This window comes from Mauremys reevesii, linkage group 3 (genome assembly GCF_016161935.1).
Source record: "Mauremys reevesii isolate NIE-2019 linkage group 3, ASM1616193v1, whole genome shotgun sequence".
NCBI classification, from domain to species: domain Eukaryota; kingdom Metazoa; phylum Chordata; order Testudines; family Geoemydidae; genus Mauremys; species Mauremys reevesii.
The window spans coordinates 193,615,620-193,684,241 of record NC_052625.1 but is presented as its reverse complement, the minus strand read 5'-3'; the positions used below and the strand labels follow the sequence as shown (position 1 = coordinate 193,684,241).

The following is a 68,622-nucleotide window of genomic DNA, read 5'->3' as shown; positions in this document are numbered from 1 at the left end:
TGTGTGCTGGTAAAGTGCAGTCTGAAGGCCGATGGGGGGTGTGGCTGGCTTGCCTCAGCAATACAGTGTCAAGGGAGCCAAGGCTGGTGGGTTAGGCAGACTCAGTGATACCCCAGTCGCAGGTGGCACCCTGAAGAAGGGCGGGGGGGAACCTGCCACAGACTTCATCTCTGTTTAGCAGTCCTTCTTCCTGGAACAGCATCCCATGGTCAAGGAAGCTGAAGCCCTCCTGGTGACACCATCCTCACAGCCAGGATGCATCTGTCTCTGCCTGGGCCTCTACTCTTGACCAGAAGGATTGAAGAGAACATTACCTGCATCCCCAGCTCCTTCACCCTTACTCCTAGAGCCCTGTAGTCACTTCTGATTTGCTGAGGGTCATACCTCACAGTATCATTAGTGCCCACATGGATGAGTAGCATAGGGTAGTAGTCAGAGGGCCAGATGACCCTTGGCAATCCCTCTGTAATGTCTTGGATATGGGCCCTGGCAGGCAGCATACCTCCTGGGATGCCATGTCAAGTAACAGATGGGTTACCTCCATCCCCCTCAGAAGAGAGTCACCAACCACCACTACCCTACATTGGGAGTGGTGGCTGCAATCCTCCCAGCCTTGGGGGTACTTGTCTTCTCCTCCTCCACCTTTGTGGGTGATTCCTCATCACTTGTCGCCAGGGCAGCATATGTTTTCTATCTCCATGGTGGGTGGGTTGGGAGTAGGGGTGGAACGCTGCCTGCTGCCAGAAGTAATCAGCAGCCAGTGTCCTCCCTGTGACAGAGCCATATCCTCCTCCCCCAGTGGTGTGACAGCAATCCTCTGGAGCTGGATAGCTTCCTCAGCCTTAGATGTCTCCATATGAATACTCAAGGAATTCCTCGTAGGCACAGATGCTCCTCAGCCTAGCCACCTGCTCCTGTAGCTCTCCCACTTGCTTCCTGAGAGATTCCACCAGCAGGCACTTTTCACACTGGATGGTCCCCCCAGCCTGGCTCAAATCCACACCAGGATCTAAGTAGAGGCATCCACGGTTAGAATGTCTATCTGGATACAGGCGCAGGTGGAGGAGACAGACAGGGGCAGCTCCAGGCACCAGCACGCCAAGCGTGTGCCTGGGGCGGCAAGCCGCGGGGGGCACCCTGCTGTGAGGGGGGCAGGCAGGCTGCCTTCAGTGGCTTGCCTGCAGGAGGTCCACCGGTCCTGCAGTTTCGGTGGCAATTTGGCGGCGGGTATGCCGAAGCCGTGGAACCGGAGGACCTCCCGCAGGCATGCCCCAGGGCAGCCTGCCTGCCGTGATTGGGGTGGCAAAATACCTAGAGCCGCCCTTGGAGACAGGAGAAGTGTTGGCACTGGCGATGCCGCCCTTCCTAACCATAGCGATTATATTATGACTCCCTCTCACAAACTCCATCTCAAACTCCCCTGTTTATGGTCCCCATGGTGGCTTAGCCTCTGGCTTTTAAAGCCTTCTCTCCTAGGTCAGCCCTACTCCCTCGTTAATGACACAGGGGGAGGGTGATCACAAGGCTGATTGAGGCTGATCAAAGATGATCATGGATGATCCAAAGAGAACAAAGGCTCAAACTAAGCTTTTGTGCTTAATTAATTTAAGATACAATACGTCAAGTGTGGTTTTAACACAGACTTTTCACATGAGAAGTGATGACAGGAGGCAGCTCTTCAGTTTAGAGCTCACTGCACCAGGTCAAGAACCCACATGCATATCAAGAGGCAAACAGACGTGCCAAGGAACAATGAACCACATCCTAAGGTATTTATGTTGTACCAATATAATAAAAACCAGCAGGATCTTATTATCCTGGAGGCTGGTTGCTAAATCAATTACATTTACTTGCGCCAAATGTTCATTGAAGTGTCTGTATAAGAGCACAGTACAAACTGAAGGACAGATTCTGCCACCCTTAATTACATTGATTTCAGCAGGACAGAGTAAGATACAAGTCAGCATGAGTAGGGGTGTAAGAATCTAGGCCTGAGAAAAGATTTACAGTATTAATAAGTTATAAGGCCAGAAGGGAGCATTGGGTTCATCTAGTCTGCCCTCCTGCATAACGCAGGCCATAGGACTTCCCTGGATTAATTCCTGTTTGAACTAGAGCTTGTCTTTTAGGAAAACATCCCATCTTGATTTATAAATTTCCAGTGATGGAGAATCCACCACAAATCGTTGTTAGTTGTCCCAATGGTTAGTTATCCTTGCTATTGAAAAACTGCCTTATTTCCAGCCATTAGATCTTGTTGTATCTTTATCTGCTAGACAGAGGAGTCCATTATCAAATTTCTGCTCACCATGTAGGTACTTATAAAATGTGATCAAATCATCCCTTAACCTTCTCTTTGATCAGATTAAAAGATTCAGTCTTTCACTCTAAGGCATTCTTTCCAATCCTTTACTTAGTCTTGTGGCTATTCCCTGAACTTGCTCCAATTTATCAACATCCTTCTTGAATGGTGGACACCAGAACTGGACACAGGATTCCATTAACAGTCACACCAGTGTCAAATACAAAGGTAATATAACCTGCCTATTCCTACTCAATATGCCCGTTCATATATCCAAGGATCGCATTAGCCCTTTTGGCCACAGCATCACACTGAGAGCTCATGTTCAACTAAATATCCAGTATGACCCCCAAGTCCTTTTCGGAGTCACTGCTTCCCAGGAATTAGTAATAACAATTGCATTATACGACTACATTATGCTCTGTGGTTGTTTGTTACTGTGTTATGTGCCACTGTCTGGTAATTGGGAATGGTGCTGTACCAAATCTGTAGTGAAAGAGAAATAATACACTGGCATAATAGCATAGTCCAAATTTATTTTGCAAAATTAACATGCAGAGACAAACGTTGCACAATTTCAAGCTAACATTCTTTACTAATGTTTGGTTGGAAAGGGGGATTGTTGTTTTGTCCTAAACTAAACTTGTTTATACATTTTTTCAGTGCAACTCATAAATTATGTACAAAATATTTTGAAGGGGTTGTAAATAGCAAAATGTGTAGTCCACCAGTGTCATTCCTTTAAGTGTGCACCAAACGTTTTAAAATCTTTCTTGTGCCTATTTTAGGTTTGTAGCTCTATTTGTGCTGCTTTATACGCCATATATGAGTAACACAAATACTATAGGCCCCTGTTGTACAAAGCACTTAGGGTATGTCTGCACAGCCCGCGGCAAAGAACCTCCCAGTTTGGGCTGACAGACTTCGGTGTGCCGGGCTCTAAAAATGCCTCCGTAGACAATGCCTTGACGTTGCACTTCGGGCTCTGACGCCCACCCCTCCTTAGGCTTCAGAGCCCGAACTCCGGCCCAACCTGCGACTTCAAATGTTGTCTGTACGGTTATTTCAAGAGCACCAGTGGGAGCTCTGCAAGCAGGGCTGTCCATAGTGGGGTGCGGGACCCGGGACATAAGCACTGAGTTTCTATCTGCCGTGGGATGCTCCCACTGGCTCTTCCCAGGCCCCGCCCCCACTCCACCCCTTCCCCCAGGGCCTCACCCTGTCTCTTCCTACCCCTGCCGTGCCCTGCCTCTTCCCCACCCAGTTCTGCCCCCTCCCCGAAGCGCGCTGCACCCTCCCCCCTCCCTCCCCCTGAGCGCCTACAGATGAAACAGCTGATGGGCAGTAGGTGCTGGGAGGGAAGGGAAGGAACTGATCAGTGGGGCCTGCTGGTGGGCAGGAGATGCTGCGGGGGGAGGTTGGCTGGGGGGGCTCCTCCTCACCACCCACCCACCTGCACGCCCTGCCTTCCACCTCACCTCCCCACCCACCTCCTCACAAAGTGCGGGACCCCCCAAAGCGCAGAGCCCAGGGTGGTCATCCCTATTCACCGTACCCTAGGGATGGTTCTGCCCACAAGCCCAAATCTGTCTACCCGAGCTGGGAGGCTCAATGCTGCGAGCTATGTGGACATACTGAAGTCTTATAGATTTCAACAGAGCTTAAGCACATGCTTGAGTGCTTTGCTAAATAAGGATAATACTTAGCATTTCTAACCTATAGCCTGCAAGGTGCTTCACAATAGTGGGTATCATTATCCCCATTTTACAGAGGAGAAACTGAGTCACAGAAAGATTAACTGACTTGCCCAAAGGCACACAGGAAGTCAGCCACAGAACTGGGAACAGAACCCAGGATTCCAGACTCTTAGTTCCATACATATTCCATGGGACTGTGCCTTCTCGGACTGTGTATGTACAGAATGATATTATCTTTGTAAAGACTTCAGTGCTATAATTATCTTCCCACGACTCTCATGGAAACAAGATATTTATAACTCCATTAAGCCTTTCCTGGTAATTTTATGATCAAAGTGAAGAAATAAATAATGATCTGCCAATCAGTGGCACGTCCAGTGTTGTTCAGCATAGATACACGGTGAATGCTTCTCCTTGGTTGTTTCAATTAAACTCTTGCTGTCTCCTGAATGCCTTTCTTGTGCCTAATTCCCCTTCCACTGCATACCAGTGAAGAGGAAATATTTTTGGCCATGTGATAAGCCACATGTTTAGAATGCACCAAATAATTAGGAAAGATGCTTGCTGCCAAGAGAGCCTAATGTTGTTTATATATATATAAAATGTGATGGTTTAAAACTTTACTCTGCTAAAACAGTGATGGCCCTTAACCTTTGGTAGTTTCATTGGGGCTGCCTATAAACTATGTAACACATTTTTTGGTGATTTTCAAGATGCATCCTCCCAGAGGTGACAGGTGAGGAGGGGGACATGTAGGGTTGCTGCTGGGCTTGTACTGAGCATGCTCAGTAACACTGCTGAAGCCGGCTGCCCCATCTCTTCCCATACCCCACTATCAGCAGGCGCGGATCACCTCTGCACCCACCACTTATAATGTTTGTAACTGAAACAAGCAAGCAGAATTAAGGACTCACCCACCCCCTAATCTGTTATGTAATTTATGGGCAGCTGCACCAAAGATCAACAAAGCTACTTCAGTATTTTACGTAATCCCTTGGATTTCTGTAAAACTGCTATAACAAATATGTTGACTACAGCAAATACCAAGTCTATCTGTATTTAGCTATCTAAGGCAACTGGGCCCTGAACCAAGATACTTAACACATCTGCTTAAAGCAAAATAGGTGCCTAAGCCCATTTCGCTTTGGCTCAGTGCTCAACACCACTGACCTTGGCAATATTTTTTTTTATAGGCAGCCACTGTTAGCTTAACATAGTTCATTTCAAGAACAGGTGTCATCTCTTTTTGTCCCCAAATGCAACCTGTTTTCAGGAGCCACCTGGTAAACCTAATCTTCTGGTTTCTCTGACTATGTGTATATGCCCCACCTAAGGGCAGAAAAGGGATTAAGTAACATCACTGAAGTAAAGACAGAGCCCCATCCCTGCCCACTGGGAATGCATGGCTGGCAAACATGGGTCAGAGGGATCTTTTTCATCACAAGTTAGATTTCTAGAGGAAGTGTCTGTTTTCCAGGATTTTTTTTTATAATTTTTTTTTTTTGGTTCATCAGCAGTGGCTGAGTTTTCAGCTGAAACACTTTTACTTTTTCAACAAAATCCCAAAAGTTCAATGAAAGCAGAACCTTTTTCACATTTTTTTCCCCACAGGAACAAGAATTGTTTTCCAACTAGCTTTAGATTCACGAGCAGGATCTCACTGTACCTGGACTGATTACCTGCTGCTCCCTAGACTGTAAGGGAAAGCAGCTGGGCCTTAAAAGAGGAGAGACAGTTGCAGGTTGTTGGCAGCTGCCTGCAGGGAGTAAGAAGGCTCTTGAGCCAGCAGGGGGAAGGCCTGTAGAGATGGCCAAATTCCCAGCAAAAAGGACTGGGCCAAGCCGCAAGTGGGATGAAGACTTTGTAAGTTTGAATTTTCTTTTGAAAGATTTGGTTCAGGACTTAATAAATTGGACTCCAGCAAGGGGAAAGGTTATGAATATCTGGCTTGCTGACTTTTTAAGGGAGCCTGATTTAAGAGGAAACTAAGGCAGGCCTCAGCAGAACCACACTTGGGCAGAAGGGGGCACTACAGGGCAGGTATGCTCGTTGCCATAAGACACAGTGTAAGGTTGCTAGAGCCTATGAAGCCTGGCTTCCCCACACTGATAATCCTACTTCCTAAAGTTTGAGATTTTTTTTAGGACAATTCCTTTGTGTGTCCCCCAAATCATATTACCTCTAGGGACTCACTTTGCCTTCATCCAAAGTGGATTCGCACACTCCTTAGTTTCAATCCCCTAGTAGTCCGGGGTAGTATCCCTCCATAACACGGCATCTTTAAGAGTCTGGGCTTTCCCCAGTTTCCCAAGGGCCCTGTGCAATGTAGCAGACCTGACAAGTATGGAATAGGCATCTTATATCTCCCTGTTTCCCACAATCCAGGCATACAGTTGGGCAGACCCCATACCTCTTTCCCGTTCTGTCTCTGGGGTGGATGAAGGAAAAGCAAGGCTTCTGGTAAGTTGTGGGGAAATGGGACACACAGGAAGGCTTCGCCCTGAAAAAACAAACCAAAAAAAAAAAAAAAAAAGATACCCCAGCCTCAAACTTTGAGAAACGGGACAATGATTATGGGGAAACCAGGTTTCATAGTACTTAGCAACCTGACAGAGGCCTGCCCCAAAGCACCCCCCTTTCTGGCCAAGTGTGGGTCTGAAGAGGCCTGCCTCAGTTTCCTTACAAAGTCCACACAGCCTAGATATTAAAAACATTCCATCTTCTGGGGTCCAATTTCTTAAGTTTTTCACAAGAAAACACGGACTTACAGCATTCTTTCTTCTGCTTCCCACTCCTAACTCAGGTCCCTTTAGAAGCCTGCTTCTTTCCCCTTTTATAAGCCCAGGTGCTTTCCCTTAAGGCTTATTGAGCAGCAGATAATCAGTCCACATGTATTGCCCCTTGGTTTTCATGAATTCCAAGGCCAGAAGGGACTATTGAGGGACTCCTCTATAACACAGTCCATAGAACATCTCCAAAATAATTCCTAGAGCACAGCTTTAGGAAGAACATCCAATCTTGGTTTAAAAATTGTTAGAGATGAAGAATCCGGCACAACCATTGGTAAAATGGAGCAAATAATTAATCAATCGATTTGCAAACATCTAGAAGATAACAAGGTGATAAGTGACAGTCAACATGGATTTGTCAAGCATAAATCCTGTCAAACCAACCTGATAGCTTTCTGTGACAGGGTAACAAGCCTTAGGGCTAGGAGGGAAGAGGTAGACTTGGTATATCTTGACTTTAGTAAGGCTTTTGATACTGTTTTGCACAATCTTTTCATAAACAAACTAGGGAAATACAGCCTAGATGGAGCTGCTAAAAGGTGGGTGAAAAACTGCTTGGAAAACCATTCCCAACAAGTAATCATCAGTGGTTCAGTGTCATCCTCGAAGGGCATAACGAGTGGGGTCCCGCAGGGATCAGTTCTGAGTCCGGTTCTGTTCAATATCTTCATCAATGATTTAGATAATGGCATAGAGAGTACACTTATAAAGTTTGCGGATGATACCAAGCTGGGAGGGGTTGCAAGTGCTCTGGAGAATAGGATTATAAGTCAAAATGATCTGGACAAACTGGAGAAATGGTCTGAAGTAAATAGGATGAAATTCAATAAGGACAAATGGAAAGTACTCCACTTAGGAAGGAACAATCAGCTGCACACATACAAAATGGGGAATGACTGCCTAGGAAGGAGTACTGTGGAATGGGATCTGGGGATCATAGTGGACCACAAATTAAATATGAGTCAATAGTATAACACTGTTGCAAAAAAAAGCGAACATTATTCTAGGATGAATTAGCAGGAGTGTTGTAAGCAAGCCATGAGAAGTAATTCTTCCACTCTACTCCGTGCTGATTAGGCCTCAACTGGAGTATTGTGTCCAGTTCTGAGTGCCATATTTCAGGAAAGATGTACACAAATTGGAGAAAGTCCACAGAAGAGCAACAAAAACGATTAAAGGTCTAGAAGACATGACCTGTGAGGGAAGATTGAAAAAACTGGGTTTGTTTAGTCTGGAAAAGAGAAGACTGAGAGGGGACATAACAGTTTTCAAGTACATAAAAGGTTGTTACAAGGAGATGGGACAAGAATTGTTTTTCTTAATCTCTGAGGATAGGACAAGAAGCAATGGGCTTAAATTGCAGCAAGGGAAGTTTAGGTTGGACATTAGGACAAACTTCCTGTCAGGGTGGTTAAGCACTAAATTGCCTAGGGAGGTTGTGGAATCTCCATCACTGGAGATTTTTACAAGCAGGTTGGACAAACACCTGTCAGGGATGGTCTAGATAATACTTAGTTCTGCCATGAGTGCAGGGGGCTGGACTGGATGACCTCTCAAGGTCCCTTCCAGTCCTTGATTCTATGGTTAAATTACTCTCATTGTTAAAAATTTATGCTGTAGTTCCAGTCTGAATTTGTCTAGCTTCAACTTCCAGTCATTGGAGGGTGTTATATCTTTCTCTGCTATATTAAAGAGCCCGTTTTTAAATATTTGTTGCCCATGTAGGTGCTTATAGACTGTAATCAAGTCACCCCCTACCCTTCTCTTTCTTAAGCTAAATAGATTGAGCTCCTAAAGTCTCTCATGATAAGGCAGGTTTCCTAATCCTTTAAACATTCTTGTGGCTCTGTGCTGAACCCTCTCCAATTTATCAACATCCTTCTTGAATTGTGGACACCAGGCCTAGACATAGTATTCCAGCAGTGATTGCACGAGTGCCAAATGCAGAGATAAAATCACCTCTCTACTCCTCTGAGAGATCCGTGTTTATGCATCCAAGGATCGAATTAACCCGTTTAGCCACAGCGTCACACTGGGAGTTCACAGTCAGCTGATTATCTACCATGACCACCAAATCTTTTTCAGAATCACTACTTCCCAGGACAGAGTCCCCCATCATGTATGTATGGCCTATGTTCTTTGTTCCTAGATGTATGCATTTACATAAAACAGTATTAAAATGCATATTGTTTGCTTGCACCCAGTTTAGCAGGTGATCCAGATCACTGTGTATCAGTGACCTGTCCTCTTCATTATTTACCACTCCCCCAATTGCTGGGTCATGTGCAGATTTTATCAGTGATGACTTTATGTTTTCTTCCAGGTCATTGATAAAAATGTTAAATAGCATAGGGCAGTGTTTCCCAAATTTGGGACGCTGCTTATGTAGGGAAAGACCCTGGCGGGGCAGGCCGGGCCAGTTTGTTTACTTGCCATGTCCGCAGGTCAGGCCGATCGTGGCTCCCACTGGCCGCGGATCGCTGCTCCAGGCCAATGGGAACTGCTGGAAGCAGCGCGGGACGAGGGACGTACTGGCCGCCACTACCAGCAGCTCCCATTGGCCTGGATCAGCGAACCGCGGCCAGTGGGAGCTGCGATCGGCCTGACCTGTGGACGTGGCAGGTAAACAAACCGGTCCGGCCCGCCAGGGGCTTTCCCTACACAAGTGGCGTCCCAAGTTTGGGAAACATTGGCATAGGGCCAACAACTGATCTCTGCAGGATCCCACTAGAAATACACCTCTCAATTGATGATGATTCCTCACTTACAGTTACATTTTGAGACTTATAAATTAGTCATCTTTTAATCCATTTAATGTGTGCCATATTAATTTTATATCTTTCTAGTTTTTTAATCAAAATGCCCAGTGGTACCAAATCAAATGTCTTACAAAAGTCTAAGTATATTACATCAATACTATTACTGTTATCAATAAAACTTTTAATTTCATTTAAAAAGATATCAAGTTAGTTTGAGAGGATCAATTTTCCGTAAACCCATATTGATTGGCATTAATTATATTACTCTCCTTTAATTCTTTGTTAATTGAGTCCTGTATCAACCACTCCATTATCTTATCCAAGACAGATGTCAGAAAGACAGACATAATTAACAGAGTTGTCCTATTTACCTTTTTTAAAAATACTGACACAACATCAACTTTCTTCCTGTCTTCTAGAACTTGCCCAGTGTTCCAAGACTTCTTGAAAATCAACATTAACAGTCCAGTGAGCTCCTCGGCCAGCTCTTGGATGGAAATTTTCTGCACCTGCTGATTTTAAAGTGTCTAACTTTAGTAGCTTCTGTTTAACATCTTCCTAAGGTACTAGTGGAGTGGAAAGAGTGTTGTCACATGACAAGACTACATCATCTGATTTTTTCCCAAATAAAGAACAAATATTTATGGAACACTTCTGCCTTTGCTTTATTATTGATAATTCTACCATTTCCATCTAATGGACCAATACCATTGTTAGAATTCTTTTTGTTCCTAATAAACTTTAAAAACTCCTTCTTATTGTCCTTAACTCTGTGGGCCATAGATGTCACCTTGTGTGCCTCTGCTTCCCTTATCAATTTGCTACAATTCCTAGCTTCTGATTTATAGTCATTCCTATCAACTTTCCTTTCCTTCCATTTGTTCATTTCCCTTCTAAACCAAGTCATTTTTAAACCAATACAGACTTTTTCCTTGATGGCTTTTTAGTCATCTAGTAAAGTGTGCTTAAACAATTCCCATGTCTCATTCACATATTTCTGATTAAATTAATCCTCTCAACTGATTTTGCTCATAATTGTTTTCAGCATTATGAAGGCACCAAGTGTATTATTGTTCTGGACTTTATTCTGTTTGCACATTATAAATGTGATCAACTCATTAGCTGTCTAAGGCAATTGGCCTTGATTCAAAGTACTTAAGCACATACTTAAAATGAAGTGCATAGTTAAGTCCCAAGCATGACCCAAGAACCCCTTCCTGTCAACTGGCAAAGAGGTTATAGGAATGTGCTAATTATGGTATGTACATTCTGGTTCACCAAAAAATGTCATGTGAGGTCTTTAATGAAATGCAGGGTCAAACTGGTCATTAATAGCAATGTGAAATGTACGTACAGATACTATATAAGGATACAGAGATAGAGATAGAGAGATAGAGAGAGAATATGTTTTAAAGTCTGTATCAAAGCAGAGTTGACAAATAGGTTTTTCTGTCAGACGAGGGATGTTTATTCACCTGTCTCGCTATTGAAATGTAAATTGAGTATTGTCTCATTCACAATGGATCTCCCACCATCCATCTAAGCTGAATGTAGATGAAAGACTAAGAATTTCAGAAAAGAACTAACAGGTAAGAGAAACACTGTAGCGGAAAAGAACTTTTTCTTGAGCTACACTTCAAAGGTTTGCTGGACTATATTTGGAGAACAACGACAACTAGGAAGTAAACAGGAAGTGCATTTACATTCATGAAAATGGGATATGATTTTGTAATCTGTTGTTTCCATTATCCTCTCTCACTATTATTTTAATCTTGCATCTTTGCAACTTATTCTTGTTTTCACTGTAACACAGATAAGTGCTGTGCTATTAGGCAAGGTGCTGATCCTGAGTTAAATCATACAAGCGGTTGTGTACGCTCTGGTATTTCTAAAAAAAGAACAGGAGTACTTGTGGCACCTTAAAGACTAACAAATTTATTTTAGCATGAGCTTTCGTGAGCTACAGCTCACTTCTTCGGATGCATAGAATGGAACACACAGACAGGGGATATTTATACATACAAAGAATATGAAAAGGTGGAAGTATGCATAACAACAGGAAAAGTCTAATCAATTGAGATGAGCTATCATCAGCAGGAGGAAAAAAAACTTTTTGAAGTGATAATTAAGATGGCCCATAGAAGGTGTGAGGAGAACTTAACATAGGGAAATAGATTCAATTAGTGTAATGACCCAACCATTCCCAGTCCCTGTTTAAGCCTGAGTTAATTGTATCTAATTTGCATATTAATTCGAGTTCAGCAGTCTCTCTTTGGAGTCTGTTTTTGAAGTTTTTTTGCTGCAAAATTGCCACCTTCAAGTCTGTCACTGAGTGGTTAGAGAGGTTGAAATGTTCTCCCACTGGTTTTTGAATGTTATGATTCCTGATGTCAGATTTGTGTCCATTTATTCTTTTGCGTAGAGACTGTCCGGTTTGGCCAATGTACATGGCAGAGGGGCATTGCTGGCACATGATGGCATATATCACGTTGGTAGCTGTGCAGGTGTATGAGCCCCTGATGGCGCGTCTGATGTGATTAGGTCCTATGATGGTGTCACTTGAATGGATATGTGGACAGAGCTGGCATCGGGCTTTGTTGCAAGGATAGGTTCCTGGGTTAGTGTTTATGTTGTATGGTGTGCGGTTGCTGGTGAGTATTTGCTTCAGGTTGGGAGGCTGTCTATAAGCAAGGACTGGCCTGTCTCCCAAGATCTGTGAGAGTGAGGGATCATCTTTAAGGATAGGTTGTAGATCTTTGATGATGCGCTGGAGAGGTTTTAGTTGGGGGCTGTAGGTGATGGCTAGTGGCGTTCTGTTATTTTCTTTTTTAGGCCTGTCCTGTAGTAGGTGGCTTCTGGGTACTCTTCTGGCTCTGTGTTCGGCGCTGGACCCTACAGGGGAATGCTCCAAAGGGGCCCTAGGATGGGGATGCACCAATTGTTAGCCTGCAAAGTAAAGGAAGGGCTAGCACAACCCAGAGTAGAGTGCTTGTGTGGCTAACAGGCTGCTGGTGGCAGGGAGCTGTCCCCCAACTTAAGGACAAGCAAGTCTCACTCACACTGGAGGCGAAGGGAAGGGAACAAAGTGACTCACAGTCCTGCATGCTCCAAGCACCATCACACTAGATTACCATTAATTTTTAGTTCTGTGATCAGTTCCTCTTCATCTGTCAAGATGAGGTCCACTATAGAATTCCCCAGTGTTGGCTGTAATGTTTTTTGAGTTAGGAAATGGGCATCTGTACTATTTAGTACATTGAGTATTGTCTCATTCACAATGAGTCTCCCCATACCCATCTAATATCAGAGACAGCAGGGTCCAGTCACCCTGTGACAAATCAGGTTTGGTTTCCTGTGTTTTATTCCTTGCCCTGAAGACAACCTGTACCACTGGTTTCCCACGGTCAGAAAGGGAGGCTACTTACGTCTAAACAAATGAGCAGCAAGCTCCTAGAGTCCTTGCCAAGCCAGACCGATGGCTTTGGTCACTTTGTAAGGAGACAGATCCAGCTTGTGTCATGATAGAAGGGGTCAGAACCTAGAGTTCCTAAGGTGTCTGGAGGGGCTTGGCCCACAGGGTATTACTTAATAGTTCTCTTTTACATACATGCAAAAAATATGACATTCTTACTTATCACTGAATCTCCAAGCACACCAGTCTGATGGTGTTAAACAAAATACAGTCCCACCTTCCGCTGCCCATTACAGGTGCGCAGCTCCATTAGTCACAGTAGCAGAGTAGAATTTGGCTCAGTGTGCATTCTGGCTACCTGAACACCCCACACAATATTTACCGCTACAGCAATAAACCAAGAGCCAGACTCAAAGCCCACTGAAATCAAGAAGAGTCTTTTAAAGGCCCCATACAGGCCTTGTATCCTCAGTAAGGGCCTGATTCCAAGGGATGATGAGCACTTGCAACTTCCGTTGAAGTCATGGGAAGTTGTAGGTGCCCAACACCTTCTAAGACCAGGACCTAGCAAATGACTTTCATATTAAAAAAAGAAACAATGAGCACAAGTGCATAGATGCAACTAGTGTCCCAGCTCTCTCTACTGGTGTGGGCACTGGACATGACTGACAGACAATCACAAACAAATTGATTTGTAGCAAAAGTCTTTTTTTTCTCATGCTCTTATATACAATTATGGCAAGCAAAGCAGCAATAATTAATTGGGTAAATACATACACACACACACAGCAGCTATAACTTCATTGAATTTTCATCAATTACCTTCCTTTCTATTTTATTATCTGTTTACTACACTGGCAGATTGAGAGATGCAGCCCAGCCAGCATCTCACTACACACACACCACAGCACAATTAGCTAAACATTAAACATTTCAGCTTCTCACATACCCATCTGCCAAGTTCCCACACTCTACATTCCTTCTCAAGTGCCACATGGCTGGTACAGGCAATAAAGTAAATAAAGTGCTACCGCTTTGGTGCCTGTGCCATTGAGAAAAACAGCCACAGAAAATATTAGGCAAAAGGGAGGCCAAAAATCAACAGGCAGAGGACATTTACTGTTAGAATGACTAAAAGGGAAAGAGTTAAAAACCATTTATATTGCTTGTTACGTGCAAACAGTGTGTTTCGTGTTGTACCGAACACAGATATGGTCTCTGCCCAGAGGGCCTCACAATCTAACCTTATGCCCCACTGCAGACAGTTGGACTCCACATAAATGTAGGAATGTGCCCATACAGTTCCCTCAGCAACTACAGGGCCTAAATTATACAACCAAGACAGATTAAATTAGCACAATGTGCCTGACAAGATCCCACTAATGTGATACAGTTATTGCACACTGCTTTATACATCAGACTATTTAGCAATTCTCAGGTTAGTTACAATACTGATAGTACAATTAAGGCTCAGCTAGTACTTTGCTACTTAACCCCTATTTGCAATCACTCAAACCTTCGAGAACAAATAGAAACTCTCATAGGACAAAACCTCTCATATCTGATCTTAGCGCAGAGGTTGTTTTTAGAGGGTTTGAAGAAAAGCATTTGTAGATCTCAGAGGCCTAGACATCAAGTGAAGTTTAAAAAATAAACAATCCGGGCGTGTGTTATGCAGGTTTGAAGTTGAAACCCGAAGGTATCCCAGCTCTCGAGGCAGATCGGAACTCATGTGCATATATTTTCAAATGTTCATATGTTACCTGTCAGCTCTGTGTTCTTGGGGAACCAGAGCACAGTATCCAGCCTGTCTGACTCACAAAAGATCCCCCTCCCCAGCCTCTGCTTGAACCAAAACCGATCAGCAGAAAGACTTACAAAAAGCAATGAAAAGGCAGTGGGAGACACATCTAAACCCCTCCAGACAAAGGTGATAGGATTAAGCCAACTCCCCTAACCTCATTTGCATTGAAGATGGGACAGGGAGGCTTCTCATTAGCATACAGAATGGAGAACAGAGATTCCAAGGCAAGAACCGCACTGAACTCTGGGACCAGAAAAGCAGGGATGCACTGCATCATGGGGGATCTCTGCTCCAGATGTTAATGAACCTAGGCCTGCACACACCTAGCTCAGTAGTTATCAGACCAATTCTAGTAATAAATCCTTGATTGGTATCCAAAATACTGAAGCTGCCTAATTACCTTGTGAGCTCCCTCGAAGGAACACCACCCATAGCCAGGAATGACCAGTTCCTATTGTCTATCCTGAACAAAACAACTTTCGTATACTCCCTTGAGTCATCAGTTTACCCATAAACAAATTTAGTGTTCTCCCTTGAACCACTGTTATTTCCCTACAAAAACCCCTACCCATGCTCAAGTAAGTGTTCTGATGCCTGGATCCAAAATCTGCATCAATTCCATTGGGACCTCATCTTCTCCTGACTGATCGTGCTGAGGGCTCTGCCTGTCTCCAGCACCCTGGACCCTCAGCTACCACCACCACCTGGGAACCCCGACCGGTTCAAGCTTCCCGGAGTGGTGAGAACCCAAATCTCTCTCTCTTGTATTTTTTTCTACTCTAGGTATCGCTTTCTAACCCTGACTTGTGGGATCGGGTATTGTTTTCTAAACCTGACTTTTGTAATCAGATTTAAGCTAGATTTAATACTGTAACTGTTTTGGTTGTTTGGCTCCCCTTGTATGGTTATTACCTGGCAATACATAACTTTTATGGTTAAATTGGTTGCTTCCCTTCCTCCCTCTCTCTCTGTTTTGTGTTTTTGGCTTCCCCATTTGCTCTGCAGCAACACTCCTCTTACCTAAGCTGAAGATCCCTGTAGCGCCCAAAAATCCCGTGGGGTTTTCTCATCAAGTGGGTTACTACTAGAACAATTGTAATGTCAAACTGGGGATAGGGACATGCTGAACCTGTGGCATAGGAGGGTGGCAGTTTGAAAGTGCTGCTTGATCCAGTCTTCTGGGTCCAGGGGCATATAAAGGGTCAGCTTGGGAGTGCTGATTGACCTGGTCCACTCAGATGCACTCTGTTAATCTGTGTGTGCGTGTTCATCTGATTCTGGGGCTGGAGGAACCCAGCCCTGGGGAACCTAGGTCCTGCAGGATAGCTCCAGTGGGAGGGAACTTGCAGAAGGGAGAAGTAGAGCTCCATATGAGAACATACGTGACACAAGCAGTACATTGATAGAATTACAGAAACCCCCTCCACCCCTGCAGACAAGTAACCCTAATAAATGAGCATACCCCAAAGTAACAGGCAAATCTGGTAACACATAACTCTGCTGCTGCAAAAAATATGTTCATAGCACATAGTGTCATTACTGCTCATTCGGGATTACTGGTGTATCAAGTGTGATGTTGCCCTTTTGGGGGGGGAAACCATGAGAGTGTTTATTTTAAAGCAACGGGAAAGACATTTTCCATGCTCACGATTGCAAAATACCAGAACAGATTTTGCTCAAACTTTCAAAAATTAAAAATATATAAAGAGACATACTTTTAGGCAGTGACCACACATGAAAATATCAGCTCTAAAAGTTTCAGACCCACTTAAGCAACTAAAAACAGGAGGTGAGAGAGTGGAAACTGTCTTGCAGATGTAACTATAATGAACACAACTAGAGACCACTATAATATACCACTACCAAAATCACTAGCCAACCATGTGGCTAGCTTGCAACACCGTCAGATCCATAAACCAAGCGAGATAAGATCTGGTCATCAATTTAGTGCATCATGCTACAGCTGTTATATATTTTTTTCCTATGGAACTTTATTCTGTAGTTCTTAGTGTTTTAAAATGTCCTTTTGGGGGGCAAATATTTGTAAAAGTGATCAGTAGTCTTTACTTAAAACTTAAGATATACAAACAAGGCTATTATCTGACAGCAGTTAAAATTTTGTATATTCCAAAAGACATTTTTAATTTGTTGAACTGCTTCCTCAAACAGTGCTTTATTCCAGATTTTCTTTTTAGGGTTAGATATTTTTAGATTTGTGCAACAGCCAAAAAAGGTTGGCATCTCACATGCTGTAAATCATTAAAAGAAAGCAAAAAAGTCTTCTAGACCTTAGACAAAGTTTTCTTGCAAAGTATAAAATGGAAAACAAACATCATGGCAAGGCTTTCATTGGACTATAAGGTAGGGGGCAATTCTGAATCCCTGGAGCAACCAAAGGTCAAGAAAAGTCAGTAGAAGTTTTGGCTGCACCAAGGGTGCAGATCACTTTCACTTTTCATATATTTCATTTACAATCATTTAGCCTTCGTTTAGACACAGGTCAGCTCCTCCTCTGGGGTAAATCAGGAACGTTCCAGCAAAGACAGAGGAGTTATGCTGATTTACACCAGCTGAGGATTTGATCCAGAGGGCCCAATTCACTATTGTCCTGCACTTTGTGTATTCATTTACACCAGTGCAAAGTATTACTGTTCTGACCTGCTAACGCTTACCAGCCACTTTGCACTGGTCTAAGTGAACATGCAGCACAAGTGTGAATTGGGCCAACAGGACCTGATTTTCAAAGAGCTCCCAGCACAGCCTCCCACTTGGTGCCCCAAAGTAATAGTGAGCATAATGAATCTGGCCCCTAAACGCCTGACTTGTGGGTGCAGCCAGCAAGTTAGATAGCTACACACTGCCAATCATTGCACCCACAAATTGCAGATGCATAAAGGAAGGCTGGGTTTTAAATACCGTGTCCTAGACACACAGGCCCAGGTGCTTAGATACCACAGTGTTGGGCATGATATAAAAACTACTCAGAGTACATACAGCATTTGAAACTATTTAAACAACTGCTTATGGCACTGACTACATTTGGGCACACAGGACATGCCAAAGTGAAACAGAGCAACGGTCCCTCACAGACAGCGGCTGGCAAAGGAACCAGAATTAGTCAAGTCAGCTTTCATTGCCGGAGTTTATACTGAACCCGGCATGCTCCCACGGGCTGCTGTGTCCCCACTAAATGGAGAAGGCTCTGCAAAAAGATAGAAAAGCAGTAGAAAGACATGGTAAATATGCACCTGGGTTGGTTTGGTGAACACAGCCCTGGTCTCAGTTTGCTTTGACATTAATGTTATAAGCATCGTTTCTTAGAGATTTGCTTTGCCTTGTTACAGACTTGAGAACCAATATTAAGGCCAATTCTTACTCCCACTGAAGCCGATCGGAGTTGTCGTTGTCTTCAGCGGGCCCAGATTTTGGCTCCCATGTTTCATTTTAAGTCAGAATTGGCTCTAATACAGTATGAAGCATGAACTCTGGGGGACTCAATTTGCTTTCAGTGGCATGATGGCCTGTGGTGGCCAACAGACGGTGCAATTCTCTCCCGTGGGAGTACAGACACTGGTGCTGTTCCAGTCATGAAGCGGGAGCTGCTGGCTGAGATACTGTGGCCAGGCCCCTTCCCCTGGCAGCCCTACCCATTTTGAGGGCTGTGCTGACCACAACCCGCATCCTGGGTGGACTTTCCACCACTGCGGAGCAACAGCCAGGTTCTTCCACCAGAACCAAGGAGTGCCGGTCCTCTGATATGCCAGCCTAACGGGCAACTCCTATCAATCCTGGGTCATTGAAAGCTTCCACCTCTTCTCCTGGTGTTAGATACCTCACTTACGGCGGCTTAGATATAAAGGCAAGTGGCACATTTGGGTCGTAGCAGGCGTATGTGTTTGTTATGCAGAGCACCATGGTTTGCGAAGGGGAATGCTAGCCAACAAGCCAGGTGGGAGGAATGCAGACACGGACAAGGAACAGCTGCAGCCAGTGCCGCTCTTAGCCAGTCACTCACTAGCAAGGGATATTTCAGGCTCAATAATTAGTGGTTCTGCTGTGCCACTGGATGCCCCGGGGGGGTGGGGTGGGGGGCTGAGCACAGGGATGCACAGGCTGCTCCCAACATGCAGCATCCTGCGCCCTGTTTGAGAGTGCAGAGACACAGGGCCCCTGTGGAGAGGGAGTAGCCTCTGGGGGAACCAGGACTCTGTACATTGAGCTTCTTGCCCATTCTGCGGGGGAGAGCAATCCCTTCACCTCCTGATGGAATGAGAAAGAATGTGAATTCTTTGGTACTGATATATCGACTTACATCTGGTCCTTATCCCTCTGCCACGTGAGTGCAAAGGCAATGGAAAAACAGACCCTTGGAGTTTCCAGTCCCTTACCTAGAAATCACCTTTGAGCACGTAACGTAGCAAGGGTCCAGCCCATCTGGCATGGATAAGATTATGTATGAAGCGACAGTCAGAAGACATTTCTATATCCTCTACCTTGTGCTAAGTACCAGGACATAGGCGAACAGCACAAAGTCATTAAATAAGACGCTATGATGAGGTTTAGCCATCTATCTAGGGGCCAAAATGTGCTCCTCTCAGCTGCACTGCTGTAAATCCAGAGTAGCTCCATTGGCTTCAATGGCGTTACTCTGGATTTACACAGCTAGAAGTGAGGGAAGAATTTGCCCCTTACATATTTTACAAACAACGTTACAGTTGAGAGGAAAGAAATAGGGTTTAGAGATTTGGATTAAACATACAAGTATTTACCTCCTTTGGTACTGGGTCCAAAAGAATAAATTCGTATTTGTAAAGGAACAAAATGACAAGCATGTGAACCTCCATTATAGCAAGCCACCTAAAAAAGGCAAAGGAGAAAACAGTCGTTTATCTGGCATGACCACCCCATATTAGCAGAAAAAACACACAATCCCTTTTGTACACTTTAGAGTCCATCACCTGTCTCTGCATACAAGCAGCAAAGAGTCCCGTGGCACCTTATAGACTAACAGACGTATTGGAGCATGAGCTTTCGTGGGTGAATACCCGCTTTGTCGGATTCATGTGCATACAAGTTTACCTCCAACAGAAAAAGATGCTGATGATCTTTTAGCAGGTAAAGGGTATGACTGTTGTAGCTTCCCCTTCCTATCTGTGAAACGCTAAAACTACTGCACTGTGGTCCTCAACTCCTCTGCTACGAGAGTTTGTTTTAAAAATAGGGTCTGTATGCTCATTTGTAGGGCCCTACCAAATTCACAGTCCATTTTGGTCAATTTCACAGTCATAGGGTTTTTTAAATGAGTCCATTTCATGTTTTCAGATGTTTACATCTGAAATTTCACAGTGATGTAACCGTGGGGGTCCTGATCCAAAAGGGGATCATGGAGTGGAGGGAGTGTTGCAAAGCTGTTGTGGGGGGGTCATAGGATTGCCACCTTCACAGATACAGAGGCAGCAGTGGTAGTGACCCAAGCAGTGGAAGACACAATGAAGATAACTGGATACAGACGCTGTGGCATGTACATGATCCTGGAGGGGGTACCTGATAAAAAAGTTTCATCTGCATGAAGTGCCGCCTGATAGAGCTGATGGAAGAAAAGATCCGAGGATTGGAGATGCAGGTGGAAACTCTAGTTGAGTTTAGAAGGGAGTTTGAGCAGATGATGGAGCAAAGACATGAGGAGTCTGAAGGGAAAAGCTCAGACTTGCAGATGGAAGCAGGCCCAAAGAACTCTGAGGAGAGACTGCTGGGTGAGGAAAGTGGACAGTGGAAGCATGTGACTAAGAGAACCAGGCAGAGGAAAAGACGGGCCAGTGAAGGAGAAATAGAGCTCAGGAACAGGTTTGCAGAGTTGGAAAATGAAGAAGGGGCACAGCAGGTGGTCGCTGAAGGTGAGAGGGAAAGGAAGAAGAGAAGAGCAGCTAGTCCTATAAGAAGAGGCGAAGAGTCAATGGAGATATCAACACCAAACATGAACCCCAGGAGGATACGGGATGGGTTGTGGAGGATTGCAAGGGTGAATAGGAATCAAGAGGACTTGCAGCCAGAAGGAACAGAGGACAGACCAGAGAATCGCACTGTCACCAGGAAAAAGCAGGTCTACATGATTGGGGACTCCTTACTGAGAAGAACAGACAGGCCTGTAACCAGAGCTGATCCGGAGAACAGAAGGGTGTGCTGTCTGCCAGGTGCTAAGATACGGGATGTGGACCTGAGGCTGAAGAGGAGTCTAACAGGAGCGGGAAAGAATCCACTGATTGTCCTTCATGTGGGAACGAATGATATGGCTAGATTCTCACTGGAATGTATCAAGGGAGACTATGCCAGGCTGGGGAAGACACTTAAGGAAATCAAGGCTCAGATGATCTTCAGTGGGATTCTGCCTGTTCCTAGAGAAGGACAACAAAGGTATGACAAGATTATGATGATCAACAGATGGCTCAGGCAGTGGTGCTATAAGAAGGGCTTTGGGATGTATGGCCACTGGGAGGCATTCATGGACAGAGAACTGTTCTCTCGGGATGGACTTCACCTGAATAGGGAGGGAAATAGACTTCTAGGATGGAGGCTGGCACAACTGATTAACAGAGTTTTAAACTAGGAATTGGGGGGAGATGGTTGGGAGATGTCCAGGTAATCTCCACGCCGGATTTTAACATTGAGAGGGAAGAAAACAAAGTAAGAAAGGATACAGTCATGGGTAGGAGAATGGACATATGCAGGAAGGGTAGTGTAGATACCAATCTAATAGGTGATACTGGTGGTAGAATGTCTGGGCCTAATCGGGTAAAGAATGTGAGTGAAGCCACACAGCAAGAATTAAGATGTTTGTACATTAATGCGAGGAGCTTAGGTAACAAAATGGAGGAACTAGAGTTACTGGTGCAGGAAGTTAAACTGGATATTATAGGAATAACAGAAACAGGGTGGAATAATAGTCATGACTGGAGTACAGGTATTGAAGGGTATGTTCTGTTTGGGAAAGACAGAAATAAAGGCAAAGGTGGTGGAGTAGCATTGTATGTCAATGATGAGGTTAACTGTAAAGAAATAAGAAGGGATGGAATGGATAAGACAGAGTCTGTCTGGGCAAAAATCACATTGGAGAAGAAAGCTACTAGAGCCTCCCCTGAGATAGTGCTTAAGGTGTGCTACAGACCACCGGGATCTGATTTGGATATGGATAGAGAGCTTTTTAATGTTTTTAATGAAGTAAATACTAATAGGAATTGTGTGATCATGGGAGACTTTAACTTCCCAGATATAGACTGGAGGACAGGTGCTAGTAATAATAATAGGGCTCAGATTTTCCTAGATGCGATAGCTGATGGATTCCTTCACCAAGTAGTTGCTGAACCAACAAGAGGGGATGCCATTTTAGATTTGGTTTTGGTGAGTAGTGAGGACCTCATAGAAGAAATGGTTGTAGGGGACAACCTTGGTTCGAGCAATCATGAGCTAATTCAGTTTAAACTAAATGGAAGGATAAACAAAAACAGATTTGTGACTAGGGTTTTTTATTTCAAAAGGGCTAACTTTAAACAATTAAGGAAATTAGTTAGGGAAGTGGATTGGACTGAAGAACTTGTGGATCTAAAGGTGGAGGAGGCCTGGAATTACTTCAAGTCAAAGTTGCCGAAACTATCAGAAGCCTGCATCCCAAGAAAGAGGAAAAAATTCATAAGCAGGAGTTGTAGACCAAGCTGGATGAGCAAGCATCTCAGAGAGGTGATTAAGAAAAAGCAGAAAGCCTACAAGGAGTGGAAGATGGGAGGGATTAGCAAGGAAAGCTACCTTATTGAGGTCAGAACATGTAGGGATGAAGTGAGAAAGGCCAAAAGCAGAGTTGTAGAGTTGGACCTTGCAAAGGGAATTAAAACCAATAGTAAAAGGTTCTATAGCCATATAAATAAGAAGAAAACAAAGAAAGAAGGAGTGGGCCCGCTAAACACTGAGGATGGAGTAAAGGTTAAGGATAATCTAGGCATGGCCCAATATCTAAACAAATACTTTGCCTCAGTCTTTAATGAGGAGCTTACAGATAATGGTAGGATGACAAATGGGAGTGAGGATATGGAGGTAGATATTACTACATCCGAGGTAGAAGCCAAACTTGAACGGCTTAATGGGACTAAATCGGAGGGCCCAGATAATCTTCAAAGAATATTAAAGGAACTGGCACATGAAATTGCAAGCCCAATAGCAAGAATTTTTAATGAATCAGTAAACTTAGGGGTTGTACCGTATGACTGGAGAATTGCTAACATAGTTCCTATCTTTAAGAAAGGGGAAAAAAGTGATCCAGGCAACTACAGGCCTGTTAGTTTGACATCTGTAGTATGCAAGGTCTTGGAAAAAATTTTGAAGGCGAAAGTAGTTAAGGACATCGAGGTCAATGGTAACTGGGACAAATTACAACATGGTTTTACAAAAGGTAGATCGTGCCAAACCAACCTGATCTCCTTCTTTGAGAAGGTAACAGATTTTTTAGACAAAGGAAACGCAGTGGATCGAATTTACCTCCATTTCAGTAAGGCATCTGATATGGTTCCACATGGGGAATTATCAGGGGTGGCTCTAGGTATTTTGCCGCCCCAAGCACGGCAGGCAGGCTGCCTTCGGCAGTTTGCCTGCGGGAGGTCCCCGGTCCCGCGGATTTGGCGGCATGCCTCTGCGGGACCAGCAGACCCTCTGCAAGCATGCCGCCGAAGGCAACCTACCTGCAGCCCACGCGGCGACCGGAAGAGCGCCCCCCATGGCTTGCCACCCCAGGCACGAGCTTGGCATGCTGGTGCCTGGAGCCGCCCCTGGGAATTATTAGCTAAATGGGAAAAGATGGGGATCAATATGAAAACTGAAAGGTGGATAAGGAACTGGTTAAGAGGGAGACTACAATGAGTCATACTGAAAGGTGAACTATCAGGCTGGAGGGAGGTTACTAGTGGAGTTCCTCAGGGATCGGGTTTGGGACTAATCTTATTTAATCTTTTTATTACTGACCTTGGCACAAAAAGTGGGAATGTGCTAATAAAGTTTGCGGATGACACAAAGCTGGGAGTTATTGCCAATACAGAGAAGGACCGGGATATCATACAGAAAGATCTGGATGACCTTGTAAACTGGAGTAATAGTAATAGGATGAAATTGAATAGTGCAAGGTCATGCATTTAGGGATTAATAACAAAAATTATTGTTATAAGCTGGGGATGCATCAGTTGGAAGTACCAGAGGAGGAGAAGGACCTCGGAGTATTGGTTGATCACGGGATGACTATGAGCTGCCACTGTGATATGGCCGTGAAAAAAGCTAATGCGGTCTTGGGATGTATCAAGCGAGGTATTTCCAGTAGAGATAAGGTGTTAGAACCATTATACAAGGCACTGGTGAGACCTCATCTGGAATATTGTGTGCAGTTCTGGTCTCCCATGTTGACGAAGGATGAATTCAAACTGGAACAGGTACAGAGAAGGGCTACTAGGATGATCCGAGGAATGGAAATCCTGTCATATGAAAGGAGACTCAAAGAGCTTGGCTTGTTTAGCCTAACCAAAAGAAGGCTGAGGGGAGAGATGATTGCTCTCTACAAATATATCAGAAGAATAAATACCAGGGAGGGAGAGGACTTATTTAAGTTCAGTACCAATGTGGACACAAGAACAAATGGATATAAACTGGCCATCAGGAAGTTTAGACTTGAAATTAGACGAAGGTTTCTAACCATCAGAGGAGTGAAGTTCTGGAACTGCCTTCCAAGTGGAGCAGACATATCTGGCTTCAAGACTAAGCTTGATAAGTTTATGGAGGGGATGGTATAATGGGATATCCTAATTTTGGCAATTAATTGGTCTTTGATTATTAGCGATAAATATGCCCTATGGCTTGGGATGGGATGTTAGATGGGGTGGGATCTGAGTTACTACAGAGAATTCTTTCCTGGGTGTCTGGCTGGTGAGTCTTGCCCACATGCTCAGGGTTTAGCTGATTGCCATATTTGGGGTCAGGAAGGAATTTTCCTCCAGGGCAGATTGGCAGAGGCCCTGGAGGTTTTTCGCCTTCCTCTGCAGCATGGGGCAAGGGGCACTTGCTGGAGGATTCTCTGCACCTTGAAGTCTTTAAACCATGATCTGAGGACTTCAATGGCTCAGACACAGGTTTGATACAGGAGTGGGTGGGTGAGGTTCTGTGGCCTGCATTGTGCAGGAGGTCAGACTAGATGATCATAATGCTCCCTTCTGACCTTAAAGTCTATGATTCTATGATCTCCCCCCGTGCAGGGGAAGAGGAAGTCCCGTCCCTCCCCAGCCTGGCTGGGACTAGCAGCTGGAGCTCAGTGCAGTAGGAGCGCCCACCCTGCCCCTGCCCTTCTCTCTCCCTCTCCCCTCCAATAGCTAGATTTCCTGGGGGAGGTCTGATTTCACAGTCCGTGACACTTTTTTCATGGCTGTGAATTTGTTAGGGCCCTACTCATTTGGCAGCATATGCCTTTATTCTCCTCTCACATTGGTGTGGGCCAGGAGGAACCACACTGTAGCGAGAGGTGAATGACCTAGAAAAATACTACTTGGGTACTGTGACACAGAAGGTTGCACAGTACAGCTGGGAGCCTGACAACAGAGTAACCACGAGAACACAGCTGATTAGTTAGCATGTCAGTATCGAAACCTGGTGAGAGGTATGAACAGTTAGATCCGTTCCCATGTGCCCTAACAATCGCTGAGCTCTCCATTAGTCAGTCTGGAGAGGACTTCAGACAGCCTCAGTCTTGGCTGTTGTGTTTTCCTCTCCATGGAGCTGTACAAGAATTTTCTCTACCCACTCAGGCCCAGTTCACATTTGAGCCAAGTCAATGGGACAATTCACGTTAGGCACATTTGTAAGACCTTGCTGAATCAGGGTCTCATGTAATAATACTTTGCTCTTATAGCACGCTTATCAGTAGATCTCAAAGCATTTTACAGAGGAGATCAGTATCATTATCCCCATTTTACAGATGGGGAAACTGAGGCACAGAGCAGTGAAGTGACTTGCCTAACATCACCTAGCAGGCCAGTGTCAGAGACAGGAATAGTATCCAAATCCCCTGAGTCCCAGTTCAGTGCCTTCTCCAGTAGGCCACACTGCTGTGAAGAGACACCAAAGTAGTTCTGTAACTGCGTGGGCCGGATCCTGCAAAGTGTTGAGCACCCCCTCAGCTCCCACTGACTTCTTCCAGGTTGTACTCAGCACCTCACAGGATCGGGCCCCAGAGCGATTTTCCTCTGAGAATTCTGCACAGAGTTCACTCCTTCCTGTTTTTACATAGTGACAATATGTGCTTAGTAAAGACTATCAGATGTTCTATGTTTCTTGTGTTACCCTGGATTTAAAGGCTGCGTGTACCTCAGAATGTGATTGAGCCAATTGCAACTATATTATGTGCATTCAGCCACAATGAACTAATAAGCTAGAACACCGCCTAGGTAAGGGTTAATTTGAATAAAGCAGGGCTTCTGAAGGCAAGGTCAAAACAAGCTGCAAGCTTGCAGACTCTGCTAATCAGAATGGGAGGAGCGGAGAGAAAGAATCAACGATTTGAGATTGAAAGGGAATAAGTGGACAAGAACCTTGGAGTGTGGGTGCCTTTGACATAGAAGCTTATTATATCTAAGACTGTAAGGAATGTTTGTTGATAAGTAGTTTATTGATATTAGGAGAAGTGATGACTTAGTTGGGGTCACTATGAGCTGTGTGTTTTGTAAACTTTAGTCATAAAAAGGACTAGATAATAGAGAGTGTATTTTGGAGCAGTCCTCTGAAGCCATCCTGAGTGACATTCTTCCCGACACCTTACTCCCCAGCGAGGAAACGATTGGCCATCGCGGAACTGCTGTAATTACTCAATACTGTCCCATATTTTAGGTAAATATTTGGGATGTTCTAAACCTATTGCTTGTGGCTGTGTGTGCTTAAATATAATAAATTGTAGTTTTAGATAAGAGCATGCTTACTTGTGTTAATCTTTCATCAGCCAGAGCACTGTGTTCCCATTGATTTATTCCTGGCACCGCCTGGAGTGAAACAGTTAAGTTACCAGTGCTGTGGGTTCTGAAAACCCTGGGTAACACTTAGGCTAATATTAACTATTTGTAACCTGGTAGTGCCTCAGGGCCCCAGTCATGGGCCAGGACCCCATTGCGCTAGGTGCTGTACAAGCCCAGAACAAAACAGTGGTCCCTCCCCCAAAGAGCTTGCAATTTAAGTAGAAGACAAGACACAACAGAAAGACATGGGGAGTACAAAGAAACAAAGAGAAATGCTGACCAGTACTGGTAGGCAGCTGGTGTGCTGAGACACACTGACTCAGTTGTTGTCATTTTTTAATAGACATCACAGCAAAGGAGTTAGGAGAACAATGAGGTGGCTGTGTGGGTGTTTATGAAGAGCTCCTCTCACATGTGAGCAGCCTGGGAGAAAGCACAATGGTGCTCGTTTGACAGTTTAACAAGTGGGCTATTTTCATTTATGTTGATACTGGAATTTCATTTGAGGTTGGACTTCTATAATGTGGGAAGACAGAAAAACTATAAACACATCATTAAACTATAAAATGCCAGTGTCAAATTAAATGAAGATTCGCTTTAGCTTGAGTTATTTTCCTGCCTCTGCCACCTACTGACTGTGACATGGGACAGCTTTTCAGGACCCTTTTGCTCATCTGCAAAATGGGGATAATGTTACACACCTTGGAATGTGCTTTCAGATAAGTGGATAAAAATGATATGTAAATATTACCTGTTATTTCACAGCAAGCACAGCCATTATTACATATTGAGCAAATGCACCCTGCATTCACACCCTACACACTATTGTAGTAATCTTTGTAAAAAATATGCCTTGAAAACTAATAATTCACTGGTCAATAATATCATGGTGAAATGTATGTACAGTAGAACCTCAGAGTTACAAATACCAGAGTTAAAAACTGACCAGTCAACCACACACCTCATTTGGAACCGGAAGAATGCAATCAAGCAGCAGCAGAGACCCTCCCCCCCAAAAAAGCAAATATAGTACAGTACTAAATGTAAATTACCAAAAAAAAAAAAAGGAAATCAGCATTTTTCTTCTGCATAGTAAAGTTTCAAAGCTATATTAAGTCAATGTTCAGTTGTAAACTTTTGAAAGAATCATTTAATGTTTTGTTCAGAGTTATGAACAACAATTAATCACCATCCTCTTTATAACAACCTTTTACCTATTTGAAGATCATCATCATCAAATGGTGGGCACGTGGCTCACTGGGACGGGAGGGTTGTCCCATGAATGGGGGGCGGGGGACAGCGTGGAACCAAGAAGTGGGCATGAAGGTGTATGAAGGCTTGCTGAAGGAGTGAAAGGGGATGTGATGGAGATGACATCTGCCATGGAACAAGGCATAGTTTTACAGGGCCTTGAAGGCAAGTACAAGAAATTTAAACTTAGAGGAGCCAGTCACTAGATTCAATGCGGGTTGTGATATGATTGGACTGATGGGCAAGGAACCTAGTTGATCATGAGGAATGAGAGAAGAGGTTTAGACTGGAGAAACATTCCTTAGATCAATGACAGAATGTATGACCACCACAATCCCACGCACATAGACTAACATGCCCTGTAATTGAAATAACCTTCCATTGATGAAAAGATGCTGGGAGAGCAGCAGAACCGGGCTGACTTCTGTCTCCCAAGATGCAGAGCCCCAAAAACGTTGGTCTCAGACTCTGCTTTTATCTCACAGCTAACTCTACCTTTCCTATGTGTGCAACTACTTATCACCAACTCTGGCAAGGCCCAAAGAGTACTGAACTACTGATCACTGACCAATGTCAATATATCTGGAGACAAAGTAAGAAGACCCCCACAGCGAGGAAGCTGTTCTCTGCAGGGTTTAGGAATAAATAAACCCCAGCTGTTTCACTGACCTTCCTGGACACTGATGCTTCCCTCCTCCAAATGCCACGAAGCCGTCCAAGAAAGCATTCTTCTCTAAATTTGCCTCTTTCCAACGATCCTGTGGGAAGAAAACATTTTTTCCCAAATCAGCCTTGTATAAATAAGCTTAACATTATTTTTCCAGGCTAAAAATGACCTGGGACAGCTAATCCTGGCATATAAAGCTCCCTTCAACCTGTTAAGATTACTTGGCCACTGTGTTGCTAGCATATGGATTTGTAAACAAGGTAATTTAGTCAAGCCCATTTCAAGACAGGAATTTAGGCCCAGATTTCCAAAGATATTTAGGCCCCTAAAGGAGCAGGTAGGTGCCTAGTAGGATTTAGGCACCTAACTGCCTTTAAAAAAGTCTGGCCCTTACCCCACAGAAGCAAGCTGATTCAGAGTCTGTCCTTAGTTTTCCCTGAATTGCAAGGTCCTACCAGGCAATGCAAATTGAATTATTCATAGCATCTTTCAGACAAGCTGTGTCCCAAGAAGTTTTGCAGAGAAAAATAACACACTTACTGACCAACACACTTAACAGAGTCCAGCTGAGAGGAGGGCAAGGATAATGAGCCCAAATAAAAGTAGTGTTTGAGTGAGTGAGCATTAGGTGCTCACTAGGTAAATCAAGGTACTGACTGACAGAGACAGAAGTTGGAAAAAAAACCCCAAACAGCCATATAGCTTAGCATTCAAGGGTGGGGGTGTTCTTAAGGTGAAACTTGGTAGCATCAAGACATCCTAACAAGTGACGAGATGTCTCTGAAGTAACAGACCCAGGCAATCCAATGTGGAAGCTTCTCTGGTGAAGACAGCTAGGTTCCATATGTATGAACAACAAACTGTTGTTTTTCTGGAGTAGGTGGAGAGGCTTAACACAATAGTTGAGGTCACCAGGCGAAATAAATAAAGCTAAACTGGATAGCACTCCCACAGACACTGAGGTCTGAGACCACAGATAGGATGATTATGGAACTATAGGGTAAAAATCTATAGATCCACTCAATCTAGTCAGCCTCAACAAGAAGTCTGTATTTGTTAAGGGCAAAATAGCCTGAGGTGGACCATACCTCCAGATGTAATCGCTGTAAGGGAGACACTGACATAGACCGTCCTGGCTGGTGACTATACATCGAAGAACTTGGCCTAAGATATCTGTAATGTAGGTGAGGGGAACAGGGTGCAAGGCGTCCTCCAGGAATGCTAATACAAGCGTTATGATAATAACAGTGAGGGCTGCTGAGAAGAAAGCTGGAAAGTTCCCACTAATATTCCATGTGAGAAGTTACGCCAGTGAAAGCAGACGCAATGGAATCAAGAACAGCGCCTGGCAGAGAAATGAAGGCTGGTGATCTTCCTGGGGATCCTTCTAGTGACCAACACAGGAGAAGAGAGGAGGCCAGTAGTCGCAACCAAGTGATGTGTGAAGACTTTTGGATTCAAGGCACACACGAATGCCTTCTGTGATGATAGGAAAGTGCTTGGATTTGATAGTTTCCATGTAATCAGAGAGGGTAATGGTTCAAACCTGACTCATGGTTTAAGAGGGCCTTCATGTAGAAAAGGTTTGCTAGAGGGAAAGCTTGTGGTTAAGTAGATCTTTCACATGTCTTCAAAAAGAGGTGAAATTGTTCTGCCACAGAAGATGCCTCTTCTAAGAGTCATAGACCAGAGCTCTCTGTAAGTTCAAAAGCTTGTCTCTCTCACCAACAGAAGTTGGTCCAATGAAAGATACTACCTCACCCACCTTGTCTCTCTCATATTGGTGATGGGCAGTGGTCACAGCACACCAGCAGCCGAATTGATGCAAGTACTTTGTAGGTATCATGGCAAAGGAGAGTTTTGAGGAGGGACTTGAAGCCAATGCAGATGGGTAAAATACATAGAGATAAGATATAAAACAGACGTCAAGTGGAGGAATGCACTGAGCCTGGTCTGAAGCCCAGTGAAGCCAATGGGAGTTTTTTAATTGACTGACTTCAATGGGCTTTGGATCAAGTCCTATATGTATTTGCAATTTACCAGCAAGATACAATTTGCTACTTCAGAGTGGCAGTGATTACACAAAAATTCCAGCAGGTCCCTCTTCTTTGTGCATGCTTTCTTCCCCTATAAATACTAGGGCATTAACCCTTATAGGGGGTATCCTAGGGGGAGGATAAATATCATGCTGAAAGCAACCTTAAAGGAAGATGTACGCAATATGTTTTGGATCTAATTACATGCAAAAAGGAGAACAGAGAGCAAAATAAATACATCAAAAGAGGCAACTTACAGGTCTGAATGTTTCAGGGTCCGGAAAGTATTTTGGATTCCTGTGCACCCAATATGGAGACAACATCAGCATGTCACCTGCAGGGATGGTGAAAGTCTAAAAGCAAGAGAAAAAATTCTGAAGCAAAGAATTAGAAAATTTCAAGTTCTGTCTTCTCCCAAAACATACTATTATGAATGCTGCTGGTTCACCAAGAACAGAATGAAAGACCTTGCTAGAGAGGAAGTGCAGCTGGTAAAGCACTCTTGTGTGTATTAAGGGTGTGGTGCAAGGGAAAAATGGGTTTGCACCTTTTTTTTGTTGTTGCTGCTTCTTTATTAAATATAAGAAAGGCCTGAAGTGGTTTTTTAACGTTAGATGTAACAGGAATGTTAAATATGGTCTTTCCTGGCTCTTGCTGAAGGACTGTATTCAGAAGTGGATTGTAAACTCTAGGTAATCCTCTCATTAAGAGCTTGATCCAAAACCTAGTGAAATCCATAGAAACACTCCTGTTGAAGTCAAATGACCTTTGGATTATGTCCTAAATGAGTGGTAATGCCAGTTCTTTAACCAAGATAGCTTTTCTCCCAAATGTTTATTTAGGAGATTCCTCACTCCTTCTCTCACAATGCACTGAGAAAGAAGAGCTAGAGGAAGTAAAGCATAGTTCAGTCCTCCAACAGCTGATGGGACTTTGACCATCTGTTTGCTGGACCCTGCCCTGTTGGTGCCTGTCCTGTATAGCATCAGTGCAGCATTCCCCAGCTCCTTCAATCAGAAAGTGAAGATGGGGGTGGGGAGCAAAATCATTCTTAAACAGCTGATTTAAATAAAGTTTGGGGTTCCATGTGCCTAATTTATTATGTCCAGATACATTTGGGATGGTGACTTCTAGAAGGATTACAATGAACTATGACAGCCACGTAAAAACAAACCTCACCTGAATTTTTATTGGATTCACCACTTTCTTAGTGATTGCACCTGGAGACCTTAGCCGTATGGCTTCCAAAGTGCACCATTTAATTAAGAGAAGCTTCTTAAGGTCGTCTTCAGATATTTCAATATTCTCTTTACCTGTTGCATTATAAGAAAAAATATTGTATGGATAAGACAGTAAGAAGTACAAGATTTCACATGCGTTATGAGATTTCATCATGCACTGAAACATTTTGCTTGAGGACTTCTGGTAGAGTGCCTCTAGAATCTCCAGTGTTGTCTAGAATGCATTCCTCAAACAGTTTAACGTGATTTTATATTCTGGTTGGCTAAGGCACTTTGATATTGATATTTAGCATGTAAGGGTTTTAAATATATCTGGTCAATAAGTTTCAAACTTGTAATAGCTCAACAAAAACTTGATAAAATGTTGATGAAAAATGGTAATTTTTGAAGTGTATGTAAAATTTTGACCAGTTCTAGTTTTAAACCATGTTAAATGATGTGTGTAGACGGATACTGGGACCTAGTGGATAAAGCACTGAACTGGGCCTCAGGAGACCTTGGTTCTATTCCTGGCTCGGCAATTGGCCCGCTGGGTGACATTCGGCAAGTCACTTCACCACTCTGTGCCTCAGTTTCCCTACCTGCAAAATAGGGAGAATGACACTGACCTCCTTTGTAAAGCGCTTTGAGATCTGCTGATAAAAAGTGTTATAGAAGATATTATTGCTGTGCGGAATCTCACTGAACCTATTTTTAAAACCCATCTAAATTCACAGAACCTTTAATTTGTTACATTTCTTACTGCCTAACCACATGACCCTGTTATCGGTGTGTTTCTGCTCCCCTACTCATTTATTGTATCTGAGTTATGACCCTGACTTGCTGTGTCACACTGAATTTAGATGGCACGTTCTTTGGGGCAGCAGCTTTGACTTGTTCTGTGAGGCATCCAAGCACAATTTTGGGCACTAAAAATACTAATTAAGCACTTCAGTCCCCACCCTGTTCTTTATTTGATTTCCTTAGGTTTGTTGTATGTTCATAAAGTCCATTGTAAGACAGTAGGTACTTGAGTAAGTTTATAGATCTTACTTTTACCCACTATGTTAGGCTCACTGACTCTCAGGACAGTTTTAAAAATGTTTTATTACTTGAGTGGCGCAGATTTGTACATTTCCCTGTGTTCCATTGTGAAGTTAGAAGTTAGTCATGTTTGATTTCCCCCAGGAGGAAGTGGGAAGGCAGCTGGCTCAGGACTTTTCCTCGGACAGCTTGAGGACCCTGAGTCGGAGAGCCCTATGCAGGAAGGGAAGTCACTCCTTACAGAGACTGTGCCTTTACCCCATCTGAAGGCATGGTGAAATAGAAAGTAGCTGTGCCATTGTACTTCTTGATGTGCTGTAAGCAGTTTACAAGGTGCCTATTGAAGGCAATGAAGCACTCTGCAGGAATGACAACACGAGATGATAAAACATCTAAATAAGAAAGGCAGCCAGATCAAATGCACAGCAAGGCAACATCACAGAAATGCTCTGTGGCCCAATGGCACACAATAACCTTCAGGAAAACCAGCCATACACAAAGGTTCCCATTGGGCGCACACACAAAATGGGTAGAGAGATTTGGCAAATGCTAAATAAGTCAAACATGATAGGGGGCATAAATGGTTCACGGTAAACAGACCAAAACAAGCTTCAAACATTATTTCCAGAACTAACTCCACTGAAATCAATGGAGTATAACAGTTTGAAACAGCTCTGAAGTCAGAATCAAGCCTTGTTCCTTTGACAAGAAAACCCTTAGAAGATTAGACCCAAATGCTAGGCCTGAGCCTGAAGAACCAAATCCTTAGATCCTTGCTGAGTTCTTACTTCATTTTTATTTATTTCTTGCATCCAGGGGCGGCTCTAGCAATTTCGCCGCCCCAAGCAGGGCGGCACGCCACGGGGGGCACTCTGCCGGTCGCCGGTCCCGCGGCTCCGGTGGACCTCCTGCAGACGTGCCTGCGGAGGGTCCGCTGGTCCCGCGGCTCCGGTGGAGCATCCACAGGCATGCCTGCGGGAGGTCCACCCAAGCCGCGGGACCAGTGGACCCTCCGCAGGCACGCCTGCGGGAGGTCCACCAGAGCCGCCTGCCCCCTCCTGGCGACCGGCGGAGCGCCCCCCGCGGCATGCCGCTCCAAGCACGCGCTTGGCGTGCTGGGGCCTGGAGCTGGCCCTGCTTGCATCAACAGGTAGTTTTGCTTGAGGAAGAAATGAGCAAATCCTGAGTAAAGATCTCAGGGTTTGGCCCTATCAGGGCTGCCCAGGGGGAGGGTGGGGGTGCGGAGGGGGGAAAGGAAGTGGGGCAATTTGCCCCAGGCCCCGGGCCCTAAAGGGCACCCCACGAGAATATAGTATTCTATAGTATTGCAACTTTTTTTTTATTGAAGGGGCCCCCGAAATTGCTTTGCCCCAGGCCCCCTGAATCCTCTGGGCAGCCCTGGGCCCTATATTAGTTATTACTTGTATTGCAGTTATGCCTAGCAACCCCAGTCATGGAGCCGGACCCCAGGGCTTGGCACTGCACAAATTCAGAACAAATTTTTATTTTTTAAATGTATGTTCTAGAATACGACAGTCACTTATTTCTGGTTTATTACCTGCTTTGCCAAAAACAGAACCGACGTCCTCCATGATGTTCTTGTAAACAGAAGGGTGGGATAGTATAAATGCCAGGGTCCAAAATGCCACCTAGAGAAAGAGACTGAAGTTACTCGGAAATATAGAGCTGCTTTAAAACTTGTAATACTCATAAGAACAGGCTAGAGACCTGTCGGGGTGATCTAGGTATACTTAGGGGGATGGGACTCAACCTCTCGAGGTCTTGCAGCATGGAGGTGAATACCCACTTCTCGGATGCAAGCAAATTTTCAGGGCAGGTGTATATATATAAAAAAGAAGCAAGCTATAGAAGACGAGGTTAGAGATCAATCAGGAGGAGGGGGGGCCCTGTCAGGCAGCTGAGGTGGAAAACAAGGAGAGAAACTGACTCTGTCTGCTGCAAGCCATTCACAGTCTCTTTTTTTTAGTTAACTGATGACTGTATTAATTAGATGAACAGATGAACTGGAGCAGTCTCTCTTTCTGGTGGTCCTAATTTTTTTTTTGCTGTAGGATGGCCACCTTAAAATCTGCTATTGTGTGGCCAGGGAGGTTGAAGTGTTCACCAGCCCCACATCTGTGATTCTAAGTCACAAAGCTCAAGTCCAGATCCAAACCACCCTAAGTTTTATGGGGTATTTGGAGTGGGCCCCTCCCTCATGGAAAGCAGATGAGGATGACGCCGTAAAACAATGTGCGACTTCTGTTGATTCATGATGGACATGAGGAGTATGCGAAGGAGTTTCAAAAACTGCTAAGTGGTCTGAGAGATTATCCCAGGGCCTTTGGCAATGAGCCTGAGTCTCATCCCACTTACACCTTCGTCAGTCAGAAGTGGCTATTGAAGTCAGTGGGGAGCCAGTGCAAGAGAGAGTCAGGTGATTAGCGAGAATATAATGCTGAAATGCATTTGCAAACCAAGTATCGGAGGGGTAGCCGTGTTAGTCTGGTTCTGTAGAAGCAGCAAAGAATCCTGTGGCACCTTATAGATTAACAGACGTTAGTCTATAAGGATGCCTCCACATCCGAAGAAGTGGGTATTCACCCACAAAAGCTCATGCTGCAAAACGTCTGTTAGTCTATAAGGTGCCACAGGATTCTTTGCTGCTTTTGCAAACCAATGAGTTGCAATTCAAGTTTTAAATGCAGGGAAGGGCAAAACTGTTGGGCACGCAAAACACAGGAGCTCCTGTCTCATATTAAAAAGCTTTGCCTTGTACAAAATGAATGTTTGCGCACAATTACCTAATTCCTTTTGTGGGTGTGTGATGACCTGGGGTCACTGCGGTGTACCCCCTTTCAGTTAGGAGTGGCACTACACTTCCCTTCACCCAGCTTATAAACAAGTGCATACAAATATTTTTTATCAAAGAACACACCCTTTTCAAGGGTCGCATTTATTATTAACAAGAGCCATCAGCCTAAGTAGGAGCTCAGTCAGGCTATGACTGCACAACCACTTATGTCAATCAGGGGTGTGACTAAGCCACCCCTCTGAGCGACGTAAGTTACTCTGACCTAAGCACTGGTGTGGACAGCACTATGTTGGCAGGAGAGCTTCTCCCACGGACATAGCTACTGCCGCTCTTTCAGGATGGATTCATTAAGCCAACGGGTGAGCTCTTTCCCAACAGCTTAGAGCAGCTACACTAGGGAGCTTACAGAGGTGCAGCTGCATCGGTGTAGCTGCTCCACTGTAAGCCCTCTAGTGTAGCCATAGGCACAAATACACCTGGGGACATTCATCATCTCAGGCTTAGTCCAACTAGTGATCTCGGTTTCCTTCCTTCATGAGATTCTTCTTTCCTGCATCTATAACCCGCCTGTTTGTGGAACCCTTCCCAGTTCCTTCTCCAGGGCCAAGTCTACACTACAAAATTAAGTCGACCTAAGTTATATCAACGTACAGCCACCGCAGTAATTAAAGCCCTTTTGCATGTCCCACACTATGCTATTTCATTCGGCGGCGTGCGTCCTCACCATGAGCGCTTGCACCGGTTTAACTGTCAGTGTGGGGAATTGTGGGCTGGCTTCTGAAAGGCAGTAACAGTCGATGTAAACAACGCAGTGTCTACGCTGACACTGCATTGACCTAACTATATTGACTTGTGCACTACGCCTCTCAGGGAGGTGGAGGTATTAAAGTCGGTATAGTGGACGAGTAACATCGGTGGATGCTGCATTGTAGTGTAGATCCTTACAGAGTTAGGTCAACATATGATGCCTTATATCAATCTAACTGTAGAGTAGACTAGGCCTAGATTATGCCTTTTCAGTCTTTCCCTAAGCTCTCCTCCTTAGAGTGTGGCTGCATTAATTTAGCCTCTCACTCTGTCCCCTTAAACAGCTTTCTTCTCTGGAGTTGGGTCCTGTTAATTCAATTGTCTTGTACACAGCTCTCCTCCCTGTAGCTGAGTTGTGGGCTAGTCTGTAGTAAGGCCTTTGCCAGCTGCTCCCTCTGCTGCCCCCTTCTCCTTAATTAGCCTTCAGGGTACTCAGCAGGCCAGCATTTCTCTGCTGATATCCCCGGCGTTTGCCCTGGAGGGAACAGGCAGTATATATGCTAGTCCCTCTCTTCCAGCTCATTCCCCCTCGAGAGGAATCTTGGCTCACCCTCTCTGCAAAACTCCTGGCCCAGGATCCTTAAAGGTACAGTGATGGAATTTCCTCCCAAGCACCAATCCTTCCTGGAAGCTGTTGTATTAATTTAGATGGAATATATTGGCCAAAGGTATAAACATAACCCAGTCACTGTACAACATTAAACAGTGCTAAATAAAGTCCAGGATTTGGTATATAGAGACCTCAGACCTCAGGGAAGAGGCGGGGCAGGGGTGGGGCCTCATGGAAGGGGTGGTATGCGGGTGGGGGTGGGCTGAAGGCCGCAGGGGGGAGGTATCAGTAATGAGGCTCTTGGGCCAATGTACTCGGGCCCTCATGTGGCCCTCGTGGTCATTTGAGTTTGAGACCCCTGGTATAGCTGATGGTCCTTAAATGGGCCATCAAGCAGGTGTTGGGCAGGATTTCTTTGAGGACGAATATTGAAAAAAAAAATCAGATATGGAGTGATCTGGTCCAATCAAAGAGAATGAAAGTGTTCCCACAGCCATCATACTTACAGGCATAGCATTCGCTTGGGAGGCCCAGAGCAATAAGAGAGCGTAATTGGGAGCTAAATGTTTTCCATATAAGTTATCCAGGAGATGCTGCAGCAGTGTCTGTTATAAGTAAAAGCATAAATATACACACACATATTTGTGTCTTAGGGTTTGGTTTTCTAAAAATTGGGTACATCCTTCTACTAGTTTATCAATTAAAAATAAAGCTAGTTAATCTTCAATGCCAAATTAGATAGACAAGAGCTTTCCAAAGAAGTGAAATTCACTCCAGTGCAGCCGGCCAACATGAGGTCTCTGCACCACTCAAGGGTCTCGTGAGGACTCTACGTGACTTATGTGGTGTAGAGGCCTTGTGCTGGTATGTGTATGGGGTGAATTTCATGCTGAGACAATGTAGATATCCACAAGTCTTCTGCCTGGCTCAGAGGCCAAGATCCTACACAGCAGATGGTGGACATGCAAGGGAGTCAAGCTTAAATTCACAATTCTTGGTCTGATATATTATGAGACATGAAAGCTAGCAACCACTGGTATATGTCAATAATAACCTGGGATGCCCAGATGTCCACTGGCACATGAGTATTTGTTACTGTTAATAGAGATCCACATCTTAAAATTATTACTGTTTTCTCAAAAACAAAAAGGCCAATTACCACGCAGGTTCCATCATCTCAAGTACTCTGGCCCAGCCAGCCCTTGTATGTAACAATATTCATTGACCAGAATTTTCACCATTACCTAAGCAGAATAAGTAGAGGAACAAACCCTCTATTGTAGCTGTAACTGAGTGTACCTCGCCTCAGATCTATTTAGTCACCAGCACCTTCTTCTATCTAGTAACCTAAATACCTGTTTGAGGATCTACCCACTCTACACCAGCACTTACAAAATACCTTGTAAAAGATTTTACATGGTTCACAAACCAGAGCCCCCTTCTCTTGACTCCTCCAGCTGAAAGTGGGGAGGTAAATTTGATGGCCAAACTCCGCTCAGAACTCTCAAGAGCAGCATGTGACACCTAAGGACTTGTCTAAACAGCAATTTAGTGTGCAGGAAGCGGGGATGTGACTCTACAGAGCTGCATTTGCCATGTCCTAACTGACTGTGTGGACCCTGCTACTTCGCACTGAAAGTTCCATAGCGTGTTTTGATCGACTGCAAGTGCCCTACAAAACTTTTAGTGTGCAGTAGCGGGGTCCACATGGCCAGTTTGTGCACAGCAGGCTGGCGTGGTGGGTATTTACAACATGTTAAATCGCCATATAGACAAGTCAAGAGTCTAGTAAAATAAACTAAGCTGATCGGTGAGGTTAAAAATGATGGGCCTGAACCTGCTGCCTTTGAAGTCACTATCACGTTCCTAAAGTGTATCTATGCGAGATGGGCTTGCTAGGCCTAATGGTCTCTTCCTGCTCTGAAACGCCATATGTCCTTTATCCCTGCATACAAAATATAACTGCAGCAATGCTGATCCGGCACTTTATTTAAAATCCTCTGACAGATTTACCTTGGAATCGCTGTCTGACGGGTTGGCTCTCTCAGCGTCTGATACCACTTTTTCAAACACTTTTAGAAGCCATTTTTTGGATTTAGACCAGTTTCTGTGAAGAAAAAACAATAAAATAGGAATGATTTGAAATGCATTTGGGAAAACAATTCAGGCAGCACAGCGCAACATCACCTTCACGGAGGAGGACTCCTCACTTTCTCTCCAAGCCTTCTCAGAGCACCTCGGTACTATTCCATTGATGGAGAGATGTACCAAGCTGATTTTCAATACTGTTGAGTCAAGTAGAGTCAACACCTGCAGCGGATGCTCAGCAACTCTGAAACCCATAATAGCTAAACACATGGTCTGATGGCCAGAACAGGGACCTGACACTCAGCATTCCTGGATTTTCCTGCCAGCTCTACTACCAGTTTCCTGTGTGACATTGGACAGGTTACTTCAGCCAAATTTTTCCAAAAGTGACCATTAACTTTGGGTGCCTCAGTTTTTGGGTGTCCAATCTGAGAAAACAAGGTCTGATTTTTGGAGCTGCTGAGCACTCACAGCTCCCATCTGAAGGCAATGAGGTCTGTGGGTGCTTAAAAATAAGGCCCAAGATGTCTCAGGTTGGGCACTGAATACTGAAGTGCTGGCCCAAGAGAATAAAATGACAGGATGGGACGTCTTTTACAAAACTAGCACATAGGGCCTGATTCTCTTCATGCAGCGGTGTAATTCCATTGACTTCAGTGGAGTTATCCCTGTTTTACACCAGTATACATTAGAGGAGAATCAGGAGTCTAATTTTTAAATGGACAAAATTTAAAGCCCAACTAACACTGCATTTGACTGAAATGAAGTCAAAGGCAGAACGTTGTTTTCCAGGGAAATGCTGCTAGGTTACCAGGATAAGACACTTCTAATAGGTTTCAAGACTTGCCCCATTCCCCTACCCTCTCCGTTACCTCATAAAATACTCAGGCATCTGGGACCCATATTCAAAACCCTCGTCATACTTCTGAAAATGCTCTTCAAACTCCTTGATGTCACTCTTGTTTGTTGGACAGACGCCTTTTCCAAATAAGATATTTACGGTTGCTGTATACATGACAGATCTGTAACAACAGCAGTAACAACAGACAGCTTGTCAGGCATGTTTGATTACCAACAGAAAAGTAACTCTTTGGGCCTAACTGTGGAACCTTAACTCATGCTGGGATGAAATTCTCCCCTGTGTAGAGGGGCCAGCAGGACTTAAGCCCTCAACACAGAGTTTAAGTGGGACCTATGTGATCGATAACCCTTGCACTAGCCCTCAGCTTGTGGTCAGATTTTACCAGTTAGTGAGCACTTACTCTCCCGAGTAGCCGCAGGATGGCCCTGTGCATTGGAGTACCCTGTCCCCATCCCCATTATCCATCAGTCTGATTCCAAATGAGCTTCCTTGCTAGGACTTCCCCAGTCAGTGGCTGCATCAGAACCCCTTCTCCTGGGTGATACCCACAGCAGGGGCTTAGAAATGTAACTCCATGCCTGGCTGCATTACATTCCCATCCTGAGTCCTGCTGGACTAGGGGATGCTTTTCCCCCCTCTCCGCCTCCCTCCCAGCCTGCTCATGTCTGCTCCTTCCCCCCGCACACCTCCCCAGCGGATTTCACTGGGGGTCATTAGACCTATGAATTCCTAACACATCTTCCCCTGAGCTCCAGCTACTGTTTAATGACGATTAGAGACAGGGGTGGTTTCATTTTGTTTGCCTCTCTAAATAGCATAAGCAACATTTCTCCTGCTGTCTCTCTAGCGCCATCTGCTGGCTGAATGCATTTCAGCTCCAGGTCAGCAATATAAAGATTTTTCAACCAGTGTGTATTTCAGTTCTTTCAGCCCCCATTTTAGGTAATAGGTAGTAATTGGAGATATACCAATCTCCTAGAATTGGAAGGGACCTTGAAAGGTCATCGATTCCAGCCCCCTGCCTTCACTAGCAGGACCAATTCTTGCCCCAGATCCCTAAGTGGCCTCCTCAAGGATTGAGCTCATAAACCTGGATTTAGTAGGCCAATGCTCAAACCACTGAGCTATCCAACCAGACACAAGGTGTATAATAAAGACGTGCAGCACAAGATTTATTATATTCCCCTTATGTAGTTCTACAGTTGATTATCTTAGTTATGACCTAATTGGTTTGTTAAGTTTTAGGATATGTCTGCACTGCACACCACTGGCAGGGGTGGCTAGAATATGTGCAGTTATGAGCCTCAGTGAAAAACAGGCCATTTCCACACTGCAGTGAGTAAGCTAAACACGTCACTGAGAGGCTCTGGCAGAGGGGAGGCAGGGGGGAAATGCCTTTCCCCACTGCCTTCTTTCTGCCAGAGTCTTTCCCTGAAACAGAGAAAGGCCCGGCAGCTACCCGTGGTGGGGAAAAAGAGGCAAAGGTGGGGAGATGCCAGAGCTTTTCCCCACTGCCAGAGCCTTTCCCAGCTGCCTCCCCCATGCCAGAGCCTTTCCCTGGTGCTGGGGAAAGGCTCCAGCAGTGGGACAGTACACAGCTAAAAATAGGGTACATATCCACAGGGCTCAAGCATGTCCAAGCAGTGCTTCGCCATCCACACTGCTATTTATCCCCAGGCTGGGGTGGGGGGAAGGGCAGCTGTACTCTACACGCCTCTTGAAGTTTTGTGCAGAGCAGACGTATCTTGTGGCAAATGGCATTGGATCTACAACATCTGAATGCTTCACTTTACGAATATGGATCAGCTTCATTTCCACATAATCACAGGCCTGCCAAAGTGTATATGAGCCGCACAACTGGGGGAAAAGCACTGCGTTATCAACAGGTGAGAAGTGTACAGCTGCGGCTCTGCCCAGGCAAATATGGAATAAACTTCCCCAAGAACTGAGATCCATCATAAACCTCATCACTTTCCACTCCGAGTGCAAGGTGTAGTTCTTGACCTTGCCTTCTCTAATATAGCAACAGGCATATTTATATGGAAAACAAACAAACCAACCCACTCCCTACCAAAAAGACACTCCACTGCACACGCTTCTCCCTTGGGGAGAGGATGAGAGAACACACACACCTGACAGATGTTAGTCACGTTGCTTAATGCAACTATAAGAAGGTGCTTAGATACTGTGGTCATGAGTGTGGTATGAAAATCTGTGCAGAATATTAGACTATCAGCCAGGTACTTCTTGCGCACCTGGCATGAAATCTTGGCTCCACTAAAATCAATGGCAGAACTCTCATTGACTTCACTGGGGACAGGATTTTTATCACTCCGGATTTTTATGGGAATTGTTTAGTTCTGCCAAGGGGTGCATGAGCCAGTGCTTGCCAATGTAACTTGAGAAGCTTCCTAGACGTGTGAAGCCTTGACTAGAGGTCTCCTTGGCAAATACCTTGGTAAGTAGAGGAGGCTGTGCTTACCTTTTTTCAAAACTTTTAACAGATTTTTCTCCATGGCAGCCAGTCCCAGCCCCCACCCTCTCCAGACCCAATCACTTTATGAGCTGCACTAGCCAGCTCTAAGCCACTAGCACAGCAAGACAATGAACGGCTTGCTCTGCATTCCTGGAGGAGTTTCTTCTGGGATCCCACAGCCCAATCTCCACCTGCAGACTTAATAATACTGTCACTGCTGCAGCTACTATTTATTTAGCAAAGAACATGGACATCTGTTCAGTAGAGCACGATTATAAAAGTCACATACCTTATTAGATCACTGAGATTCTCAGTTCCTGCTGTGCCCAAGCAGTCCATGTGCTCATGTAATTCTTGACACAGAGTCCCAGCAAAAAGGTACAGGCTAGAGGTACCCATTTTTCCTTTCATCATGCTATAGAGTCTGCTATGGTTCCGATAAAAGATTTCTGCAGGAACTGAAGCTTTAAATACAAAAAAGGGAGGAGGTGTAAAGGTTTTGGAAACTAGCCAAGGTAAATTTTAAATGTCAAAAGTGTCTGTTTTGTATATTACTTGTGATACTGGTTTCAGTTTACTGCAATCTTATTCTCTACGGGTGAAATTCATACCCATGAAGATTTTATTCCCACAGCCTGCATTTCTGACCGTGTAAAGGGATCAGCAATGGTTAACACCCAAACCCCACTAAGTTTTACTTCTCTTGCTCAGTAGGGAACTTCCTCCTTCTGCCTTATAAAGCTTCAGTCTTGTAAATAAACATGCCAGACACTTCCCCTGATTTACGTGCCAGGCAGTTCCAAAGCACATTCTGGAACTTCATGTCGAGAGCATCCAGAATCGCTGCTCCATTACCTGCACTGAGCTCCTGCTAGGCTTGGGGGATGGGGCTGTAAGGGGAGAGTTCAAGGAGTTACTGTTAATCTATAAAGCTGTAAGTGGTTTGGGATCTAAGTGTTTGTTGCTCAACTGTTCCCTGCACTTTCTCCTCCGCAGCAGGTGCCGCTGTGCACTCTGGGAAACCATTCCCCTCGGTCTCAGCCCTGGGGGACAGCAGTGCATGGAGGGGAAGCCTGGTGGAGGTACGGGGGTGACACCACCATCACCAGGGCCCAGCTGAGGACATTACCACCACCAGGCCTGTAGGCGTGAGCTCTAGCCAGCAGCCTCGCTAAGGTGAGAGTAGCGGCTGAGTGTGGAGAACAGACTCCTGATTGGGTGTGGAGTGAGAGGTGTCACTTCTTCAGTTTGATAATCTGGTCACTTTATTCAAGCCTTGTATTAAATAGCAAGTGTCATCACAGCAGGTCCCAGGACCCTATGTGGAGCACCATTTCTCTGGGGGGTTTTAAGCAATGTACGGCTTTTAAATATTTGTAATAGTAAATGGGTCTGATTCCATTCTCCCCCAGTTTTCACTCCTCTCCCCTGTGTGGTGTTTGTGAGGGAAGAGGCCGGGCCAGTATATGGGAATTCATTTCATGGTGTCTAACAGTGCTGCCAACTCTCACAATATCTTGATGCCCCAGGTGTTGGAGTCAAATGACTGTATAAGAATTTCAGCTTTCATTTGAGAACAAAGGATGTTTCTGGCCCTCCTGGCTGTGAATAAAAAGTTTGAAAATGTGACCTGAGTGGCCCAAAAGGCAGCAAAAAAACCCCAACCCTGAAATGTATTATTTGGAAAATAATCTCATGATTTTGAAGGGCCTGACTCATGATTTTGAAAGCTTGAGATTGGCAATACTGGGAAAGGTGATTAAATACCGGTGCAGGGGAAATTCTTGGGAGGACTGTCACTGTTGTCCATTGGCACATGGTTGTTTTATGACTAGCAAAGTCAGATTGCACCATATGTATTTGGAGGTGGAAAATGAAGCCTGCAGTGGACAGCTGCTGGCTGCACCATCCAAGACCATTTTTCGGGGGATCAGAACTACCCTATTTTGGTTCTCATCACTGCAAACATGCAAAACATCTAATCTTCTATCAACTCATTTCTCTCCCAGCAATGAGAGAACTTACTCCCGTAGTCCACTTGCCATTGCTTAAAGGATGTGTGAATGGGATTCAAGTTTGGCATAACACACCAGCGAAGTGTGTCCTGCATTCTCCTCTACTGTCTGTCCTGCTAGAGGAGAACAGCTTACTATTGCTACCAGCTAACAGTTTCTCCTTTTGTTCAAGTGGTAGAAGTCTGTCCTATGGCTCTGAAGCTCTTACATGCGCCTACCACAAAGAGGCCCTGATACCTGGTTGGGGCTGTTAAGTTTTACTGCAATACAAACAACAATACAGGTTATTGGTTCAAAAATCTACTGATGACATGTTCCAGGGTCCTTATACATGTTCAGGGCCTTGGACAACAAATAGTTACATCTGTGTGTGACAGTTTGGGGAATATGTTGGTGTCAGTTTATAAATTTCATTGAGTTTTGTGAGGATCATTTATGATTGTAACCTGCATTGTGGATTAGAATCTCCATTTTCTATATGGCCCATTTTGGTGTCTGGCGCTGAGCTCCATTTTGAACTGGCGTATGTGTAGCTTGCTCCAGATGTATAACAAAGCCAGAGAGGACGGGATTGGGTCGTGACAGGACTGGGAGTGACATTTCTCAACCTGGGGAGAGCTAACACAAGAAGTGTCATCCAGCCAGCTCCAAAGGGATAGGAGCTTGCTAGTGACTCTTATCTACTGCTGCTGGGGGGCTCAGGAAGACTGGGGCACAGGTTCCAGGGTCTAGGTGGCTGGAGTGCAGGGTCCCACTGCCATGAGGGATGTCAGACATGGGGTCTGCACCTCAAGAGTGTCCCAGAACTGGGAACAGTGATCTGTCACTACCCAGATCCAGGGAGTCTAGTGGCTCATGCAGTTTGGACCCCCTCACGATAGACTGGTGTCTATCCAGAGAGCAGGACTGGCCCAGGCAATGACATTGCATATTGCATTTGCCCCTTAACTTTGTGCTTTGACTGTGGATTAAGATATGCATTTAAGACCTGATCCAAAGACCCACGGGCTATGGATCACGTCTTTAACCTTGATGGGTGGCTAGATTAGCTTTCCTTTGAAAGGGAGATATACCTTACTTGTGCGCTGGACCGTTTGCTGCACCGCCTGCTCAAAATCTGTGTCCTTAGATGTAAAAAATGCTTCAATCCCTTCTTCCTCAGTCACAAAGGTGAATCGGTTTCCCAGAGCAAACACTGTGAATATTGGCCCATACTGCAAAAACAATGAGTTAAAAAATTAATGACTTTTGCAAAGACATTTTATGGGAGACCACGGCTCTGATCCTGCAACAGGAATTGCACCAGTACAATAAAAATGTTGAGAGGGTAAGAGAGAAAGAAAATAAAATCAAAGCAGGAATAGAGGGGTGCAGCTTCACTATCTAAAATCCTTGTTCAAGAGCATACAGACGTAAATAAATTAGACTTGAATTCACAGATTTTAAGGTGAGAAGGGACCTTTGTGATCATCTCCTCTGACCGGCTGCATGGCACAAGCCACAGAATTTCACACAGTGATTCCTGCACAGAGCACAATTATGGTTCAGCTATCACATAACTTCTAGAAAGACATCCAGTCTTGATTTAAAGACTCCAAATGACAGAAAAACGACTGCATCCCTTGGTAATCTGATCCAACAGTTATTACCCTCACTGTTAGAGAGTTGCATCTTATTTCCAGTTTGAATTTTTATAACAAACTTCCAGACATTGGATCTTGTTATGCATTTGTGCTAGATTAGAGAGCCTCCTAATATCAAATATGTTTTTCTTGTGTAAGTGTTTAAAGACTACATCTCATCAAAGACAAGGTTAAGTCAAATAGACTGAGGTCCTTAAGCCTTTCATTGTAAGATGTGTTTTCCATCCCACAAATCATTGCCGTAGCTTTTCTCTGAACTTAGCTTCTCTAATATCCCATATCTATTCAATTCAATTCTTTCCCAAAACATCCAGCAATGAGAGAACTCACTACACTCACAATCCAAACTCTCCCAACTGTTTGGAAGCTAAAGCATTACTTTTCACCAGTTTTTTGACTTTGAACTTCATTTGGGCTGTAATTATTGTGTGGTCTGTTTGGCAGAGCTGTCTTTGGGAGCCTAAGTTTATGTTAGGGAGATAGGTAAAATATTTTCAAGTAGACTTATAACCAACACACTGAATTCTAGAGAGAAAGGATTGTCCCATGGTTAGGGCCCTAGTCTAGTACTTGGGAGGACTGAGTTCAATTCCTCATTGTATCGCAGATGTCCTGCGTAACCCTCGTTAAAAACACAGTCTCTGTGCCTCAGTTCCCCATCTGTAAAATGGGAATAATAGTTCTCCTCTGCTTGGATGTTGTGAGGATAAACACATTAAAGCAGGGGTTCTCAAACTGGGGGTTGGGACCCCTCAGGGGGTCATGAGGTTATTACATTGGGGGGGGTCGCAAGCTGTCAGCCTCCACGCCAAACCCTGCTTTGCCTCCAGCATTTATAATGGTGTTAAATATATTTAAAAGTGTTTTTAATTTATAAGGGGGTTGCACTCAGAGGCTTGCTATGTGAAAAGGGTCACCAGTACAAAAGTTTGAGAATCACTGCATTAAAGGATGTGTGGTGCCCAGATTACTTTGGTAATGGGGACTATAGAAGCACATAAAATAGATTTCACAAGAGAGCAGTAGCAACATGAATTCAGTGCTTGTGAGATACCAGACAGAGATTAAAGAAGTCCTCACTATCCATTGGAGTTGGTCATAACATTGTTTTGACAAAGAGTGGGTGGAAAGTGTAGGGAAGAGACCTCAATATTGATGCAAAAATGATTAGTAAAATTATTATAACTTATTTGTATAATGTTAAGTCATTACAAACATGTCTGCACATTTACTGAGTCTTAGGAGATACAAATAATTACTTTCATACATATGGTGCTTGGAGAAAAGTACCTTACCTGCATATATTTTTATTTAATTATATGAAACATCCAAGCTAAGGAAATTCCTAGGAATTTTGTTGTCTGTCAATATGACAAACTCTACAAGAGTCAAGGAAGATAACACTATCTTTATACAAACCCTAAATTGCAGCGTTTATCGTTCCTATTTTACTTTAAGGCTGTATTATTTGCTTTGATGCTCTGTTTTACAATATTATAGCCAATGTTTACTGCAATTTGTGTTTTGTATAAAATATTTAATTGCAAATTGTGAACGCTGTAAGAAGCGCTGGGTCAAAAGACTAACCAACCAACCAGAGCATCTTATCACAGAACAGGATTGCGAAGAGGTCCACTCATGGCAAGTGCACTTCCTTGGGGGTGGGGCTGCGAATTAGGTTTTTGTCCCACCTGGCACCCCTTTGTGTCAGTTGCTCATGCTATAGCCCCTCTCCCCCCCCCGCCAGTGACTCGAGATTCACTCTCTTTGTGACTCGGCCCTCTGGCCAGGTGACTATATAAGTGCCCTCTTCCAGAGTAACAAAGTCCCATTGGACAAGCTGTCCACATACCACTTCCAGCACTCTTCTGTTCCATCTCCAGGTCTTGTGCCACTTTGGCACACTCACTGGACCCACTCTCTACTCTGGGTTCCAGCCCAGGGACTCTAGGGCTAGCAACCTAGGTCTGCTCAGTCCCAGACCCCGTTGCTGTTTCCCTGAGCTCCTTCCTATCTCACTTCTCTGTCGCCTTTCCTATCTCTGGTTTCACCATTGGAGCATCCTCCATTCCCATGTGGCTACTTCACCCCTCTTGTTGAATTCCCTAGTCAAGGGCAGGACCCAGGGATTACCTTCCCCTTGGATTTCCTCCCTGGCCAGTCCCCTTTCCCTGTAGGGAGTGACTTCAGACCCCTTCGCTGAAGCCCATTCCTTTGTTGTTGTCTTTGTTTCTTTTTTGGCACAGAAGCCTCATCATACAAGGCAATAACCGACACTTTCTTCATTCATGTTTAGCCTTTTCTGTTTATGTCCTTTCACTCAGTCCAGTATCCTTCAGGAAATGCACCAAGGCTTTTTTGCATTATTCCAGCCTCACTAGTCCCGTTAGGGAGCAGTCTTTGATTCCAAGCCAAGTCAGTTTTTCATAAAGAAACTTTCTTTCCAAGGAATATTGCCCACAATGCCATAGAACATGACCAACGGGTTCTTTGGTTTTGCACACATTACACGCCCCATCTTTATGTCTTTTAAATAAGTTGAACTTATCATTTAAGACACAATGACCTACTAACACTCTAAAAACGACGACTTCACTTTCTCTATCATGACTGTGGAGTATAGTATTATCTGACTTTTGAGCATACATCATAAATCCTTAGTCCTTAAGTTTCCTTAGTCCATAGTTCTTGCCATTCCTTTGCAAGCTCCTTCGTGATCATGCTTTTAAATTCTTATCTGCTTAAGGAAATCTTAATATCCACCTCCTTGTTTTTTAGAGTTTGCTTTGATGCTTCGTGAGCCGTTTCATTTCCAGATATTCTGAAATGCACCGCAATCCATGCTATTTTTACACAGATACCTACGTGCATTATTTCCATGGTTAGAAACATTATTTCACTTACTATGTCATTTCTGCTTCCCGAAGCCCCTGTTCTGATTGTCAAAATGCCTAATGAGGAATCAGATAAAATTACCAAGGTTAGTGCCAACAATATCCTCATTACTTAAGCTGTCAGAACAGTCGCATAATTCAACAGCCTTTTAGATTTCTGGATTCCAAGACTAGGTACACAAAAGCCTGTTCCCACTCAACCCATGCTATTACCTTTTGATCCTTCCATAAAGACTTGGCAAAGCTGTTGATATATTCAGAAATGTCATTGGTCAGAATACGTGGTATTTGGCTTCCTCAGTTTCTTCCGGGCCAATGGGAGTTGCTGGAAGTGGCGTGGGCTGAGGGACTTACTGGCCGCCGCTTCCAGCAACTCCCATTGGCCTGGAGCAGCGATCCGCGGCCAGTGGGAGCCGCGATCGGCCGGACCAGCGGACAGGGCAGGTAAACACACCGGCCCAGCCCGCCAGGGGCTTTCCCTACAGAAGCGGCGACCTCTGTTTGAGAAATGCTGCGGGAGTATATCATATCCCCATAGACTGAAAACAAATTTACTTGTTAGCCATGGTTCTTGCACATATATTATATCATGCTTTTTTCCCCATTTCAAAGATAGCTTTCTTAAATTCCTGTCCATGCATTATTAAACTATTTGCACCTCAGCTAAGGATTGTTAAGACCATGTTATTTAAGTTGTATTATTGCCTTCATTTAATATCACATGAATACGGTCTATTGAGAGGTTGTCTATCTTCAGATATTTTTCTGCTGCTTTTGCTATGGTTTTAATCTTTTCAGTCCCCCCCCCCACCTCGATCTGCAAGGTGCAGTTAAATACTTCTGTAATGAATGCTATAAACATCTCTATCCCTATAAGCAATGCATGCTCTCCCATTCCACTCATGTTCTGCGGCCTCTGTACATCTTTTCTCTTACTTGAGTATTTTTCTTTTTCTATTCGCTGCAGTGGGTACATTTTGCTTCATTTAGGTTCTGTTCCCTCTCTCATAGGAGTGATTTCCTTCACATTTACTGCACCTCGTTGTTCCCTTACAAATCGCTGCCACACATCCAAACCTTGGACAATTATAGCACATCATGGGATAGGAGGACAGGGAGACACTTATGATTTAATCCAACAAGACTGATGCCCAATTTGGATCCTATTCAGAAGTGTCTCACCTATAAGTGTTATACATCAAGCCACAGAAGGCCAGTTTTCTCCCTCTCTTGTACTAAAGTAGCCATTTTAAAAACAATACTTTATCTTCACCTATACTCTTTTCGATATCATCCTCAGACAATTCTAGCAGCACTTCATACATAACCCCTGATGCTTCTGTCATGAATTTAGGCAGTTGACAAATAACTTTCAGTTTCCTTAAGGTTACTGTTTAAAGTTTTCCATCTTGCTCCATATGTCTACACTCTAATCAATAGCTCTCCAGCCCGCATGCTTTTAGCTCTTTGTAGGCAGGGGCGGCTCTAGGAATTCAGACGCCCCAAGCAGGGCGGCACACCGCGGGGTGCGCTCTGGTGGTCGCCAGTCCCGTGGCTCCGGGGGACCTCCTGCAGACGTGCCTGCGGACGGTCCGCTGGTCCCGCGGCTCTGGTGGACCTCCCACAGCCATGACTGCGGAAGGTCCGCCGGAGCCACCTGCCGCCCTGCCGGCAAAATGCCGCCCCAAGCATGCGCTTGGCGCGCTGGGGTCTAGAGCCGGCCCTGTTTGTAGGTCACCAGCATTTGCTTTATCCTTGCCGCCATTTTCAGAGTGTCAGTGTCTCCTCTGTTCACATCTCCTGACACTCATTCAGGTCTGCGGACAGCAGTTCTGGGCCACAGCAGCGGTGACAGCCGGGGGCCCGCAGACCCTTCTAAATCGCCAGGCCCCTGGGCAATTGCCTTCTCTTTCTCTCCCGCCCCCTGCCCCCAATCAGGAGGCCTACACTCATTTGACAATTATGCAATGTTGACTTTTATCCTGTTTTTGTTTTTCATTTCTATGGATTCCTTCATCTTCAGATCCTGATATATCTAGTCTTTTTTCTTGTTCCTGGTCTGAAACCATTCCTCATCCCCTGCTGCTTCTCCTTTATTGTCTAAGGCAACTCCCACCCTCCACGCCTGCCGTCGGTTTCAATGTTCAGCCAGCAGGGTTTCATCTGCCATTAGGCCCTATCCCTGGTTCCCCTCTAGGTTCAGCATCTAAGGTTAATTGGCCCCTCCTGGCCCACAATAACTCATTCAAGATTTGCGTGGGATGGGCACTCCCTCACAAGGAGACATCTCCTACCTAAAACATCAGTTGGCAAAGAGATGGGTTTACCTCAAATAACAGACCTTGCACAAAAGTTAGGTCCAGACTTTAAGAGGATGCTAAGAGCAAAAAGGAGTCATACATAAGGTTGTGTTAACAGAACCATAAAATAGGCAGTAAAGTAGATTCTTTTGTAATCACTGTAAAATCTTCCTCCTGGAAACCTTAAGAAAAACATTTATTGTTGAGAAATAGATTATAGAAAACCTTTATTTCTTAAATGTGGAGATGGAATGCCCCTGTGAAATGCTTACTAAATGCAAATCTTCTAATATAATTTCCTAATATAATTGCTACCACTGTAAATGGTAAAATGCTTGACGGACCATCATGGAATCTAATGTCCTTGATAAATTAATTACTAATGCAAGAGGCCATTTAAATTGAGTGTACTTATATTATTGTGGAATTAATTATTTAGCTATTTAGCAAACTTACGCAGCTACTCACCCAACTCAGGAAGACAAGAATAATCTCAACAAAAATTGTTATGAAGAATCAAACAATTATTTAATAACAATTTTAAGCAAAAAACTCTTCAAAAATTAGTGTCTTCTAAAAGGATTGCTTTGAGAATTAAAGCATTTATGTAAAGAGCAGGGGTGTTTGGACTTTTTGAAAACAGAATTTCATTTCCTGTTTAATAAAACTGCAAAAAAAATCTCAGAAAATAGACTAAATAAAAAGAATTTAAAAACTTTAAAAGTTTTCTGATACTTTCCTGCCACAGAAGAACAAAAACATTTAGAAGTGTGCTGCACATTCATTAATCAGATGCAATTTCAGGAGCTGAAGATACACCTCTACCTCGACATAACACTGTCCTTGGGAGCCAAAAAATCTTACCGCGTTATAACGCGGTTTCACCTATATCAAACTTGCTTGATCCACTGGAGTGCGCAGCCCTGCCCCCCCGGAGCACTGCTTTACCGTGTTATATCCAAATTCGTGTTATATCGGGTCACATTATATCGAGAGGTGTACCACCAAAAAACCATGGAGTCAAGGAAAGGATGACAGCAGCCAAATTTGAATCTAAATAAGTCGGAAAGAGGTGTTTTCTTATAATTTCATGAAAATAGGAAGGAGAAGAGTATAAAATTCTGAAGTGAGCACTGTTCACTCACTCTCTGCTACTATGCTGAAGCATTCCTCAACTCATCCTGTCCCTCCACCAGCAAGAGGCCACAAACAACTAAGAAAAAGCAGAAAACTATACACACAGTATATAGCAAAGAAAGGCTACCTTCCAACCCAAAGACAATCATCACAGATGAGGTGGAAGCAGCCAAAAACACTGCCAAGGGATTAGATTACAAAACTTTTGTCATGATTTTATTTGGCTATTGAAATGATATTGTAATCTAAAATATAGACAGCTTCTCCTGTTAATCACCAGATGGTTAGACCATGTATTCCTGGAGAGGAGACAGAGGCTAAACACTTGTAAACAGAGAAATAGTGGGTTTAATTGGATTTAAGAGATTTGCTAAATGGCCTGTTTTAAGAGAACTCCTTAAATGGCTTCTTCAAAGCAACTGATTTAAACAACTTTGATCAGAGTTAGTTAAGGGTGCTTACTCTGCCTTTTTATAAACTAGTTTAGGTTCTCTTTGATCATAGGCTCCGACTCCATGGGTGCTCCGGGCTGAAGCACCCATGGGGAAAAATTGGTGGGTGCTCTGCACCCACCAGCAGCCAAGCTCCCCTCCCCTCCCCGCCTCCCGCCCTACCTCACCTCCACCTCCTCCCCTGAGCGCACCGCATCCCTGCTTCTCCGCCTGTGACGTTATTGATATAAATTGGGACCATATAGAACATGGGTTGCAACCAAGGTCCTGTAGTGGCACCAAATCCTAAGTAAAGGGGGTCATATAAGGTGTCTAAGACCAGGTTCCGGGTTGCTGGTTATAATTATGCTGTCAGTATGTCTGTATCATTTTTAGTTGAAGTTATGAATGTTGGCTCTATGCTGTCAGTATTTCAAGTTTGTGCTGTGCTTCTGGGGGAAGCCTCCCAGACAAGCTGGTGTTAGCTCTGCCTAGCCTGTTTGATGGCCCATTAAGGACCATTAAGGACACAATGGACCCATGGAGAGAAGGCAGACACGCCTTGTGACTCAGCAAAGTATGCAGGGACTGGCTCATGTGACTCAAGGCTCCATTTTGCTGTAAAATTCCACAGTGAAGACAAAGGGATTCTTACACCTGGAAAAGTCTATATAAGCCTGATGCTTCGTCTCCATCTTGTCTTCAATCCTGCTTCTGACCTCTGGAGGAACTTTGCTACAAACTGAAGCTCTACACTAGGGACTGAGGACCCATCCCAGCGGGGGATGCATTCCAGAGACTTAATCTGAACCTGCAGTTTACTCCAGCGCTGCTGCAAGCCTGAACTAAGAACTTTGCCATTACTGTATGTAATTGATTCCATTTAACCAATTCTACCTCTCTTCTCTACCTTTTTCCCTTTGTAAATAAACCTTTAGATTCTAAAGGATTGGCAACAGCGTGATTTGTGGGTAAGATCTGATGTGTATATTGACCTGGGTCTGGGGCTTGGTCCTTTGGGATTGAGAGAACCTTTTTCTTTTATTGGGCTGTTGGTTTTCATAACCATTTATCCCCAGGACGAGTGCACTGGTGGTGATACTGGGAGACTGGAGTGTCTAAGGAAATTGCTTGTGTGACTTGTGGTAAGCCAGTGGGGTGAGACCAAAGTCCTTTTTGTCTGGCTGGTTTGGTTTGCCTTAGAGGTGGAAAAACCCCAGCCTAGGGCTGTAACTGCCCTGTTTGAGCAATTGGTCCTGATTTGGCACTCTCAGTTGGGTCCCGCCAGAATCGCTCCGTCACACCGCCTACCTCCCAGTGCTTGCTGCTGCAAAACAGCTGTTTCGTGGCATAACAAGCTCCGGGAGGGAGGGGGGAGGAGTGTCAATGTGGCATGCTCAGGGGAGGAGGCAGGGAAGAGGTGGGGCCGGGATTTGGGGAAGGGGTTGGAATCGGGGCAGGGCAGGGTGGAGTCAGGCCAAGCTGGGTGCAGAGGGGTGGTCAAGGAGCCAGCAGAAGTCGGTGCCTATGTCTCTGACAACCTGACAGGATCCATCTGCCTTAAAATTTTGTCCATCCATAAACAGCTTGTAGTTTCCTATGAGATACTAAGACTGGACTCACAATAAGACGACCTGGGCCTCAATTTACCAAGAGCAAAATGCCCCACCAGAGGTGGGCTCACCCTCAAAAGTGTCATCTCTGTTACAAACTCTCCTCAGAGGCATAAAGAAGAGATTGCAATGGAAGTAGCCAGTTTATCATTTGTGTTTTGTTTAATGTTTTCTTTTCCTTTCTCTAATAATAAAATAATCACAGTTATGAATGATGGCTATTTTGCTTGGTTTTTATTGTCCCCTAAAGTATGTAAAAGAACCCCTGTAACTAAGAGTGGAGTCACATCCCTGAATCGTCAGTGAGAGAGAGAGAGAATTAGTAAGACTGGCCAACCATTTCTTGTTTCTCTAGACTAAATATTTTTGGTAATTTGGGGGATAAAATTACTTGGTGCCCACCAAAATTAAAAATTATCACTTGTCTCCCACAAAAGGGAGAAAGAGCAAAAGTTACTCCCCATTTTCTGACCAGCTCTAAAATCTACAAGAAATTAGCGGCAGGACAAGCTACCTCCAGGCCACCCTGTGGATGAGAAGATAGTTAAGTCTTCAAGCTTCGTCAGCCCTTTTTTCTTTCGTGAGACTTCAGCTAAAGCTGATGTCTACCTGTCCACAAAAACCTGGATGGGGCCACCAACTCACTTCAGATAAGCAACCAAACAGCCATCTACTGGCAGGGACGGATTTCCACCTTACGCGCCCCTAGGCACAGCATCTTCAGTCCCCCCCTTGCCTGTCCAGGTGGCCATGCCTGGAGCCCCCACGTTCCCATGTGGCCCTGTGACCCCAGCAGCCCTGTGTGGCCCACTTTGCCTCCAAGAAGGCTGCTGTGACTTTTCACTTGAGGAAAAAATCCACCCACCACCTGCCTGCTAGCTGTTCGCCGCCACCCACCAGACCAGTCAGCCTCAGCCAGCTCAGGCTGTTCTGGTGCCACAGTAGGCAAAAGGCAGAACTGCAGCACATTTTCTGCAGAAAAAAAATATTCTGCCTCCCTCGGACAAGGATTCTGTGCATGCTGCAAACGTCACCTAAGGGGAGTGGGCACAACGTGAGACAAGCGGCGTGTGGGGCATCTTGGCCGGGGGCAGAGCAGATCAGGGCTGCCTCCCTCAGGGTGAACTTTGGGGCCGGAGGAGTGTAGCAGAAAAAAATCATGACATTATATTGATGAAAACATTTTTGCACCGATTCTTTCTCTCCTGCGGTGTCCAGTGGTCTCCCTTTTCCTGCAGCTGCTGCCTGAAACAAGAGCCTGTTTCAAGCAATGACAGTAGCAGCAGCAAAAGGGGGGAACCCACTGGGTGCTGCAGGAGAGTCCTAACATTGAAATGGGAGCTTGACCTCTTCTGGTGATGAACCAGTGCTCCCCAAACCCCATTGAAATCACCGCAACACACTCCTGACTCAGATGTTGTAAATCATCACTATGCATGTGCCATGGGGGCGGTGAAGGAGCATGCGCCATGGCTGCTATAGATTTTCTTTGTTCACATCATACTCGTGAGTGACACACAACAAATATATAAAAATATGTGGGTTTGCTACTTTGGTGTGGCAGTGTCCCAACCCCCTCTCTGCGAGAGCTGCCACTGGTTTTTTTTCAGTAAACCATATGCTTTCCGTCTGAATGTCTTTTATTTTAATGTAAGGAAAACAACAAACCAAGAAGGAACAAAAATAAAGTCTCTGTGAGTCTGGGTTGTGGCTGGCAATTGAACTGAGGGACCTGCATAGCTAAAACTTGGACCTACTACAGTTTGAGCAAAAAAACCATGCCTTGTAGGTTGGGCCAATAACAGACTCACATCCTCTATTGATTGGGTGAAGGATGGAGCATGTACTTCACACTGAACAGTAAGTTACAAGAGCACAGTGTGTGTGTCTCCTTTATAACCTGGTTCAGAAACTCTGAGTTCAAAATGGTTCCTGTCACTGGACACAAGCAAAATTATCAGAAAGCAAAGGCAAGACTGTGTTGTTCTTGGCAATGTGTTCCTTGTTGTTTTTCGCGTGTGCTGTGGCGGTGTCCCCGCTTTCTCTGTAACCCTTCCAGGCGTGCAAGGGCGGCGCGCTGTGGGCCGCCGCGGGGCGCTGGCGCCTACGGCCGCGCTGCCTTCCCGCCCTCAGTTCCTTCTCCTTCCTTCGGCCGCTCCGACAGTGGGGGGGAAGGCGGGTCTGGAAAACACATTGACGACGTCTCAGAAACACAGGTGGTTACATCGGTTCTCTCATTTTTCTTCTTCTTGTCAAGTTGCTCAATGCAGAGTGATTAGATTCCAAGCCTTGAGGGGTGGGTAAGGAGTGTGGCGTGGGTGGGAGAGTGGAGTGAGCCGGGCTGCACTGCCGTAGTGAGAGACTGGAGTGCCACTGTAGGGAGTGGGTGGGTGTGAACGACAGGTGTGGACCATCTGCAGACATGCGCTCTGGTGAGGTGGTGGGGGAAGGCATGGGACAGTGCGGCAGTCGGCATGCTGTGGCTGTGAGTCGGCATGTCCACGTGGTGAGCTCGTAGAGAGCATGAAATGCATGAGTTGATGCGTCACCCACGCCAGCTGGTATGCGGTAGTAGAGACGCCGCCGCGCGTCATGCGATCGAAGAGCTGGGTGAACGCCGCGGAAACCTTGTCCGTCGATGTAAACGGTCGATGTACACGGCAGCGCCACGGCGGCCGAGGGTGTGGAGGGGAAGATGGGGGGGCTCGGGAAGAAGACCGGAAAAGAACGAGAGACCAGAGGTGGAAAGGAGGGACCACCCTTGGTAGGAAGGCCGGTGAGGGCGAGCTTGCACTATATCCGGGAAGGAAGGGCGGGGGGGCGTCGCCGCCGGCTCTCCCTCTCCGGCCTCGATGTATGGGCACCAGGGCGGCAGGAAGGAGGCGAGAGAGAGAAGAGATAGAGTAGGAATAGGCGAGGGCACGAGGGAGATGAGCCTGGCCAGAGAACACGAGTTTCAAGTCCCAGTCGGGGCAGGCGGGCACTGGGGGGGTGGAAGGTCGAGCCCTTCAGGCAGGGAGGAGAGCGGAGGGGAAAGATGGTGGACCTTCAGGAGACGGGGAGAAAGGGAAGAAAGGAGTGACCCGCGGAGCGAGACCGACGGACAGGAGGACCGCCAGACCTAGGACCCAAGGGTACCATAGGTAGTCTAGGTCTGGTCAGGTAGGGTACCACGTTGAGCACTGGCTAGGCGAACCACTTCCACCAGGCCATGTCATTTTCCATGGTGGTGAGACGTTGGGTTTTTTGAAGCTTTCTGCTTCAAGCAGGACTTGCTGCACGTCGCAGTAACAGTCTCTCTGCGGTCAACCACGCCACGCAGGAGGGAGAGATGGAGGGACTGGAGGGTCGGATGGGATGGTGGAGTGAAATCGGGGGCATGATGAGGGTCATGGGCCACAATGGATGGGGATGGGGCGAGAGCAGCTCGAGCGGCAGGTGGGTGCTGCATGCTCGCTGGGCGGCTGGAGCCGGCTCGTATGGATGGCTCGAGGCTCCCTCCGCAGCACTCGAGCCTCTGTAGGGGAGAAGGAAGGGAGGAGGAGAGGAGGAGGGAGTGCTGAAGGCAGAGCCGGCGAGAGACAGAGAGCGCCCCCCGGAAACGAACGAAACTGACACACTTCCTGTTCGCCTGAGGGAGGCGAAGGCGACACCCCCACCCCCACCCCCTGTGGAAGACGTGTGTGTGGAGGGGGGGGGGGGGGACCACTCGAGAGAGAGAAATGACCTGCGGCCATGGTGTTCTGCCTGCCCGCACGCAAAGAAAAGACGCTTCCAGGTGAAATGGAGTGGTCACGAGAAGTCCCACAGAGGATCGCGCCTTGCAGAGGGGGACAAGCCGGCTCACCCTGCTTGTTTCACGAGAACATTGCTGGAATGCATTGGAGCAATCACTCGAAGAAGAAATAAGAGTTACATCTGTACATACACCACGATCTCTTGGCAGCATGTCCAGTTTTAAAGTTGCAGGATTATTGTATAAAAGGGTTTGGCAGATGTACAGTGTGTAACTAGATTTTACAGAATTTTCCATTTCAGGATACCTCACTGATTAGGGTGGAGGAAAGATCATTTTTATGATTAAAATGATGGTGTTGACCTTGATACTTGAATTAGTTGGACTATATAGTTAGTGTGCTGCCAAACAAACTTTGTTTCATCAAATACTATACTGGTGCTCTTACCCTTTACCCCTATGCTGCTTATCTAATCTAAGGGTGGCATCCTGGTCCCACTGAGGTCAATAGTAAAACTCCTGCCTCTGGGTCTCCCAGCCTGGATTTTCGCATTTGTGTCTGCATTTTTGGGTCTTGATCCATCCATTAGCGTCAATGGGAAAGACTCCTGTTGACTTCCCTGGCCATTGACTTCCATGGGCTTTGGATCAGGCCCTTAGATTGTAAATCATTAAAGAGAGGGGCAGTGTTTAATCTGCATGCCTTTTATGGCATCCAGAGCATGTTGCTGACACTTGTTATAATAATCCGTGACCTGCCAAGATTGCAATTTTATGTATTACAATTGTGACATGCGCTGGGCATTAGCAGGAATAGTTACATTGGATCACCCGCCTTCCTGACCATAATACTTCTGCTCTAGACCTTTTGGTGAATGTGAACCATAGGGGGAGGGAGGCTGAGGTAGCCTCTCGTTCTTTTAAAATTTCAGAAAAGGTATAAAGGTCAATGGTAAAACTCCCATTGACTTCAATGAAGCCAGGTGTTCACCCAGAATCCCTCTGCGATAGGGTTATGGGGCCCTAGTGGAGAAAGGGTTAACTTTGGCTCCGTTGCCCTTCCTCGGACACAGATTTCCATGAGTAAGGTTGTAAGAGAATGACCAGTGAATAAGCAACCACCACATACAAGCTTTGATTCGCTCTCCCATTTCCCATAGCTATGTCCTTTACCAATGAGATCCATAGCCACCAGACGTTGCCAGGGACAATCCTAAACAAACTGGAGCTCTGGTGGTACCTGGGTCTGAGCTGCCAGAAGAAGGCTTGTGTTATGCAAGGATGTTTGGCTGACTCAGCGGGGTAACGAACAGACAGATCACCTGAGCTGCCTGGAATGAGACAAGGCCTCTGTGAGCTTAAGTGCAATTTATGAGCTCGCTAGGCTTTGCGTTGGTCTGGGGGAGGGTAGGTATTCCAGTGCAGCCTAGCCGAACCATTTTGCATATGTAATTTCTTTTCTCTTTAAAAACTGCAAAATTCCCTTTAACTGCCTCTCTCCGCCCCATATATTTAGAAGATGTTACGTTTCTATGGTTAAGCACTTGAGTCATGAAGTGCTAAAGTTAAGATTGCATGTGCAACCCTAGCTGTGTTATCCTGGACATCTGCACAGCAATTAGAACTAGTACAAAAAAATTCCATTGACAACATTTTTTATATGGAAAATTGGATTTTGACTAATCAAAGATTTTCACAGAAGTGTCTGTTTTCCTATTAAAAAAACCCAAAGATCTCCACCAGCAACAACCCCAGAAACCTGGAAGCCAAAAATTTTAAGCTGAAACATTTTCAGTTTTTAGCTGAAAATGTTTTGGTTTGGGGTGAAAATCTTCAATTGTTGGTAGCTGAAAACAGAACAGTTTTCAGTCTGGTGTTTCTTACTGTTTGACAAAAAGTCAAAATTTCCTGCAAGGAAAAAAAAATTCCAACATTACCTAATCCCATGCTATCCCTCACAATAACATACCATTTTTCTATTAACTGATAATATGCATCTTATTGTTACATGACTGAGTCAGAGCTCTGCAAAGGCTCTTGTGTCACTCACTGCAGATATTGTATTTAAATACTTGTTAATAATAGCAGTAAGATGTGACAGCTTATTTCAACAACCCCCTTAAACATCCTCAAAGGTGTGTCCTTCCTTCACTATATTAGACAGGCTTAATTACAGAGCTTGCTCAGACACTTTGAAGATAGGAAGTGCTTGTTAATTTGACTTGTGCCACAAATCAGTGCAAAATGATGAGCATTTAGACAACATTAAGGTTGTAAGATCAAGCACACAAAAGTTAACACCATGATTGCTAAGATGACCCTAAGTAGAACATGTGCAGCTTCCTCTCCAGCCACTGGTTTCACCTTGCACAGAATACAAGCTCTCCTGGCTTGCCTGCAGAACTGTATGCAGTGTTGTTGTAGCCATGTTGGTCCCAGGATATTAGCGAGACAAGGTCTGTGTGAGGTAATATCTTTTACTGGTGTGATGGGGTGTCCACCTCACACAAGATCTGAAGAGGTTAAGGTGGCTACATAGGCCAATTAATTGCCCAGGCTGCATCAGGAGGAGAAGCCAGGAAGCAGGGATTAATCGTATGTGACTCAGGTGGACAGGAACAGAGAGGGCCGTATAAAGCTCAGGAGCTGAAAGCAGAAAGGAACTGTAGGGAAGTAGACTGTAGTCATTCCCAGTAAGATGGGAGGTTTGTTTGGGATTATAGAGGTAGGTAGCCTACAGTTTACTCCCTGAGAGGAAGGAGTTGTGCAGATAGCAAACCCAGAGAAGGGAGGTGAGCCAGAAGGTACTAAACACTTTCAAAAGATGAGCCTGGGGCTTAAATTCATAACTTTGTGAGACACTAAGGGCTTGTCTACACTGGCACTTTACAGCGCTGCAACTTTCTCGCTCAGGGGTATGAAAAAACACCCCCCTGAGCGCAGCAAGTTTCAGTGCTATAAAGCACCTGTGTAAACAGTGCCCCAGTGCTGGGAGCTATGCCCCTCATGGAGGTGGTTGCACTGTGACCACACAAGCTGTGGCAGTGCTTTAGTGATGCCAGTGTAAATTAGCCCTAAAAATCATGGTCTTCATAAAGGCACTGGATTTATGGCTTATTACAACCATCAGTAGCCCATTGACCTTCCTTTTTGTCCTATGACTACAGGGTGTTAATGGGCCACTCCATCTTGAATGGTCCCTTAGATTAGAACATGTGCTAACTACTTGTGCTAAACTATCTGTTTGATCTTGTGTTTAGCTGTGATGCTATTAGTACCTTCCCCTGGCAGGGAGGGGATGTTGGCTGAGGGGGTTCTCTGTGACTGTGGGGCCTATTTCTGTTCCTCTCTCTGCTCAGGTATCTGGGCAGAATTCCTCAGGGCCCATGTCTGCTGGCTCCCTTGACAGCTTTGAGGAGTAGTGGATGCTGTCTGAGGTTCTCTGCACAGTGTCCCTTTCAGGTTCCTTATTTTTGATTCTTTGATCCTCACACCTGCCCTTGTTTTTTCTTCTGTTGTCCCCAGTATCTATTTGAGTCCTGGACTAAGTAGACAGCTTAATAGGCAGCAGGTTTAAAACAAATACAAGGAAGTTCTTCTTCATGCAGCGCACAGTCAACTTGTGGAACTCCTTGCCTGAGGAGGTTGTGAAGGCTAGGACTATAACAGTGTTTAAAAGAGTACTGGATAAATTCATGGTGGTTAAGTCCATAAATGGCTATTAGCCAGGATGGGTAAGGAATGGTGTCCCTAGCCTCTGTTTGTCAGAGGATGGAGATGGATCACAGGAGAGAGATCACTTGATCATTGCCTGTTAGGTTCACTCTCTCTGGGGCACCTGGCATTGGCCACTGTCGGTAGACAGATACTGGGCTAGATGGACCTTTGGTCTGACCCAGTATGGCTGTTTGTATGTTAAGTGGCTCCTCTCCTTAGGCTGGGCAAGGGGCCTTTAGCCATGGGTGGGCTTGTATCCACCCACTTCCCAGAACCCAACAGGACAGGAAGACTAGCTCTGTGTAGTTTGGAAGCTTATGTCTCTCACCAACAGAAGTTGGACCAATATAAGATATTACCTCACCCACCTTGTCTCTGTAGAAATTGTACATTTTTTAAAACCACTGTGCACCTAATAATGCATTTAAAGGTTCTGACCTAGACAGGTCTAAATGGTCTGGAACCTGCTTACCTAGAGACTGTACATCTTCCCATGCCATACTGCTGCAGCTATGATCACAGAATATCAAGGTTGGAAGGGACCTCAGGGGGTCATCTGGTCCAACCCCCTGCTCAAAGCAGGACTAATCCCCTGACAGATTTTTGCCTCAGGGCCCTAAATGGTCCCCTCAAGGATTGAACTCACAGCCCTGTGTTTAGCAGGCCAATGCTCAAACCACTGAGCTATTCCTCCCCCCAAAACTTTTAGGGCTTGGCTACACTTACAAATTTGCAGCGCTGCAGCAGGGTGTGAAAGCACACCCTCTGCAGCGCTGCAAATTGCGGCGCTACAAAGCGCCAGTGTAGTCAAAGCCCCAGCGCTGGGAGCCGCGCTCCCAGCGCTGTCCGTTATTCCCCACAGGGAGGTGGAGTACGGACAGCGCTGGGAGAGTTTTCTCCCAGCGCTGGCGCTTTGACTACACTTAGCGCTTCAAAGCGCTTCAAAGCGCTGCCGCGGCAGCGCTTTGAAATGCAAGTGTAGCCAAAGCCTTAGTGAAGTTACCAGGTGAATGCACTCCCTATCATTATAAAAGGGGGAGGGGATAGTGGCAGGGCACTCCCTGTGAGAGCTCCAGGACTCTGGAACTTGCTCTCTCTCCCTTGATCTGAAATAGCCTGATTAAGTTTCAGAGTAGCAGCCGTGTTAGTCTGTATCTGCAAAAAAAACAGGAGTACTTGTGGCACCTTAAAGACTAACAAATTTATTTTAGCGTGAGCTGCAGCTCACTTCTTCGGATGCATAGAATGGAACACACAGACAGGAGATATTTATACATACAGATAGATTTTCCTTTTTTTCTATTTTGTCCCGACTTTTTGTCCCGTCGGGACAGGGACAACACTGGACAAACAAGGAAAAGGACCACAAGCAAAGGCCCGCGCCCCTCCCAGCCCCCCCTCTCCCTCCTTTCCCCCCTCCCTCCCCCAATCCCCCCTCCTTCCCCCCCCCTGCCATGCCCCCCGCCGGGGGAGGAGCGGGGGTGCCGGTGGGAGGAGCAGGGAGCTGGAGGCAGCAGGCAGGACTCAGTACCTGAGGAGGGAGGGGGCGGCGCGGAGGCTAGGCGGGGCGGGCGGGCAGGCCAGCAGGGCTGCAGGGAGCAGCTGCTGCAGCAGCCGCTGCAGCTGGCTCCACAGCCGCCAAGGGAGTGGGCGGGGCGCTGTGGCTGGCAGCGGCCGGGGCCCGGAGCCCCCCCCCAGGCCGGGGCCGCCGGGCCCCCAGCAGCGCAGCACGCTGCGCCCCAGCCCCGCCAGTTCCTGGTCTGCTCTGGCGGCCCGCTGGTGCCCGCTGGTGCAACAGTCATCGGCAGCCCAGCCCCCCCCCCGGGGGTTCCCCGGGCGGGATGGGGGGGGGGGCTGGGGCCGCCTGCCACTCCCACAGGCACCACCCCCAGATTGCACCACAGCCCAGGCGCCAGCCGGCCTGGCTGGGGGGCTGCGCGCTGGGTCCCTGGGTCCCAGCGGGGGCCCCGGTGGGGGGAGTGGCAGCCGCCAGCCGGCCCCGCCCCCGGCCTTCCTCCCGAGCCTCTCAGCGCGCAGCAGCGGCTGCCAGCTGCCCTGCTCCCCGCCGCCCTGCCAAGAACCGCCCCGCCTGGCGCCCCCCCCCCCTCCCTCCTCTCTCTCCCCCGCGCCCCCTGTCACCTGCCAGGCCAGGGCCCACACACACCACCCCCCCCCCCCCCCTCCCGAGTCTCCTCGGCCTCCTCAGCGCTGAGGAGGAGGAGGAGGGGGGGGGGGGGATTTTTTTTTGCTCTGCCGCCATTTTTTCCCCCTCTGTCCCCCCCCCCCATGTCCCGATATTTGACCTGGGTGATCTGGTCACCCTACATACAGAGAACATGAAAAGGTGGAAGTATGCACACCAACAGGCAGAGTCTAATCAATTGAGATGAGCTATCGTTAGCAGGAGGAAAAAAACTTTTGAAGTGATAATTAAGATGGCCCATAGAAGGTGTGAGGAGAACTTAACATAGGGAAATAGATTCAATTGGTGTAATGACCCAACCATTCCCAGTCTTTGTTTAGGCCACAGTTAATAGTATCTAGTTTGCATATTAACTCAAGTTCAGCAGTTTCTCTGGAGTTTTTTTCCTCCTGCTAAGGATAGCTCATCTCAATTGATTAGACTCTGCCTGTTGGTATGCATACTTCCACCTTTTCATGTTCTCTGTATGTATAAATATCCCCTGTCTGTGTGTTCCATTCTATGCATCCGAAGAAGTGAGCTGCAGCTCACGAAAGCTCATGCTAAAATAAATTTGTTAGTCTTTAAGGTGCCACAAGTACTCCTGTTTTTTTTCCTGATTAAGTTGGTGATCTTCCAGCCATGCTGCAATAGACATCTGTTTCATAGGGTTTCTGGAGAGGGCTGAGGGATACTTCCCAGAATGATGATGACATAGGCACCCACTTCCCCCGCACATGGAGAGATGGAAGGAGGGACAACCCCCCCCCCTCCGCCCCAGGCCTGCCCCAACTCCACCCCTTCCTCCAAGCCCCCACACCTGCCCAGCCTTTTCCTACCCACCCACCCTGTCCCCACTCCTCCCTCTCCCTCCCAACACCTCCTGCACACGCAGGGAGCACTGGGAGGGAGAGGGAGGAGTTGGTCGGCGAGGCCACTGGCAGGCAGCAAGCACTTTTGGGGGGGGGGAGCTTGGCTGCCTGTGGTTGCTAAGCACCCACTAATTATTTTTCCACGGGTGCTCTAGCCCTGGAACATCCATTGAGTCAGCGCCAATGGATGAAGGGGTCAAAACAAGTCTCGTGTCTGCCTGGCAGAATTCTTGTTTGAATGCTGCTGAGGTTATGCTATACTATTTCTAAGGCAGCGAGAGCTATGTGTAGGCATCTTCATCATTTTTTAAATCTAAATAAGTAATTATGAGGACATTGACGATTACAAATCTGTCTACACTTTTTATATCTAGTGTTGTTACAAATAGCACCCAGGATCACTCCAACTGGAAGAGAGTAGAGAAGAAAAGGCTATTTCTCTATTTATTAGTTTGTGCATTTGACAGCCCTTGGGGTAGTCAGTTTCATTGGTATAAGCAGCAAAGAATCCTGTGGCACCTTATAGACTAACAGACGTTATAGAGGTAACAGACTACCCCTCTGATACCTGACACCATTCATTGGTATAGTCAATTTCCCCTATTGCTTGTGTGTAAGGTTGCCACTGTGAGGTACAAAAAACTGGGCCATCTGGGATGATCCTGAGCCCCTAAAACTATACTGAGCACCCTTACAAATTTCCAGGGACAGTTACTTCAAAAAAGGGACATTCCTGGGAAAACCTGGACAGATGACAACCTTATTTTTGTGGGTTTTTCCAATTTAAAAAACAAAAACAAAAATCTGTGCTTATGAAATATAGAAATTGGCAGGGGCGGTATCTGAAAATTGACAGTAGACCTTTTCCAAAATGCTGATTTTTCTGAAACTGAAAGTTTGCATCATAGCTTTGAATTTCAATAAAAGTGAAAAACTTGAACTAAATTTTCATTACTTTTATTCCAGAAGTTTTTTTTACCGGTATTCCTTTGGCAAGCTGGGCAGGAATGCACAGCGCATTGTGTCTACGGCCCTGATCCTACAAAGATTTATGCATATGCTTAACTTTAATGCAGTCCCAATGGGCCTGATTCTCCTTTACCTGAAGGATGCTTTACCCCTTGCTGACAGTGTAAAGGAGCTTTAAACCACGTGTAAATGTAATTTATTCCCACGTTAAGGCCCTTTTACAATGCCAGAGTGGAGTAAAATGGCCTTGGTGTAAATAAGTATCAGGCCCGTGAGTCTAAAGGACAACTCCTGCTCAATGTTAAAGACATTTTCTAATGCAATTTCTTGGTCTGAATTGCCTTTGTTCATTTCAAACAACTTTTTTTTTTCAACCAAAATCATTAATCTTCAATGAGGTCTAATCCATGCCCAATCTCTAGCTTCAACCTTAAGTATCTAAAGGGATATTGCTCCAACTTCCTGCAGAAGAAATCACATGCAGCAAGAAATAAACCATGGGAAAAATTCAGTCCTCAAAGTGAATGTTTTGGAAATAACTCTTTTGCAAAATGAATCATTCTGGATGGCAGCAGGCACCTGCTCTAACATTGCCCTTTGATTTACATTAGATGTAATAATAAGATCTGAAGAAGAGATTTACAATTATGTAACACTAAGGTTGAAATATTATGCACTCAAAAGCCAGGGAATTTTTCTGCAGCTCAGCTAGGTTGTATGAACTTGTTGTGTGGTTCATCCTGAACTATCACTGTTGCCAGTTTTATTTTATTGCAAGTCTTGCAATATTTGGTGTTTCTCTTAAAGCTCCAGCTCCTGGAGTCATGAGATTATGTTTTAATCTCAGGTTTCATGGGGTAGACAGGGGGGAGAGGGGACACAAACCCCACCAAGTTTCTAGAACTCGTTGCAGAGAACAGCTTGAAAACAGGAACCCTAAAGACTCAAAAAGGAGGCAAATAAAAAAACTCCCCCAAAATTTTTTTTTTAATTTCATGATTATGTGGGGGAGGGCAGCCCATGGCTTGTGAACACATGCAGCTGGCATTACTGACTATGTATTAGATGATACCTCATACAATTAGCTCGTACAAACTTTTACAGTCCCAATGCATTTCACAACGTGTTTCCCCTCATGTAGAACCCAGGTCAGTACCCAGCTGATGAAGAAAAGCCGCGTGCATTGTGTGTCCTGATCAGGTGCTCGGGTACTATTGTGTGAAAACAGTGATTGCAATATCAAATCCAAGGTATCTAGAGTAACCAGCCAATCAGTTGACACAAATATTACCCTTTTCAGCCAGGGGCTTCTGAGTTATAATAAAAAATGATAGAAATCTTCTTAATGTTGTAAGGCATTCATTTAATGCAAAAAAGGTTCCTCATCTGTCTCCCTATACTGCCCCAGGCACCCCACCCCAACGCACAGATGCATGCACCCCATTATAATTCTTACCTTGACTCTGGCTTGTTCTATAAACTCCAGGGGAGCTTTGCCAAACTGAAATGCAGCTCCCAACCAAGGGATCCAGCCACTAATGCAAGGTGGGGAATTTGGGTTTCTTGGCTGAAACAAAGCAAACTTGACCACAAGAAGTCCCAGAACCAAGGCCAACAGAACAGCCATAGTGACATCCATTTTCCTGCACACTGACCAGGGAAGCTGCTCCTCTGCTGCTTTGAACTGGCTGCTGTGCTGAGGATCCCAGCTTGAAAGATTGCCCAGGCTCAGTCCAGGTCAGACAGATAAGGCCTATCTGTCCTGTCAATGCCACTGGCTGATCACTGCCATAGAAACAAGACTCCAAGGCAAGAAACACTATCGGTTTGTTCTGCCCACCCTGGAAGGGGGGTGGGAGGGGAGGGTTTTTTAATCAGTGGGTGAGAGATTTACAACAGTTTAAATCGGCTCAGGTTGCAAACGTTTGTTGTTATCTACCTTCAAAGCAGGGGGTTAGAAACTTATTTCAACAGCTGTGAGCTACTCAATCACAAATAGCTACAAAGAAACGTCCTAACAAACTGCGTGTGTATGTGTATAACAAGTGGCTGAGGAACTACATTTCCCAGAAGCCTCATCTGCAGCACTCAGTGATGCTACTGCATAGAGTTAGCCTTGAAAGCAGCTTTCAGTCAGATTTGTAGTTGCACGAAGGTTCTGCTGATGCAGCTGTTGGAACTTTAGGAAAATAACCTCAGGGAACCAGACCCTGACACCAAGAACACCCATGAACTAATGGCACAGAGGTTGCGAGGGAGTTGGCGGTTTATTATTTTTCTATTTAAACTAAATGATGTTACAAGAATGTTAAGACTGCAAAGTGAAGTGCTCAGAAGGCAGCCTGTCCAGCTTTAACTCTGCATGCCGAGCCCATTTTTAGTTACACAATCACAAACTTTTTACAGGATAAAAGTTCCTATTAGTTCCGCAGCATTCCTGCCTCATTCAGTGTGCAAGTCCGATCTTGTGCAGTGAATGGGATACCTGGGGCTCTAGCATTAAAGCTGCTT

At 45.4% G+C, this 68,622-nt stretch overlaps 1 protein-coding gene across 3 annotated transcripts; it reads right to left on the bottom strand.

The window, feature by feature from the left end:
- Positions 1–15,413: 15,413 nt before the first annotated feature.
- LOC120400208 (24-hydroxycholesterol 7-alpha-hydroxylase-like) lies at positions 15,414–67,958 on the bottom strand. Of its 3 annotated transcripts, none has more exons than XM_039528618.1 (12): positions 67,568–67,958; positions 45,696–45,831; positions 42,892–43,066; positions 40,137–40,286; positions 39,190–39,283; positions 37,683–37,781; positions 34,563–34,653; positions 31,920–32,053; positions 30,998–31,093; positions 28,707–28,795; positions 19,533–19,620; positions 15,414–17,965 (listed from the first exon to the last, which is right to left on the bottom strand). In XM_039528618.1, exons 1-12 carry the CDS (start codon positions 67,748–67,750, stop codon positions 17,894–17,896), a joined length of 1,407 nt encoding a protein of 468 aa, XP_039384552.1. In that variant the 5' UTR covers positions 67,751–67,958; the 3' UTR covers positions 15,414–17,893. The 3 variants fall into 3 exon arrangements, with proteins under 3 accessions (XP_039384552.1, XP_039384554.1, XP_039384553.1); XM_039528620.1 differs by lacking the exon at positions 67,568–67,958 and adding an exon at positions 49,165–49,208 and having other exon boundaries at positions 45,691–45,831; XM_039528619.1 differs by lacking the exon at positions 67,568–67,958 and adding an exon at positions 49,165–49,202.
- Between the last annotated feature and the right edge of the window lie 664 nt (positions 67,959–68,622).

What these genes read in the sequence shown, in the direction of transcription:
- LOC120400208 (XM_039528618.1), bottom strand. Translation starts at nt 67,750, where the DNA reads ATGGATGTCACTATGGCTGTTCTGTTGGCCTTGGTTCTGGGACTTCTT. An exon ending in AAGCATCAGTGTCCAGGAAG is followed by an intron (nt 19,621 to 28,706) that starts GTCAGTGAAACA and finishes TGCCTTTTTTAG; the next exon opens with GTGGCTTGCTATAATGGAGG. An exon ending in TGGACCCAGTACCAAAGGAG is followed by an intron (nt 17,966 to 19,532) that starts GTAAATACTTGT and finishes ATCTTTTTGCAG; the next exon opens with AGCCTTCTCCATTTAGTGGG.